Source organism: Bradysia coprophila (genome assembly GCF_014529535.1).
Source record: "Bradysia coprophila strain Holo2 chromosome IV unlocalized genomic scaffold, BU_Bcop_v1 contig_144, whole genome shotgun sequence".
Classification (NCBI taxonomy): domain Eukaryota; kingdom Metazoa; phylum Arthropoda; class Insecta; order Diptera; family Sciaridae; genus Bradysia; species Bradysia coprophila.
In genome coordinates, this window is record NW_023503373.1 from 1,101,260 (window position 1) to 1,173,348 (window position 72,089).

Sequence of the window (72,089 nt, forward strand, 5' to 3'; positions counted from 1 at the left end):
ACAGTTACCGAAGCTTGTTGTTCAAAAACACGAATGTTCCGCGAATTTCGTATAAGGACTTGATCGAATTTTCTTTATTTATTTATTTCTGATTTCAATAGTTAAATTTTGCAGTGCTTATTCAATCACTCAATAACCATGTAACTATGAATGTTTAGGGAAAAAAAATACGAAAAGTTCATCAGCTCAAAAAAAAAACACCACATCCACCACATCAAAAATATAGCAATGGCTCACACTTCGCTAAAGGGATATTTTATTTGAAATCAAACTGGAAAAATTCAATACTGTCAGTCAGTTGTTGTTAGTTTTTTTTACGTCGCGTCGTTGTAGAATTTAGTTTCAATTTTTAGTGTCGTTAAAAACGTAACAAAAGATAAAATTGTGCTTTCGAATATTGATTTTAATTTCAGTTTGGATATTTATCGTAGTGAAACTTAGTGAAATTATTGAATTGGTCAAATGATTTTACTTCCTTGAAACGCTAGAAACATCACGAATGGTTTTTGTTGGTGTGTGTGTTCTGTGAAATAATTTTTTTTGGTTTTAATGTTGATTTCAAAAATAGCCGACTTTCCAATATTGATTCTAAAAAAAAAAACAAATTCATAAATGATACGCGAAGACTACGTGTATTGTGAATAATTTGAAGAAATAAATTAAATTCATTCTAGTCGAAAAAAATCATAAATAAATAGTTTTGTGGTAAAATTTTTGTTTTTCAATTTCCACTAACGAAACCCAACAATGACAAATTTTAGTTTTTCAGTAACAGTTCCATATTCTGAGTAATGTGATATCACCGACCATTCTCATATTTCGGTTTACTAGGTGCAAAACGAAAACAAAGCGAAAATTTTCATTACCTGAAAGAACTGTCAAAGTCAAAAGAACCCAAAATGTGTCCTAGTGTAATGGATCATTTTCGCAGGGGGTATACTGCCGTGTAATAGACAATTTTCGCAATAGTATTTTATCACATACGCGAGATGTTCGGATGTCAAAATTACTTAAATAGAAGAATACTTCCAAAATTACACTTGAGTTCTATGTTGTTGTCTCGTTTTCTATGTGAAAAATAGAGTACACACTTGTACTCGGCAAGCCTCGACTTTTTCGTGACATAGGTATAATATATGAAAATACGAATGAGAACGGTCAGCGTATGATTTTCTTCGCTGCCGAAAGGAACCTGGTTGTGAAAAGTACTTTCCATAAACATAAAAGCAGACACCTGGCTACCTGGAAGCATCCCAATGACAATTTGCCAGCAAATCAGATTGACCATCTACTGATTAGCGGGCGGCACCTCACCGACGTCATTGACGTCAAATCATGTTGGAAAGCAAATGTCGACTCTGATCATTATCTGGTTGTGTCAACGTTGAGAGCACATCTAGCCCGGTTTCATAATGGACGTAGTGAAACTGTGAGGCGTTTTGCGGTGGAGAAATTAAAGGATACACGGATAGCGGAGACGTTTGCTGATAACATTAGTACAAAGCTTCAACAATTACGACAAGCTCAGCCAGGCGACACTCCTCCCGAATGGCTATCGGTGAGTGATGTGATTAAGCAGGAAGCAATCGACACCTTAGGATATCAGAGGCCTAATGATTTTAAGACCTGGTTTGACGCAGAATGTGCTGATGTTACAGATCGTAAAAATGCTGCACGAATTGAGAAGGAATCGGCGAGAACTAGAGAACGGAAAACGGAAGCGGATCAGCGCTACAAAGATCTGAGGAGGGAGGAAAAGCGCTTGCACCGGCGCAAGAAAAAGGAACTTGAAGAAAGGACGCTTCTTCAGTTGGAAAGATTATGTAGTGCAAACGAATCACGGAAGTTCTACAAACGAATAAACAACCAAAGAAGAGGCTTCAATTCTCGAATGACTATCTGCAGATCAGTCGACGGCACTTTGCTTACAGCAAAACATGATGTCCTGGAACGATTCAAGGAAGACGGCAATGCTACCGATGATTCTTTTCTCAACGACGACGGTCGTATAGTGTCAGCACCAACATTGGAGGAAGTCTCAGCAGCAATCTCCTCACTCAAAAACAACAAAGCTTCAGGTCCGGATAATATACCAGCGGAACTGCTGAAAATGGGTGGTGAGGAATTGGCTAAGGTGATTTATGAATTAGTCGAGCGAATATGGAACAACGAATCGTTACCGGATCAGTGGTTAGAGGGTGCCATTTTACCTCTGCACAAGAAAGGTGACAGGATGATTTGCGAAAACTACCGTGGTATTGCTTTGCTTAACACGGCGTACAAAGTTTTTGCTCGAGTGCTATTCGTTAGACTAAATCCACGGGCTGAGGCAGTCATTGGAGATTATCAAGGCGGATTCAGACGAGATCGCTCAACAACTGACCAAATATTCAACCTTCGTCTGATTCTGCAAAAAGGCAGGGAATTTCAAGTCCGGACTTACCATCTTTTCATCGACTTCAAGCAAGCCTACGATAGGACCAAGCGTAGGGAATTGTATGTTGTGATGAAGGAGCTGGGCTTCGAAACAAAACTGATTCGTCTTGTGAAAGCGACATTGGAGGGCACCAGATGTCGTGTCAAGGTGCAAAATGACTTGTCTGACGCTTTTGCTGTAAGGGAAGGGCTGAAACAGGGCGACGCACTGTCTTGCCTGCTCTTCAATTTGGCTTTGGAAATCGCGATGAGACGTGCTGGTATCCAAACCAACAAAACACTGGTGAATGGATCAGTTCAAGTTCTGGGCTTTGCAGATGACTTGGATCTTGCCAGTCGTACACATACAGCAGCGGTAGACACTTTCACAAATCTGAAAATCCAAGCGGAGAGAATGGGTTTGATGATCAACGAATCGAAAACCAAGTACATGAAGGCCGAGCCCAATACGGTTGCCAATCAACAAGGGGACGTGATAAGCATTGGAGAGTACAGCCTCGAGGTAGTCGAAGAATTCATCTACCTTGGAGCGCTGATTCGTTCGGATGGCGATAATACACCTGAAATCCAAAGACGAATCATGGCGGCAAGCAGATGCTATTACGGTCTAATCAAACATTTACGCTCAAAGTTGATATCGAAGAAAACGAAGTGCCAAGTTTACAAAACGCTCATTCGTCCAGTTCTGATCTATGGATGCGAATCTTGGACGGTGAAGAGAAGTGATGAACAGTTGCTCCTAACGTTCGAGCGTAAGGTCCTTCGTACTATTTTCGGAGCGATGCGTGAAGGCGAAAGGTGGCGGCGACGATACAACTTTGAATTGAAACGTGATTTTGGCGAGCCGGATATTGTGGCAGTGGTGAAAGTCCAACGGTTGAGGTGGGCAGGACATGTAGCACGCATGGACAGGAACAGAGCCCCCTCAATGTTATTCCGAAATGATCCAGAAGGGCGAAGAGGAGTAGGACGCCCTAAAATGCGATGGATAGATGGCGTCGAATCAGATCTTCGGGCGCTGAGAATAAGAGGTTGGCAAAGTGCAGCGAATGACCGGGTACGCTGGAACCGGATTCTCGACCAGGCCAAGGCCCACAAGTGGCTGTAGCGCCGATAAAGTAAGTAAGGTATAATATATATTACTTCATTTTGTTTTATCATTTATTTTACTACATATAATTAAGACGATTCAAGTCGATTATTTATTTTCAGTAACGTTGTAACTGCAATAACTTTTACAAATAATAATAATAATAATATCGCATTTTTCAGAGAGGATACTGTGATGTTACTGCTTATTCTTTTACTTCCGTTGTTTAATCAAATTATTTCTTCTGAAATTGAAGCTTGAAGTTCATAATCATTATAATAATACAATAAATGAACAATTGGAAATATTTGATAGTTTCAACTTTCGTTGTCAACTTTACTCGGTATTTGAAGGAGACTTAAAGATATTGGTATAAAATACGAAGTAAACTCGATACATATACAACCACAGCCGGAAAGAGCAATTAAGCGGAATGCTGGAAAGCTGGGACTATTTTATGTTATAGATATTGGTAAATTAGTGGGACTTTGTTGACAAAAACTTTTTCAAATTGCCACTATGTTGCATTTCAGTGAAGAAATTGCAAAATTTTTGGAGCAAATATTATCATTTTCAGTCAAGCGTTTCTTTGCATATATATTATAATGAAATTAGTTACATTTGTAAGTACAAAGTTTTATTGAAGTAGGTTACTTCTTGTATCTAGTTTTAATTTTCGAGCTCAACACAGAACAGATAATGTTCTGTTCAATTCATTTGAGAAAAAAGAAATGCTTAGTTTTCAGCCATTATAACAACGTTAATATTTGCGCAACATTGTATCGTAAACTAGGTCCCACCTTTTGGGCGGGTCAGGTCGCTTGACACTTTTATAAATGTATTTTTGACGTATTCATAAAAACTTGTCACATTTAATACATAATAAATAATTTACTATATTATTATAACTCCACGCGAATGACAGTAAAATTTGACAAGAAATTTTTTCTTGGAAACCATCGAGCGAAATGTGGAATGATTTTTGATCACTTTTGAACTCTCAATTTTCTTATAAATTTTCAATTTTCAATATTTTCAATCAACCTCAAATCATAAATATAATATGACTCGTGAAACTTCATACTCGTTTGAGCTGTCTATTATTCTGCTTAATTGACTTTTTGTTACATCAGAGTATATGCGAAGTTTGTTTTGTGAGTTATCGTGCCCTCAACGATTTTTTGTTACCCACATTTAACGTTTTTCATAGCATTTCATACATTTTCAATCACAGTGAACCTTTTTGTTACCCACATTTTTCGGTATTTTCTGGTGTAAGACCCTGACTTTCAGTCAAGGGAATAAAATAAAGTTGATGCAAATACGCCTGAAGGTACGCGCGTGTACCGCCAAACATAAAATGCGCAAGATATAAATTAATTTTCCATAAACCTGAAAATATCTGAATGCTCGACTTTTCTAACTCTGTTTGTACAAAAACTAAATTTTCTACATAACTTCCGGCATTGTATTATATATTTCCTTCCATGACATGTGACTGTTTAAAATTTCTATACATAAATATTACAGAATCGATATGCAACATCGTTACTTCATTTAAATGCAATTTCTATATATGTGCAAGATATCGTCTTTTACAATGTGTTTGTAGCTGATTTCCAATAAGTTTTGAAAATTTATTTTCAATGGAAAATTCAATTTTCGAATTTTCTCTATAACACAAAATATGATGGGAATAACACTTTATCAAAATGATACCCAATTTGCGAAAGAAAAGTTTGATTATTTCACCATTATTGATTTCACAGCTTGTATTACATTTTGGCTATTGCGAAGGGTATTACAAGTTTCAGTGTTGAATGGATGTCGATCCAATTTATTGTTTAAAAAGTTTTCAAGTGTTTTATACAAAATCGTTTACTTCATTTGTTGACAATAAAGTTTTTACAGATTCATTTCATAAAATTGAGTCCCAGCCAGAAATCAACTCTATTATTTTTTTCATTGTTAAAAAAATTGATTTTTGTTCCTATGAACTCATTATTCTTCTTCTATACGTCGGTTCTTGTTTCTAAGAAGAAAATTATTAGCAACGAGTTCAATTTTCAATTTCTTTGAAATGTACTTTCACGATCTAGTAACATAATATCTACCTCAGTACCATTATGTACTATGTCTGTCGCTTCAATTTTATGTCTGTTACGTAGTTGTTTAAATTTAAAATCAAAATTTCTGAATAAAGCTTATTGATAGTGTACCATGTCCAGGTCCTATGTTCTACGGTTTCGCTATTTTTTCGTATTAAAGTTTACCAAGAATTATTTATATGTTTTCATTTATGAGCGGAAAAGTTTTCTTTCAATAAAGTTGATAAAAAATCGATAAAATTGATTAAACTATCACATCCAACCAACCAACCAAACTTTATAAAACATTGTGAAAAACTTTCAATTTAGCTTGTTTTATGAACGTATAGATAAAAGCATAAATTCGTAACTAAATAAATAAATCAATTTTTAGCAGTAACTTTATTACTTAACTCTTGTACGTTCGTATGCAATCCGGAATAAGACGAAACTTTCGTCCACATATCCGGACATAAATATTAAGCCGAAATTTAGCAAGTACGAAACTATTGTTTCATTTATAGACGTAAACCTGTTAATTGCATGACAATGTTCATTACCCTGTTGAAGTTCTGTCCTCATAGATTTAAAGACATTAACAAACCCAGAGTTTGATTTTATCAGTTTATATTAAACTGTAGTCATTCTGTCGGTCTGGAGAGGGATTACGGCGTCTGTTCTCTCTTTTTTTTAAAACGATTCCTTTATTATCATCCCTTGACTGACGTGTGTGGGATACGAACGTTCGCTATTCAATCAAAACTCTTTGATAGAGAACGATTCACTCTTTCACTGAAAGATGTCGCTGCAATACGTATGTTTTAAATTTTGTAAATTTTTCTCGCGACTACTTATACCACATAACAAAGTAAGTGAAAAGTGAGGACGGAGCTTTGAATATTTTCAATTTTACTTTATCTTAAATTTCGAAAAAGATCTAGCTCGAAAGCTATGTAAATCAAGTAAATAAAGCAAATTTTTTCGATTTTCTGATTGAATTCAGTTCAGAATACACCTAAGCAATGGTAATTTAAACGAGCCGTCAGAACAGTCGGAGCGTTTGCTGCGACTGAGCCCCATACGAACCCGTACATCTATTGCGTACGTGACCCTAGTTCGTCCGTCGCCCTACTCTTACCGCAAGCCTACTGCGCCCGTAAACGTCGGTAAAGTAAAATTTTTATGAAATGTGTACGTCTCAAAAATTGCGCATAGCGCAATTACGAAGCCCCGTACGACGTTCCTTTCAAATGTAACACAAATTTTTTCAACAATTAACCTATATTACCTATAAATAAACAGCTCAAAATAACTATTCATATCGTTATATAGCTCAATATAGCTGTATATATTTGTATATAGATATCCATATTTGGGATGATTGAAACACCCCACACACGTAACCAATCACTTCCCACAGATCAGCGACTTTGTAATTATCATTTTCACCGATTTATATCGTTTTTACAAAACTCCGACCGACTGCCAGTTTGTTAGGAGATGGAAAGTAGAACGGCTGTTTTACATTCGGCCCAAACACTTTGCCCTTACCGTCTGCTTCGAATTCCATCAATTACACACAGCATCGTAATCCTATAAGCCCCTTTGTACTTCGTACGAGGCTAAAAAGCCAATCTCAACAATTACACACAAAAAAAAACATAAAACCCACGGACTTGGGGTATATCGCTAACTCTTAAATTATTTGCAAAACCTTTTACAAGCTTTCATTTTGAATGTGTTTTAAACTATTAAATTATTACTTGCAATATACATCGCTTCTGCAACAAAGGTAAAGATAAATTCTTGATATTTCATCATTGGAAGTTTTACTGAAACTGAAACCTTTTTCTTTATTTACAACTGTGAGATGTACGATGGATGAAAACTGAAAATTGTAAGTATACAAATTGTTTATTGATGATTCCTTTTCCAATGCGAGTACTAGACAACCGTTGTGTTTTTGTTTGAATAAAATAGAAAATAAACTTGCGCTCAATGAACTGAACTTACGGATGTTTTTTGCCGATAGGAATGATAATGATTCTGCGGAAAGCGACACAAGAAGTACGAGCAGAAAAAGACATAATTAAGATGGGTCAGTAAAAGCTTATCGCTGCAGTACATATTTAGTATGAGGAGAGGACGTCTCATTGTATAAGTATATTGAATGTTTGTATACACTCCGTCACACCTAGATATGGCGACTGTGAAATGGACAATGTTTCAGGTAAAATAAAGCCCAAATAAATAATTCAACATGTCCCACATAATCACTGGAGCCGGAGCCGTTGGAACTTTTCGAAGTCCCATGTCGCATAAAATTTAATCAAATTATAAACGAAAACAACTCGAAATATGTGTTGGACACAGGAAATATAATGAAATATTGCTGTATGTTAATATACTAAAAAAGTGCACCAGGTGCTTTGCTCCTCCTAATGCATAAACAGCAAAAATAAATCTGGGACAAAGTTTAACTATAATTTGATTTCTCCAAGAGAAAAACAAAACTGTGAAAGTGAATAGGTGTATGGGAGAACTGTGTTGGAAAAGTTATAAGTAGGTCAATCTTTTACATGAACGACAAAAACAAAATACAACTCCATCCGATTAAGTTTTCTGAACTTCGATTATTGTTATTAATCTGACTAATCCCATACAGCTACTGAGCTACTGAAGAAAATCGGCTAGCTCGATGGAAATTATAGAGCTAATATTTTCTCTGAGTTAGCAATTTAGTTTGTCATAAATGTTTTATTATACTTTGCCTTCATGCTTTTTACGAAAATCATTTGATTCATAAGAATTGAAGGGAAACAAATGGAATTCACCTGCTATCGACAGCGACGACAAAAATAAGCAATGAGGTCTGGTTAGCATTATCTTATATAAGAATGTGTATGTTAAACCCAATAAAGTACTAGATGTACTAGATAGTACTAGACGGCTACACTCATACATCGTTTGAGCTTCAAAACGTTTGGAAAATTGTGATTTTAAAAATAGAAGTTTGTATCCCGAGCTGAACGATAGGGTTATAATCATCCGAGTGGATAAACAAATTTTCTTTCAGAAGCCTGAGCACCTGAGGTATTTTATTTAACAAAGAAAGAGCAAAAATTGACGGAATGAACTAATGTCATAATTATTTCAATGCGCTGGCATTGATTAAAAAAAACGTTAGGACCTCTAGGACTACAAAAAACAATGGCCCATCACAGGGTCGGGTATGAAACATTTTTGAGCTAAAATCAAAATGCATCAAAATGCAAAAGGTCCTTCGGGAATCACCCTAATTGGCAGTATGGGCTTGGCCAGTTCGGCACTGATTTGATGAGTAGATTAAAACTCGACTTAATTTTTGTCGTGAAAACTAGAAACCAGGGCAGAAATAATGTATTGTTTTCACTCGGGATTATTGCTGTTTTTCTAAGAAATGAAAACAAATTATTAAAGTTTTATCGACATAAATGGATCATGGAAACTGTTTTTTTTTATTATAAATTAGTAATTTATACACAACAACCCATAAAGTGTATTTACATAGTATATCGACACCACCGCAAGCAAGAGTCTGCCTCAGCCATTGAAAATATTTTGCAACTTTTATAACTTTCAATAATAAGGTTTTGTGTCTAGCAGTTAGAAAGTTGAACATTAAATATAACACTTGTATGATGTATAGTAGCAGTTACCGACATTTATATCGTTACATTCAAAATATAGAAAAATTGGTTGTCAACCCAAAAGAAAATGAGAAAACTGGAATAAATTGCTTATTTCCACAAAATAATACCAGAAAAGAAGCAGTAAAAAAAATACGAAGAAATAAATGAAAAATGGAGTATATCTCGTCTCCCGTCCCCGTTAAGATTAAATGTCAACCAAAAATATATTTTAATGTGTTTTGACAGAATGATAATAACGGGAATATTATTCATTTTTTTCGATCATAACTTATGCAAGTAATTTCTAGCTTTTATTTTATGTTTTTCCCATTTCTTTTTTTTTTGGAATTTGTATTAAAATATTGATAAATTGCCTTGTTTTTCCGTTCGGAATTATAATATCAATGCAAATAATTCAATAACTTTTCGTCGACGTATGATGGGTATGATAAAACGTAATCCAATCGCAAAAAGAAAAGGAAGAAAAAAATCGCTCAAAGAGTAGTAACGTTACCACATTTTTATGTTAAATTGTCTTTTTCTGAATCCTAAATCAATTCATGCGAATGAAATATTGAAATAAATGAGTCCCGTGTGGGTATGGAATCAAAGCTGAAGTGTACCTCATAAGAAATTTGTGTAAAATTATTACGAACGTATTTCATTCTTACGATTGGAACATAATTTTACGGAAGAATACACTAGAAAATATGTTTCAAGAACGCCGTCGTTGGTTAGAATGCGACTGCCGTGCGCATTGTTTCATTGAAGCGACAGTTTTAATGGGAATAATAATCCGGGGTAATCCTGTTTGAAAAAACTTTGTAGCAGATGTTGGTTCTATAAAGTTTATTGGTTACATAAAGCTTTCAAGTTTGAGCTGTGCCAGCAGTAATTACATCCTTCTGCTTCTTTTTTCAGGTTCATTATCCATTGCAGTCATAAATTCAGAATAAATTTGTCAATTTCCCAATTATAACCACCTCTCGTCAAAAAACTAGTCATTCATTTATGCGTTTCATGTAGATATTGTTCATATTCCGGAATATCATGCTGATAGTCAAGTAATTCAGTGTGAACAAATATAACGTCTACCATATATCGTACGAATGATAAAAGAGCAAACATATTAAATTACCGAATTCAATCACAGAAAATTAACCAATGATGATGAAAACCGATATGCCTCCAAGTCTTCCATTAGAAAAAAATCTGAGGAAAATGCGGGAAAATGTTTTACGTTTTTTTTCCTTCGCTTTCAGAGCGGAAAACCTTATTTGCCCGTGCCCATGTAAATCAATTTTTTTTTGCTCGTAATAGGAGTATTCCCTTAAACCCAAATAATTTATAACCAAACAAAGTTACAGAACTTCCTATTCCATCCACTTCCATCTACTTAAGTGATATTATGTTGTGTATTTTGACGACACACACGCTATACATACGTACTCGTTCGAACCGCATATTTTTCTGCGAACAAAAATCGAAAAGACGGTGAGACACTGGTAACAGGAACAGTCATCCAGATATGTAAAATATCGAACGGTGAAACGGAATGTGAGCAAAATTTGGAGCGGCTCTGTGGCGGTGTATGAGTGCTTGCAGATATTTCGATACATTTCCTACATGGCAAATTTATCGAAATCACATTCGTTGTAAGTGTTCACCATCCCTTTGTAGAACGAGTTCTGAATAGTGAGCCTTTCAACTCTTAAATATCTAATAGATTGCTGAGAGCGGTTCGAATGAACTTAACGTACTTACCGACAATTGACAATTGTGTCAGTTCTTTGTCTCACGGAGTACTTTTTGTTGAGTGGAAACCATACTTAATTAGGTGCTTACCCATACATACAAATATTTAACATTTATAGTCATAAAAAGGATGACATTGAACGATCACTGGAAACGGTCAAGAATTGATGTTAATCGCTTTTTTTGAAATTTACCCCGCCTTCCTCACAAAGCTTTTTAAAAATCGATTGTCAAGTTACGTCAGTCCCGTCAGTCAAAATAAACAGGCGCCATCGATTGACTTCATTGACTTACAAAAAATTCGAGTGTCATCAAGCCGATCAAACTACATAACTTCAACAAAAAAAATTCGGTTCCGAGTAGTAGAAGAAAAAAACATTGAAAAATGACGACGCAAAGAAAAAACCGAACAAAGCAAATTAAAACCGAAATTGCCGATCCAGATGTGGAAATATGTGATTTAACCGATAACAACAATCAAAAATGGACAGTGTTAGAGGAGCAACAATTGGTCGATTCAGTCAGTAGTCAGTTCATAGGTGCCAAGTACAAATTATACAGAGATAGCATCCATGACATCAACTGGAATTCGGTCAACATTGAGCACCGATCGGAAAATGCGTCCAAAGCCCATTTAACGGAAATGATCAAAAAAGTGAAGAAATATCGAACATTGAACGAAATTCTGATGGACTACGCAAACACACATTTACATCCGGGCGAAATAATTCCACAACCTGTGAAAGCAGAGACAACTGAAAATGTTAGAAAAAAAACCAAACCTGAAAATCAAATCCATCAGCCACACCGACCAGTTTCAGTGGAGACAACTACAAATGCCGTCAACAAAAAACGCAAACAGGAACTTACTCAAAACAACCGGACACCACGAGCTACTGAAGTAGAGTCAACCGAAAAAATTGTGAAGAAAATGAAAGGTGAAAATCAAATACATCAACGAACAGCCTCGAGCTCGACAACCGAAATTGTTAGCAAAAAAGTCAAACCTAAAAATCATGAAAAATCAACTAAGAAAAGCAGACCATTTTTTGGTGGCTTCGTTGTTACTGAAGACTAGATTGTGCTTTTTTTAATTTAATTTAATTTATTCGCTGAGAGTATGACAATGTTAAAACAGATTTTAACAGATTTTTCTATTTGTTGCAAATATACAGAGATATTGAAATGTAAAGAAAAACCGGAAAACTTTATTGCTTTATGTCATCCGACTATAATTTTAATCAATAGGCGACGATGTACACCCTTAAGGAGTCCTGGCTTTTCTTAGATTCATGCATCAGAAGCGAAGAGGACATCTGTAACGTTATTGTCGGTCGTAAAGGTCACACATTGGAGGATAGAATATCTTTAAAAATGTCATCGACCTCCAAATTTCGAATGGATACGCAGGATTTGTGTTTGATATATGATGAATTCCATAACCTCCTGTCCCGTGATGAAAGAAATTTCGTTAATTGAAGTGGATGGACATCTGTGGGACTTTTGTTAGAGCAGAGTCCATGGAACTTTATCGAAGATACACTGGGCTCAGAATAATTAGAAATTTATATGGGAATGGAAGCTCTTATTTTTTTAAGTCATACACATTCCACACGTTTCACATGTTAGTATAATTCGATCGAAAATTAGATTTACTGCTTACAAACACGCGCGTAGAGTGAGACAACTAGTGTAATGTCTCAGAGCTTTCATATATTTCGTTTAAATGATTTTCATCTCGCGTTTGCCTTCGATTCCTGGTCTGGAAAAACCACTTACCCAATATAAATGCCCATCTAATTATCGACGAGTTCCTCTTTCTCATGCAAAATCATCCTTCCAGTGCAGTCGATTCGGAAAACAATAAAGTCAACAAAATCAAGAACCAATTGACTGGTGAATGGGGTGGTGTACTCGATGTAGCTCGCAGCTATAAATCGAAGTGAGTGAAATGGGTTGCAGTCGGTGACGAGGACTACGGCGAAGAATCATCCCGCGAACATGCCGCTTTCGAACCACGTCATTTGGGTGGCCGTGCTATTATCGTAAAATCGTTTGCTCGCATCCACGAAACAAATTTGAAGAAACAATGAATGTTACAGTTGACGTTCGCCAATCCAGCTGACACACGCTATACATAAATCAGAAAATTTTTGCATTTCACCGTTCTTCACCGAGATGTTCACACATTCATGAACGACTCTGGGTTGTAGTATATATATTGGGAATGTTTTATATCTGAATCATCATAAAAGAGTGTTTTTATTGCTTCATTACTTTATAAAAGAAAAGTCGAATAATTTATGGATTCAACAGATCCTTTTCGTTTTCACTCATGACTGCCTCATCACGAATTTCTGAAACCGATTTGCATTTAATACGTTCAGTGCCGTACGTACTGGTACTTTTTCGTTAGATTAACCATTAAATGGAACGTGCTGCCTTAATCAATAGCAGTTCGTTCGATTGTTGCCCTATGCTCTCCGAATCGAAATCTTTGAGGCAAATATAATACCAACTGTTTCAGCAAATTATATAAAATTGTATCCAAATGTGGGTGGGTTGGGTTATTATACGCTCGGATAAAATATGTGATAAGCTTTGGATGTTGTTCAGCAATGAAATTCGTCCTATTTTCGATACAAAATTTAAATGAAAGTAAATCTATCAGTCTAGCTCCTATAAATATTTATTGCAGTCAGACACAGCTTTCGCCCTCACATTCATTTAGATTTTCTACTGGTCTCAATTGATTGGAAACTCACCATAATACCACTCACTATAATACAATAAGAACTAGAAATATTTCTGAAATAATCATCAAATCTTACAGAAGTATCCGGAACCATCAATATGATGTTAATTGAATGAGAAATCATTATTCCATCCACAGACTATACACCACCTACGTATCATGTAACAATGCGAAAAATATACATCCATTGCATGATACATCCAACACAATAGAGCATTGTGGCTGGATAATAATTAGGAAATATTAATCATGGTACCTTTATTTGCAATTCAAAGGATCTATAAATCGTACACTGGAAATCCTTTTAATTGGTTTTTGTTTGCGCTAATATTCCTCTACCATGGCCACATTATTTCAGCACAATGAAGAACAAAATAGGAAAAACATTGATAAACGAAAATCAGTTTACGTTATCTTGATGGAACCGCGCAAATAAAAGAACATTTTCGTATTTATCACTAAAGCCATTAAATTCAATTGAGGTCATTATAGAAAATGTGTAGCACGAAAAAGGATTTAACGTATAGGTTACTAAATAAAACGTGAATATAAATAGCGGACCCATGATGTTACGCACATTTACTTTAATATAAAAATGGGCAAATAAAATCCAAAATATTTTCTTTTTTTTATTGATAACTTTAGTGAAAATAGCAAAGGAATACAGACAATTTTATGGACCACACACTTTTACCGATTTTACGCATGGCTTTTGTTTTACGATCATGTCGTTCTCAATTCGAAGCCACATCATGTTTGGCTCCTAACCATAAGAATTTCGGGAACTTTTTTTATGGTTCATTTAGCGTTTTATTTTAAGCTCTTAAATGAATGAAAGTTGGTTCCGTTTAGTGTTTTGCTCGTTTTTAAAATCGAAAGCAATAAAATTTCGTCAGGAATTTCTTGTAGCATATGATTTGCTCGTATAATTCGTGAATCAAATGGGTTTGTGGAATTGGATGGAGGAAGTTAAGAGCAAAGATATGCTGGGCTTAGACACACAAAACGTGACAGTGATTTATGCAAAATTCGATAAGCAACAAATAGCATACAGTACAAGCGTATTACTCGGAATATTTGGTTATTTAATATTTCTTAAAAACTTTCTAAAAATTACAAAATTTTAAATTCTGGTGATTTTTTACAGGCTAGTGATGACTCATGACTGAATTCTATTAAGAAAAATGATTTTGTTTCGCGTAGGACGTCACTGCTCTTAAAGGTATTACACACCTAGAATAGGAAAAATAATTTGTAAAAGTGGTAGCGAATTACGCTTACTTTGACTCTCCGTTTTTCTTTATGAACGTTTATCGAACATGCTCGAAGGTTTCGATAAAATGAAGCATGCAAAACGCGCTTCCCGTCCCTCATTCAAAAAATTTACTTCAAACACAACATACCTGATGAGCGCCCCAAAATTGGCCCCAAATTACTTTCAGTGTGTTTGCGTCGATGCCCATGAGATAGTTTGCTTCGTGAAAATGTTTTAACGCCAAGTTCCACTGTTCAAAAAAGAACTTAATGAATGGCACTGCCGTTACACATGTTTAAGTTATACTTAAATACGAATGAAATCTTCAGTGAGTGGGATCCGCTCCACTTTTTTATTTCACGCTTGGCTTGCTCTTCGGCTAGCTTAGCATTTTTTTCCATCTGCTGTTGCCCGATAAAAGTAGTGCAAACCGATCGTACTAGTAAATAATAGTTATTTACGTATCGATTGAGTAGGCCGAAAGAGTTACGTATTAAGTTTTGTATGCTTGCTAAGAGGACCGAAAGTAAAGAAATGTCAATTCAAGGGGCGAAAGCGAAAGCTTTCGCCCCGCGAATTGACAGCTTTACTTTCGGTCCTCTTAGTAAGCATACAAAATAAACTTACACGTTTTGCTCAGTACGTTGACAGACAGAACTTTTGAAATGATTTTTTTTTACAGTTGGTAACAATGGTGTACACATACGTATACGTCTTTGAGTTTGAGTATAGAACAACAGTTCACGAATAACTAGATATAGATCATCTAGATCAATGACATAATAGTGTAAACATTTTGTTTAGTTCGTTCTGCCTAGGAGGCTGGAAGGCCACCTTTCAGGCTTTCACTTTTTCTTTTTCGGACGTAACGAACGGAGCTTGACGGAGTTTTTCAACGAGATTAAGTCTGAGTTTGTGCGGTGGTATGTGTTTTGTTTTTGTTGTTTGAGTGGTGTTATTGTGTGAATTTTTACTTTCGATTTTTACGTTTTTACTCTTATTTTGGTGCTACATTTTTTTGGGAATGTTTCAGAGTAGCTTTTTTTGACGCCCGATTTTCCATCAGCAGATGGCAATTACTTATGTAAACTTTCTAACGCTACAGTTCAATTGAAAGATTTACTGCTGTCTTGTGTAAGAGACTAGCGGAAACAACTGAAGATAGTCAGTCCACTCTGGCTTTTGGACCGCCGCTAGTTCTCGAGGTCGAAACAGCCTTCTTTTTCTCAATTCATTCACTTGACGTGAGTCCAGGGTAAGGGAAGAGTGTTTAAACTCTGTTTGTTTCTAATTTATTTTATTTTATTTTGTTTTTAGCTTCATTTAGATAGGCATTTCAGCTGTGTGATGAAGAAGGGGAACGCCAGCTCGCTGTGATTCACTTCAGGTTATACTCTCCATTGAGTATATAGACGTAAAGGACGGGTTAGGCTTAGTCCAACCTTTGAAAAATCACTAACGCAATGACATAATAGTGTAATAGACAGGAATTACGTAGACGAAATCGTGAAGCAAAAGTAAACTCAGTGTAATATACATTTGATACACATTCAAATTAATTTTGACAATTTCATTAAATTGTTGCTGACTTTTCGAAATGAACTTTTACCACTTTAAAGGAAAATTCTACTATCAATTACACATAAACTGTTCACTACCTAATTACACACATTTTCTAACCAATTTTCTTAAATATTTTTTAATTTTGACGATGCGATGTTAACACGTTTATTATAAACTATATATGCGTGACTACTGAACGTGAAAGTTTGTAAATTCAGCCAACTGATTGAATTCTCCGATCGTCGAAATTTCTAATAAAAAATTTTTCGATCGAAAAGGAAAAAATCACAAAATTAGTTCAATATTGGGGACAATGAGAGATTGTTTATATGAAATATAAATTTCAGTTCGATAAATATTTAATTGAACACAAAAGAAATCCTTTAAACCAATTTCGATGAAAAAGTGAAAATGCAAATTTTCTTCGCGCCTACATTTCAAAATAAGTACGAAAATACGTAAGTACCATAAATTTAAGGTACTCACACACACAATTGAATATTTCGTATTGGTTTTTGCTTCACCTCTTGAACAAAATATTTACATAGAAGGCCTATCTATCCCACTATTATATCATTGATCTAGATCGATCAAGTCCTTTATAGGAGAATGGAGTTTAGAAACTAAGGGTAAAATCTAATACAATTTAGTACTGTTCTTCATAAAAAAACTGCTGTCACTGAATTATTTTTTCATGAACAAACTTCACTGCTGTGACATTCCATGGGAATGAATCAATGTGAAGTTGTTACACAAAAAATAGTCCAGTGAGATTGAAGTACTATAAAAAAATGTGGCGCCAAACGACTAGGCGAATATTATAGATGTAAAATTGTACATATAAACAGAGGATAGTAACTTGAAACTTCCTATATTTCTATATTAAATCTGAGGTAAGAGTTGTGTCAGAGATGGGAAATTACCGGTAATTTATTTATTGTCGGTAATATTACGGTAATATTACGTAACATTGGGTAATAATACCGAAATCTTAAATTACCAATATTACCGATGTTTCGGTAATACTACGTAATTTACCAATACAAAATTGTAACAATTCGATATTTTACTATCAGACTCATGCGAAAGTTGAATATTATTCAGCAATATGTCCTTTGCGAAAATTATCCTTTATACGGTGGACAATTTTCTGTTCATTTTTCGTGAATTTTACGTGAAACTCAACTTTCGCATGTGTCACACGGTAAACCAGTACCTTCGATACTGCTACATAATTGATTGCTTATGAAACAACTTTGTGATACTCGGAAACTCACTCGTGTGTTTTTGAGCAACTTGTTTGATTGACTCTACATTTGTCAAAAAGACAGTAACCGGAGCTTGTTGCTGGAAAACACCTTTATCACATAAAAGAATTACTTTCTCAGCATGGAATGTAAACGACTATTACATGCGTCACTTTGAGCTTTCCTCAGTATAGTATAGTTTTACTGAACAAGACAATAGGTAAAAATGAATGAAATACATTAGCAGCATGGAGACTACTATTACATGCTTCACTTTGAACTTTGTTGAGTAAAGTATAGTTTGACTGAACAAGAATGTGGAATCTTACTTCTTGCGTAGATGTTTCCAAATGTTTGTTTCGACTATTCAGATAACCAAACTCGTATTCGGCTAGTTGAAGAAGGGGTACACTAGTCGAAAGACTTGGAAGCACTTGTGTTACGTTATCACGCTAGATTGTATGTCGCTACCACAATATTCAAAGATGGCAGTGCCGGAAACTCGGTCTTTTAGGATACGAAATTTGAAATGAAATTTCATTTGCTAACAAATTTCAGTTTTCGATCTAAGCCCGTGTTCTTATGAAGTGACAGAGGACCGAGTTGCCGACGGCGTCATTCAATGACAACTCTGAGAGAAATCGTAAAAATCCACGCTCAATTTTGGTTGAAGCTCATTCAAATATGTATACTACTCGACTGTTTTTGAACAAGTTGTTTAACTAGGCTGAACTAGGCCTAACTAAAACAAAATTATACGATAAAATACACTTGAATTTGCTAAAAACGAGTAATTTTTGTTAAAAATAATTAAAATTTACAATATTGTTAACTGATTTTTGGTAACATTACGTAACTTACGTAATATTACCGAGCTTCGGGTAATATTACGTAATTTTACGTAATATTACCGGGTAATATTACACGGTAATATTACGGGCCCATCTCTGGTTGTGGTATGTTTGTTTCTTTAAGGAATAAGCACCACAGTTTTTTTTTTCATTTTTTTTGGTGGAATGTTTGTTTGAATCCAGTGCCGGTCCTCCTAAAGTCTCCTAAAGTAATCCACATACATAATTGATAATTGACTTTTACTCACTTTCTCGTCGGTTCTTTTTTCAGACGATCAATCGCAATCCTCACCATGGCACAAACCACACAGTGCCACAACGCACGGAAGAAGGATAAGAAACGCCGTGAAAGGGCCGATAAAATTTTTAATTGGCTACAACATGCCAACGGTTGGCCAAGGCTGCAAACGGTAACGGTTGGCCAGATGTATGTGGCGCCACTACATCAAACCTTCTGAAGAGCCAAAATTTTGAAAGTGTTGAAGCAAGGTTAGTCTGTTATTTATTATATAACTTGTGGCATACAGGTATTCATCTGTTATCGATGAAATCGACAGATTAAAAATACTTTGATCGATGGAAGTAATAGACCCGATAATAATACCGGTCGTATGCTTGCCGTCTGTAACAGGTTAATGAAAACAGCTTAACATGTACTTCCTGTTTCAGGTGCAATTGTCGATTATATTGATTTTCAAATATTGAAAATTTGGCTGACGAATTAGCGAATTGACTCTTAAGTATCACAAAAACTAGTACGCCTCCAAAACAATTCATTTGTAAAGGTGTAGAAGTGGTAGTTTTATGGAGTTTCTTTGTATTGAAGTTTCCTTTCTCATAAACACAAAATTTTCAGAAATTCACAATTTTTAATAGAAAGTTGATTACAAAAGAATTTGTACAAAATTTTATATTAAATTCACTTCGTCATAACATTCCAACATAATTGAAAATCCATTTGTGAAACGCTTGAATGTACTGATCCACCTATAAATGAGTTCTCGTAAAATATTTATTACAATAAATAAAATCAAAGGAATTTGCTCAAAGGAACATGACATATTGTTTGTTTGTTGTGTACAACACTTTTCGATGGAAATATGGCTTATGGAATCTATATAGACAGCAATTTTCAGAATTTTACTCGCTGGATTCTTATTGCAATTAGTTGTAATCAACATAAGTATTTGTTTTTATAATTATAAATTCGAAACATGGAACAATCACTTAGAAACTTAGAAATAAAAAAGTAAACTTTTTTGCATTGATTCGGGACGAAAGTGAGGTCTATAAACATGACTCAATGGATTGTACATATGTCGGATTTTTTTTTGATCATCTACAAATTTCGTAACGCTTGTTCAGTTCTGTCATAACAATTACTCCAAAATACGAGCTCTACGAAGTTGAAATTATGTTCTACCCCCAATATACTAGGTCCTACATTTTGGGCGGGTCGGATCCCTTGACTGACAATTTTCTCAATATATTTTTGATCAATTTCATTTTATGGGTGAGAGTACCTAATGTAATCTCGATTTTTCTTGATCGTGAACAATTCAAATGAAGAAATTGGATTTTACTAGATTTATCGATCAATGAGGAGTAACAGGCAAACATAGCTTGAGAGAAATTTTAATGGAATTAATTTTGTCATTGAAATGTCGCTCAGTATGAACTCAACTAGAACAGTTGACCTCTTGAACATATTATTGAAGCATCAACATTTCGGCATATAGCGCCAATCGTCAGTCAAGTCATTCAACTTAATATGTTGATATGGGTACTGAACCGAAAGTTGTAAGTTCTATATGAACAATCTTCGGTAAAACTGGGGCTAGTGAATTCTAACTGAAATGGCGGTCACTGCCAACTAACGTCAAACTTCAAAGTTAATTCTATCTCAAGCTTTGAATGCCATGTGCCATAGCTAATTGATGGACGACCACCATTTTGTTTTGACGATAGAAGCCATTTTGTTAAAAATGTTAGCTATCATTCGGTTCAGTACCAACATATCAACAGTTTAAAATTCTGTTTTTCTGAGAAAACTGATCCTTAGTCCTACATCTTCAAACTTAGCCTTGGGATTTTAATTCCACGTATTTAAAAAAAAGATTCATCAAAATTGGTTGAGAATTAGTCAAGTTATCGTTCCCTCAACGAAGAATTGTTACCAACATCTAACGTTTTTCATACCATTTCATACATTTTCAATCACAGTAAACTTTTTGTTACCCACATATTTCGGTATATTTCAGGGTGTAAGGTCCTGAATTTCAGTCAAGGGAATAACACTCTCAACGGGCGTAGTTTGAAATTATAAAAACGGGTAGTCATCGCTAACGACAATGACGAGAAGAGCTATGAGCTCTGGCTGTTCCCTTATATATGTTGGAATGTTTGATACAAAATATTGAAGTAGTAGATTTTGTCTCAAGGCACCTTACACAACAAACTTAACAGATTTCAGGATTTTGTTACGATAATCTTTTCTCTTTCAACAAACACGATTTTTCTTTTCTTTTTCTATCAATCGTTACTCCCTTACTTAGACGACAAAAAATGTGAAAACAAAATATCAAAAATGTATGAAGCGACCACTTTTCGACAACTCCACCTTTAGGTGTGTGCATATTTGTGAATGGCTTCTTCCCCTGGACATTGACTCAGTTTTGTTGTTTCCTGTTTTAAAAAAGTGGGCACATACAACCGTAAAAACTACAAACCTGCTCAATATCCTGCGTTGGAGCAAGAAGTGGACATCGAGCCATCCCTGTTATACCAAAAAATGTTTTCTCAGCTATTGAAATAGCACCGACAACATCGCAGCTGAAAAGAAAAATTGATTTATCAACCTGAATCATAGAGACTACCTGAATATTGAATAGATTTTGAATCGTACACTTGGGATGAAATAATTAGATACATTCACTGACGATTTCTCAATAGACATATCTTTTAAAAGCAAGAACGCAGCTGACCACACACATTTGATGTTAAGTTGAATTTTTTTAAAAACAAAGTTGAGTTTTAATAAAAGTATAATAAACCGGAGCGGACAGGGAGACTGATTGGGCTTTAGTGAATAAGGTGACTCCGGAACAGACTAATTTCTAAAAACATAGAATTATTTTTTGGCACGTTAATTATAGAGATTTTTCAAAACTAGTGGCACGAAGCACTGGTCTGATTGAAGTGATTATAGAAGCAATTTCAAATGAGGCCGTTACAAAGGAAGCTGGAAATTATTATAATCACACCAATCACACCTACGGTTCGTAGGTCAGTAATCAGCCTCATATATAAACGATGGAACTCTAGACAATAGTTATTAGCATAACAAGGGATACAACACCAAAAAAAGTGACTCCAGATCGTATATAGGTATTTACATAACAAAGGTATAATATGAAAAATAGAGTTTTCACGTAAATTTTATTGATCCGAGGTGAAGCTGAGGTCAAGAAACACAGAAGCCGAGACTTTTTATCTTTATATCCCGCAACCGCTCGTTAGCGTACACGGCTTTTATCCGGCATCCTTCTGACAATAATGTCCTATTAGATGCTTTTGAGTCCTAAGTAAATTTTCTTGATTTCCTTATTGTTGTAATAAGCCACTTTCGACCTTGGGGAAAACAAAAGCCAGTTCCAATCTCTTTCCGGCCAATAACGGGCTCTCACAAATCTCGATGACCGTTAATCTTAAGCAATTAATTCCATGAATCGATACGTCGTCGTAGAGTAAGTGTCAATTTAAATGGCAGGGCTGAGAGCTGACAAGAAATATGGACAATACGTTGATAATCGACGCTTTTGTGGCTTTTCTGCATTGTAGTTTTTGAAATATTCGGATGCAAGAAGTCTTGCGTCACACATTTTATTTCTGGTTGTTTTTGTATTCAACATTGTTCAAAATCAGCCAAAGATTTTACTAGCAAATTTGCGTTTGGTGAAGCTGACCATAACGGAAATAAACCAACGAATTAAATTTGCTCCCAAAATGAACATTTTAGTTCGGGGCTCGTCATTGATATTACTCTTTGTGCTGACTTTTTCGTATTTTGGACCAACAACTGAGAGGACAGCGTTTCGGGAAGGGGTAATTGCAACAATATATTGTCCCAAAATTTCTCCATTGTTTTAATGATCGAAATTTTAATTTAGAAAAATGTTATCTATTTCGAGCGGATCGAATGTCGAATATATTCGCCCAATAAAGTTTCCAATATCACGTGCCGAGTTAAGTACATCGATCGAAATAATCTGCGAGTATATTTAGGAATTGTTGTTCGTAAACCAACTAGTGCAATTTGGATCCATGGAATCTTTTACTATAAATATTACACCTACCAAAAAATCGCTACGGAATACTGGGACGACCTGTGTACATGGGCAGCTGGCAAAAAAATGTCATTTTTTCTGGATTATCTGAAGCCGGTATTCAATAAATACACTGATTTCAACCATTCGTGTCCGTATACTGGACTGGTAATTGCAAAAATTGATAACATTTCTGCTCAAGTGTTCGCCCTTCCGCAAATTATGCCAGCGGGAAGATATAAAATTAACTTTAACATAACTGAAGACGACCGTAAAACTTCTTTGTTCGGTGCAACAGTTTATGGGAGTGTTTCGGATCATCGAATCGAGGTGGTTTAGGTCGCGTGTCTCTTTGTTAAAACTTTTATTGACTTTGGAAAAGAGCTACACTGAACATGAAATCTACCGAAAACTCTGTTGATTTGTAATGAACATTGCAAATTGGTCCGCTTCTATACCAATTACCATGTAGCTCATAACCAACAAATTTTTAATTTTAAGTCCAAATCAATCGAGAAATTGGTACTGGTAACCAAAAACATTTTGTGGCCGAATACTGGTGCTTTTATCCTACACAAGGTTTGATTTTGTCACAGTTTTCTTTGCGTTGCACAATTTCCGCACAGCCAAATCATTTGGCCCAAATGTAAACCTAATGTCTAAGTCGTAAATTAAATGTTGGGTTTATGAAGATGAAGACGTGAGTTTTGAGAAACTCAAAAGTATCGACATGAATTTCAACAGGTTATAATAGGTTTGGATTTACTTATAGATTCACCGTACTTTAAAAGTGTCTCTTATATCGCAAAATGGATGTTAGGAATATTGAAGTGATAGATTTTGTATGAAACACTAGAAGATAATCCGCACAAATAATTTGATTTCTGAATTGATATATGTTTTAAAAGCTACGACGCACCTGACCACATACATTCGTTGCTAAGTTACAATTTCGTATGTCTAATATGCCTGTACCGATATCATTGAAAGGGCCATTGATTGGGCTTTGGTGAATAAGGAATGACATTACAAGGTGACTCCGGAACATAGTTATTTCCGAAAACATAGAATTATCTTTTATCTCCTGTAATGTCATAATATTCACAAGTTGAGTGTCACTTTTAGAATCAAAATGGGCTAGATTTAAACACGTCATTCACAGAACGTACGTTTATTAACTAAAAATTTCAATACATGCGCACGGCTAACTTCGATAATTTCACATTTATTCACGGAAAACTTCGATAATTTCTCATTTATTCACTGAAAATGGACAAATTCTTGACAGTATACTAGATGTGTGTTTTATTTGTGGGGAATATGAATGAGTGACGGCGTCATGGCGTGTTTATGTTTCAGTTTGATTATTGAAATTTGTTTTTATGGTGATTATGACATTACAGGAGATAAAACCTTGTTCCTAACACGGTAGTAAATGGGGGTTTTGCGCACACGATGTGTTGCCGAACTCGCTTCGCTCGTATCAACTATCTCACATCTAGTGCGCAAAACAATCCCATTTACTACCTTATTATGAAAATAGCTATTGTGGCACGTGAATTCCAAAACTAGTGGCACGAATCACTGGTCTGAATCAAAATGATTTTATAAATTATTTTAATTGAGGCCGTGAAAAGGAAACTTCATATTATTATAATCACATCTGCGGTCCGCAGAACTTTTAAAACTATTGATATACACTCTCGACAATAGTTATTAACATAACAAGGGATCAGATTAGATAGGTCGAGTTTACGTGGGACGTGTGACACCACAAAAAACAAGGCATCAGAACAGTCGGAGCGTTTGCTGCGACTTAGCCCCGTACAACCCGTAATCCTATTTCGTCCGCAACCATAATACGTCCGTAGCCCTAATAAGCCCGGAACCCTAATACGTCTACAACCCTCTAATGATTCTGTTACCAAAATGCAAGTCAAGTTGGGCATTGTCGAATTTACTGAAACTGTTCATTTTTAAAATTGCGCATAGCGCAATTACGAAAGCCCGTACGAAGTACCTTCCAAATAAAACCAACAATTTACGACATTATTTTAGAAACTCAAAATTTTTTGCCAACTTTCCATTGGGTATTCAATTACCTCTCAAATGAAACCTAGCAAAATCGGTTGAGATTTATTCGATTTATGTGCAAAAAGCACTTAGGGCCGAGTAGCGGTCTTAGTGCAAGGGCCCAAATTTGAAACTTTTTTTGCCATCATTCTATTTGGCATTCAATTACCTTACATAAAAAACTAAAACTAGCAAAATCGGATGAGATTTACTCGATTTATGTGCAAAAAACACTTAGGGCCGAGTAACGACCTTTGAGCCCTCCCAACAAGCCCACGTTGCATCTTACCCAAAAACAATGTTCTACTCGTCAATACCTTTCATTTGATATATCACAAGCAGCTATTGCGTGCGTATTTCGGTAGATATCGTCGAAAGAGTGAAAAACACCTATAGGGCCCTAGCTCTGGAGGGGCCGACCCTACCATGCCTATTTTCGAACTTGACCTTACTTTTGTCGATACCAATCGGGGAAAAAAAGAATTTTGAAAAAAGGTTGTGATTTACTCAAGCTAGAGGGGTCACGGACGGATGGACGGATGGACGGACGGACATTTTTTTTATTGCGGATTCGTCATCTATGAACATAACCAAATGCTTTGCCCTTACTGTCTGCTTCCAATTCGACGTGTTACAAACGGCATATTAATCTTATAAGCCCCCAGTACTTCGTACGGGGCTAAAAAACGTTTACTTTGAGTTTTGAAGGAAGCGCTTGGTGAAGCTGACAAAATAAATCAACGAATAAAATTTGTAACCAAAATGAACATTTTAGTTCGTGGCTCGTCATTGATATTACTCTTTGTGTGGACTTTCTCGTATTTTGGACCAACAACTGAGAGGACAGCGTTCCGGGAAGGGGTAATTGCAACAAAATACTGTCCCAAGATTTCTCCATTGTTTTAACGATCGAAATTTTAATCTAGAGAAACGTTATCTATTTCGAACGGATCGACTGTCGAATATATTCGCCCAATAAAGTTTCCAATATCACGTGCCGAGTTAATTATATCGATCGAAATAATTTGTGAGCAAATTTAGGAGTTATTTTCCGCAAACCAACTAGTGCATTTTGGATCCATGGAATATTATACTATAAATACTTCACCTACCAAAAAATCGCTACGGAATACTGGGACGACCTATGTCCATGGACAGCTGGAGAAAAAAACTATTTTTTTCTGGATTTTCTGAAGCCGGTATTCAAAAAATACTCAAATTTTAACCATTCGTGTCCGTACACAGGACTGCTCCTCGCAAAAATGGACAACATTTCTGCTCAAGAGTTCGCCCTTCCGCAAATATTGCCAGCTGGAAGATATAAGATTAGCTTTAATATAACTGAAGACGACCGCAAAACTTCTTTGTTCGGTTTAACAGTTTATGGGAGTGTTTCGGACCATCGAATCGAGGTTGTTTAGGACACAGGTCTTTTTGTTAAAACTTTTATTGACTGAAAAGAGCTGCACTGAACATAAAATCTACCATATCTGTTAAAACTACCGTGAACTCTGTTAATTTAAAATGAAAATTGAAAATTGTTACTCTTCTATACCAATTGCCATGTAGATCAAACCATCGATTTTTGGATGCTGATTTCTGAGAAATTGCCACCGGTAACCAAAAACGTTTTTAGTGTAGATGCATGGGCGAATACTGGTGCTTTTACCCTACATAAGGTATGATCTTATCACAGTTTTTTTTTGCGTTGCACAATTTCCGCACAGCCAAATGTAAACCTGATATCTCAGTCGGAACTCTTAAAATTTACTTAACTAGGATGAAATGTTAGTCGAGTTTTTGTATGAAATTTGTGAGACGAAGCGGCGATATATGCATAGAAGTTTTATGAAAATGATTAAATGGGTAACTCCAGGGTTAGTTGCGTTACAAATTTCTTCATTTCCGAGGCATAAAGTGAGCTGTGTTGGCTATGTTTTGCGGCAACAAATCAGTCTAAAAATTTTCTAATACTCAGGAGACCTAGTGCTTTCATGGCAACAAGAATTGAAATTTTTAGCCTGCGAAGTGTGACTTGTGTGATCGCAAAAGTCGGCGGTTAGTTGCGTTACACGTTTGTGAATTTTCGAAATATTTTCACCAAATGTAAACTGATTTAGACGCGCCGTTTAAGCCCAAAATAATAGACGAAGTTGGGAACTTCTCTTATCTTGGCAAAGGATGGCGGAGCCGATTTGGAGGTCCGCATACAAAAAGCGCGTCAAGCTTTCATTTCTCTGAACAACATTTGAAACTCTACACAACTGACACGAAACTTAAAGCTGAAATTCTTTAAATCGAATTGCATCTCAATGCTGCTCTACGGTTGCGAAACTTGGAAAATGACATCGGAAATCGAGAATAAAATACAAGTATTCGTCAATCGATGTCTCAGACGCATACTGAGAATACGTTGGCCAGAAACTATTTCAAACACCGAGTTGTGGAAGCAGACTAAATGCGAGGAAATGAAGCCAATGATCAAACGAAGGAAGTGGAACTGGATCGGTTACACCATTCGGCGGCCTGCTGGAAGCATCGCGAAAACCGCATTGGACTGGAACCCGCAAGGGACGCGAAAGAGGGGTAGATCGGAAACCACATGGAAGTGAACAGTCGTCAACGAAGCGAGGGAAGCCAAGAAAGAATGGACAGAAGTCAAGGCACTCGCAATGAACCGAATACGATGGCGAAGTTTTGTGGACAACCTATGCTCCCTCGCGGAGTAAGGAAGCAGATGATGAATGTTCGGAGATTGGATCTATGTGTGCATAGGTAGGGAAAATGGGTTGAAATATGTTAGATTTACCGAATTTAGTGAACATCTGGATCGATTCAAAGATTATGCAACTGCAAACGGTTCGCACAAAGGTTTACAAAATTTTATTGGGAAGACGCGACTTTCTAAACTCGAAAATCTCGACATAAATATGTTTGGATTTACTTATAGATTCAGCACTTTCAAATGTCTCTGGCTAGTGTTCTCTTAAATCGCATGTTATGATGTTAGTAATAGTGAAGTGATAGATTTTGTATGAAACACTAGAGCATAATTCGCACAAAACTTAATAGATACGGTTGCCTAACATACGATTATAAATTGAATTGAACTAAATACTCACACTAAGACGTTGTCGCGTAAACTTAATTTTGCAAAGGATTCTGCCATTTGTTGAATTATTTGAAAACTTCGTGCTGAAAGAAGTCCTAAGAACGACATGCATAGCATATCATCGATATGCTCCGTAATTTCAATGTATATAGTGTACCTCCTCGGTCTCTTTGAATGGTGTCTGAATATGCTTTGAGAAGTTGCTGTGCTTTATGTTCCTTGCGCAGTTTTACTTTACGTACGACGTTCAGATAATTTTTCATATCTTCGGTGCTGATGTTGAGAACGTCATCAGGTATCTAAATCCAAAATCATTAAAAGTGGAAACTGAATTAAAAGTTGAAAAAGAAATGTTTTACATCTACTTTTCCGTCTCTAGCTTCGATCAAAAGGAACTCTAAGATGTCATCTGATTCATTCGATTCGGTCATGATTGGAATTCCGAAATATCTGCAAAATTGGATTAAATGTGTTACCTAAGAAAACTATTCGAATGCAAGCAAAAAGGCATTTACTTCATGAACACGGCAACTTGTGAAAAATCTTTTCTATTTTTCGTTAAACTCCAGTAGGTCCACAATGCAGAACCGAGTTGAAAACTCTCCGATGTTTCATTCAAAAAGTATCGACCAGAGTCAATCACTGAAATTTTCAGTTAGAATTCAGAAATTGCAAATTTAGTCGAATTAACACACTCACAAATTTTAATTTCATCGGAAAGCCTTTTTGATAGGCCAGACCAATCGCCCAAATAACACACACCATTCTTAGCCAGAAACACTGGGCCGACTTCAACGATTTTGTTTGGATTAACCATGACATTAAATGTATGATCTGTCGGGGCCAGGAAGCTACGAATATAAGTTTTTAGAGCTTCATTCTTCAATGATCAAAATGAAATGAGTTACCGTTGTGCAAAGTTTCCCATACAATTCATTATAGAGTTCGCTGATGTGGAATCACGTCCGAAAGCAATGATTGGAATTGGAGACACATCACTCGATGTATCAATCGATGCAATGCTGAGCAATAAGCTGGTTTTCAGTGTAACATTATAACTCATTGGCATAAATTCCTGGCACGTTTGAGCTGATAAAGCATAAACAAATGACCAATCCGATAAGCCCGAACTTTTGATCTGTTCATATAAGTCAAGAATCGATTTAGGCAAAAGAGAGGCGTTCAACGAATATTGCTGAGACTCTAAATCGACTTGTTGTTCATTAAGTTGTCGATGAGAACCCAATCTAATTGACTGCGAATCACGTAGATTTTCGTCAAATTGTCGGAACAAATCGCTATTTGTACCAGATAGCTGGGTTGATGCATCAGTAATGTCCTGAGCCAAATTACTACACCCTTGCGTTGGCTCATTTCCAGATATATTTCGGTTGGTGAAGAATTGAGAAAATGCTCCGTCTTGAGTAAAATCAGTTTGCGTTGCGGTCGGAGTCATCAATGCTAGTTGAATGGAACTGCAGGATGGTTGCAGAGTGTCCTTCATTAGGCTTCTCTGCATCAACGAATAAAAGGATAGGTTTCCCAACGATGTGTTGTTCGTAGATTGGTGCTGTGTAGAACGTTGTAAATCGGAATTGATGGTTTGAAAATTGTAGAAACTATGCTGTGACGCAAGGTTATTACTTGTAGTTGGAATCATACAACTATCTAAAGTTTCGTCCATTGAAGATGCAAAGTCTTGTGAAAACATTTCGCTTTGTGTTGGCAGAAAGACCTGGCTCGCAGTTTCCTGAGTCAGCGACGGCCATAGATTACTGGCTTGGCTTTCAAAATTTGCAGTGGACGTGCTATTCAGAAAATCCGACGACGACAACTGATTTGGCAATGTATCGGCTACTGTCGATTGCGATTCTGTTCCGACTGCACTGTCTGAGAATTCATGGGCTTCAAAAAATTGCTCGGAAAATGAACGATTAGACAAATGTACTGATAATTGGTCAGACGTTGACTCAACTATTCTCGGTGAATTTTCGGTTCCAATTGCACTGTCAGAATTTCTACCTTGAAGATATTCCAGGTTCATAGGTGTCTGCAGGGCACTTTCAAGTGTTTCAATTTGTTTTGTAGCCACTTTTCGGCTGTCACGAATATTTTTGGGCTGTGGATCCCAATCGTCTAAAGTGAATATATCGTCGAGATCTTCATTTTCTTTGAGACCAAAAATTCGAGAACACATTTTATTGACGTTATATTTTCCTAGGAATGCTGCTTTTGAAGTTAAGGAAGCGTCATCAGCACACAAGAACAATGTTTTTGTTGTTGAAATACGACATAAAATAATGTGAGTAATAGATTATGTTTCTACTCTAGTACGATAATCGTACAAAAATCTCTTACTAAAAAATCGAAATTGGTTCGATGAAAGCTTTGGTCATGATAGTTGCATATAATGCTCGGAACAGGTCTGGTTATTGACCTGAATCTGATCCGAGAAAACCAGAAAAGTTGAACCTGAACCCGAATATTTAAATTCAGGTCTGGTAATTCCAGGTCAGGTTCAGGGTAACCTGAAATTTTCGCTGCAAATTTTTAAGTTGATATCAATTCGAAAACATAATCAGGTTCAGGGGGTTCAGGTCAATCTGAATAATGAAATTAGCTGAGTCTTATTGTGGAGACATCTCATGGCTACTTTTTATGTAAGCCTAAGTGTTGGTAAAAAAAAAACAACAAAGAAAGTTTTCAAATGAAAAATCATCGAATTATTAGATTGTAAAGTGACTGTGAAACCAAATATTATCTTAGGAGTAAGTTTGAAACTTATAAAACTTGTAGAGCATCCCGAAGATGAAATTTATGTTAGACTTAAATAAATTTCCTGTGCAAAACCATCGAATGCAAGGTTGATTGGGATTTTTTTTTTAAATATAATTTGGTCGAGTGAAGTAAGCCACTGGTACACTGTTAACCACAACAACCTGGAACACTAATTTAAAATAAAATCTTTCACTTTCAAGATTAGGTAAAATTTCAGGTAAATCAGGTCAGATTTCAGGTATATCGGGGATTTTTAAGGTATCCCGAGTAAAAATAAATGTCTCCAAAGTTCGAAAAGAGACGTCTCACGGTTTCAAATCATTTGCATTTTGAGACGTCTCTTTTCGAACTTTTGAGACTTTTATTTTATATTTATATTTTATTTTAAGAGTGATTATACCTAGAGAGGAAATTTCGAACAAAATTACGTAAAATATGTGGTCCCAACATGAAATACGAAATGTTTATTGTCTTATATATGTCTCAATTAAGAGGACAAACTGAACTATCAAAAGCGTCAACGCATACATGTATTGGTGTAAAATTATACGAAATGTGTCTTATATAAACTGATAATTTTCGTCGTACAAATTTCCTCTCTAGTGATAATTCGAGGGATAATTACTCCTAGTAAATTCCGCTCAGAGTAGATCAGATTCAAAAGTTCTCCAGTCGACCCAATGAATTTATATACTGATAGAAAGTGGATATCGAACAAGAAATGCGAGAACACCTCGCGAGATTTTTGACATTAGGCGAGATAAATCGGTTCGGTTTGTTCTTTTTAAAATTTTAGCACACTCTGATTAAGAATGTATGAAGGTCGCGCTATAATTTTAAAAATATGGATAACCTAAACAGACCAGAGAAATGATAAGCGCGGCCACTAATGGCTGGGATAGAACACGCCTGACGATGACAGATTGATTACATGTAACCGATGGGAGAAAAACTCCATATAAAAATCCAACCAATACGTCAAAAATATATGTGAAATTGAGAGACGAAATGAGAGAGAAAATTGTTGAAAAAAATATGCCTCAGGCGTGTTCTATCCGCGCCATGAGATGAAACAGACAAACCGGTCTACCGTTGCCGATTTATCTCGCCTAGTGTCAAAAAACTCGCGAGGTGTTGATCTCGCATTTCACCTCCTATCAGTATATAATTTCCTTGGGTCGAAATGTAATTCAAGTTCAATTCAATGACTAACAGACTTGTTTTCTCGGCAAATTCCAATATTGCTAAAGTAACGTAGAATGACACTTTCGCTCCATAAGTTCAATCCAATTATTTTTCTTCGCTCGGTTTTAATAACAAGCACTCACCACTCACTACTTACAACTACAATTACTACCTTAACTATTCAGAATAACAAACGAGCATGTTGAAAATGGAACTTGAAGGGAAAACCAAGTAAAAGAATTTATTCATCTTCATAACGCCCAGTACCGGACTGGCTCTTAAAAGCCCAACGGGGGCTCCATGCAACTCAATTTAAAAAGGCCCACAAATTAAAAATTCTCATACACAAATCCAAAAGGCCCATCGTAAATCCCCCGAATTCACCGTATGGCCAGTCCGGGCCTGATAACGCCTGAAATGTAAGTGTACGAAAACTAATTGTAACCAATTTTATATTCAAACAGTATAGTCAATGCAACATTTTTCAATTGTAAAAATCCAATTCACAACGTTTCCTTCGAAAGAAAATATTTTTATATTCAGGAGAGTTTTTGCTCTTTGAAGTAAAATTCACAAGAAAAAAGAATTTAGAATACAAATCGACATCGTAGTAATTGATAAATATTCCAAAAAGACTTTTTTATCGGGGAATCTTAAAGGTGTTTTTGGCACAAAGAGAATCCATATTTTCTTTTCACACAAAAGATTTACGTATACGTACGTTCGTCGTACAAATAATGCAAATAAACAATTCAGAGAAATGAAAAAGAAAATGATTGATGGGAACCTCATGGTTGAACTAACTTTTCTATATTATTCAGTTCTCTCTTTTGTGTACAATTTGCATTTCCGTAGTGTTTGATTATGGTTAATGCTTGTTTGCTTCTTTCGTTCACGTTCAATTCAACCATTTATCACGATTATATTTATTCTTGAAAGACAATAAGATCCCCAGTCACAATGTACGTGTAAATCACAGCATCCGGCAGCAGCATTGTCTTTGATCGTTACAATCATTTATTTAAATTATGACCGAAAATTGTATTTCACATCGATTAGCATTGATTGATAGGGAAGAGTGTCTATTAGCAGACAAGGGTAAAAACTACCAATGAATGCCGTTTAAAATATACGAACTACCTCAGATATCAATGGTTTCGGTATATAAAGAAATATTACATTGTCTCATCATTTCACATTTAAAATATGAGGATGATCTCGCTCCCTAATTCCGTTTCCTTTTCCCAAACGAACAACAAATAAATAGAGCAGAACGTACCGTTTTTCATTGTGTTTGGTCCCTAATTGAGAGGTCTTTTAATAAATGCTGACATATGACCATAAATTTATTTGAAAAATACCGAATGCCGAATCCCCATGACACACAACATTTAGGCAAAGAAAAACAGCAAATTTATGACAATAAAGACAAAAACCATCTTAAATCTTCTTATTTTTTTCTTCTTCTTCTTTTATAGACATGGTCATTGATCTTTATCTGACAATCATTAGGTTTGTGCGTTCGGGATGATATTTATTCAATTTAAACGAAACACCATCGCCGAATATATTGGAGTACATAAAGTATCCATAAATAACAGCTGGCGGTCTTTTAAATAGATCAAAAGCTAATATAAAGGAAAATCTCTTTTTGAAACTTTTCATATCGTAGCGAGAAACACAACATATAGTTCAATAACTTACATCTGTTGGTTTTTTTTGCGCTTTACGTAAAGAAAATTGGTGTTTTATTGGATGGAACAAAACAGTGATATCACTAGCATGTTTTATGGGTAGTTGTAATAAGTTGAGAATTGGGGCATTTTGCTGAGATTGAAAGCATTGTATAGATTTTGATGCGATGATCGTTTGCCATGCCTTGAACGATTACACAATTTTATGGTATACAGTTTGGCGATGCGTAATAGTTCCATTCATTCATCAAACGAAACCCATTTATTGTTTCTTTGTTAAAAACAGAAGTTCTGATGAGGCTTCCTTTGATGTTGAAAGAGTCTTTTCGACCAGTGTTGAGTACTTTTATTTTTACATTTTCGAACCTTTTACAAACTGAAATAATCATGAGGGATTCTTTTGAAAAAGAGCCTACCGAAATCGGGCGTGTTTTCTAGTGGAACTTTTTATAGGTGTCTAGAAAGGACTTCGACCCTAGAAGCCAAAACCACTCTCAAAAAAATTCTTCGAAGCCCCCATAAGACCCTATTTGGCCCAAAAACACATAAAATTACCTTTCAAATGATACCCCACACCACCATGTACGGCTCGTGTAACTGGAGAAATATTGGTAAGAAAAGTGAAAGTGTTCGGTTGAAAACTTCAACTGCACATATTTCAGTGTGGATTAATTTTAAAACCAATGATTCTCTATTCGGTTCAATAGTACATGTGATTACCTTTCTAATGACAACCCACACGACCCTGTACGGCTCTTGTACCCGGAGAAATTTTGGTAAGAAAAGTGCAAGTTTCACCTTTCACCAGTCACAAAAGCTTCGAAGAATTTTTTTGAAAGTGGTTTTGGGTTCTAGGGTCGAAGTCCTTTCTAGGTACATATAAAAAAAGTCCACTGGAAAATACGTCCGATTTCGGTAGGCTGTTTTTCAAAAGAATCACTCCATATCATGACAGTAATGTGTAAGAATAACAGTGAAGGAATGTGTACAAAATCTTTTACTTCATTGGCTTTAACATACATTTTGTTACTACTGTACACTAATGACGATACGTTGTTTTATTGAATTTTTGATTCAAAATTCCCCTACGTCACGTCAATTTTGTTGAACACTACTCTCCCCTCCACATGGCGTGACGTCATAAAAAACTGATCGACTCATATCAAAGATATACGACTGTAAGGTTAAGGGTCCAATGAACGTCAACACAAGGTATGGTCGAATTTCAAACTTTGTATGGAGCGGAGGTGAGTTTGAGGAGTGAGTTTATATAAAATCGCCATGTCCTCCGGTTTGTATGAACAGACCATACCTGTATATCTTTTTCGAGTTTCTTCCACCGTTTCTTGAACTCACTTTTTGAGTGAAATGAAACAAAACAATTCACTAAAAAATTTTCTGTATATATATTTCGATTGCATAAATCATTACAATCATCCTCAGCAGAAAGATTCCTGAGACTAAATCAAAATCATCATACTAATCATAGAAAAACATTTTAAATTTCAAACAGAACAAAGCTTAAACAAAAATAAAAGAAACGAAAAGAGTGTCATGTGAGAGTAACATCATAAAACAACTGTACCATACCTGGTTTGTAGATTCATTGTAAGGGTCTTACTTCAGAAGACTTCAAGTTAACTATGGTAGGTTTTATGTGAAATATGTATGAAAAGCTTGATGGCACGTTGGCTTAAGTAATTTAAGACCGATTTACAAAAATTTAGCTTCAATCGATATGGAATAAAATTGCTGAGGTGAAGTTCGCAGATGGACAATATCGGAGTAATTATTTGCGAGTCATTCCTAAAAGAGTTTTTGAATGGTTTTTGATGGCTTGATTAATTTGAGTAAATCTGAATTTTGAGTAGCATTTTTTGGGGTCAATTTCGTACTAATGAACTCAGCGTTATTTTTCAGTCATCAAACTCACATCAGTACACTGTCTTAATTTTCTGTTTTACAAGAGAGTTAAAAATGCCAATTATTTATGGATTTTAAAACTCTTAAAAGAAATGTACATAATTATAAACAACACAAAAAATTCCAGATTTCTTTCGAAGTGTGTGTACTGTGTACTCTGTGTGAGCATAAAGCAGCCAATTAGTTACATATTCCACATTTTTTTCGAAAACACCACCAGTTTCCGTACAAACATTTTTGGATTTAACAGAATTTCCAACCAGAATTAATCTGAAAATGTTGCCATCCTCTTCCAAAGGTAAATAATGAATTTTATAATTCACCACTGTTATTGTGTGTAAACACTTGACCCACATATTTTATGCACATAAATGTAAACATTCAGCCGTTCGTTCCATATTTGAATTAAATTAGCTTTGTCCAAACGGTTCCATTTGCAAGGTTGAAAATATAGTGTTTCATAAAAACAGCGGTACAAATTGAGAGTGATGGAATCATAGCCTAATGAATACAACTATGGATAGCATTTCAATTGTGGATTTTCATTTGTAGTTTTTGAATATTAAACAGATCCATAAATTTTGCAGCCGATTCAAACGTATTCATATTGCGACAAACTACAGTAAATATTGTTCATTCTCCCAATTCAACCACAAAGAAGTTCGTTTGTAGTATTCCTGGAATGGACCTAAACCATATATATTCGGAAAATCTTTATTGTCAGATTTATTTATGAAGCCACTCGAACAATCTCAGGGTAACCGAATTTCATGCTTCTATCGTTCGCATACAACGTTATCCCATATCCAACCGAATTTAAGCAGTTATATAATACGAAGACCTGTAGCATTTGAAAATCTTTTGGCTTTTGGTACTTAAAACATGTATGCAGAAATATCTATCGCAGAGTCGGATGGCATCTTTCACTGAGTTTGACTATACTTATATGTTCAAAACTTGAGAATGATTCTCTCCACAATTTGTTGGGGATTTCTTTTATGTGTTTCTGTCATTGTGTTCATATGATATTTGTGTGCAGTACAGCAGGCAACCTTTCTCTTTTCATTGAGTAATTTTAATAAATTCATTTGTCTATGGAACTTACCCCAAAATAAAAGAGTAAAAAAAGTCCTCTGGCAATGTAACCCTACAAAAAGGAAATGTGTATGAACCACTCATAAGCCAAGTCATAAGCAAATATACACAACACAGAGATTACAAAAGGATGATGGAAAATACAATAAAAATTTCCATCATTAAATTTTTTTTGTGAATATGTAGTGTGGTGTAGGGTGAAGATCAATTTATTTTTGTAGTTGAGGCGAATAACTTTGTGATTTGAACAAATAATTTATCGAATTTGTGGTGCGGTATAACGAATCTGACCGATCGTCTAATCATATTAAAGAAGAAGAAAATAAGTGAAATCCTTAAAAGAATGGAAAATACGCAAAATATCATCAACCATATCGCATAGAATACCGCTCGATTTCCATTGGATCAAAAAAATCATTTCAGGTTCATATACTTACATATAGTGTGTATACTGTTCTGCTTTATACAAATTTTACCTCAAACGATATTACATCTCAGTCAAAAGTCACTCAGGCTTATCATAACGTTGGTTATTGTTCGTATATGCTTCAGTAAATTTTCTATGAATAAAATGTGGAGTTTTCTTTTTTTTTAAATTTTTTAAAGGTGATATCACTTATGGTTAACATAAATTTAAAGTAACTTTTTGTGTGTGCTTTTCATCGCGTTTGTTTAGAAGTATAATCGTTCGCCATATATGAAAAACGTGCGCGTATATACAAACTGGAAGTATATGTTCAAATATTTCACTTGTTCTTTTTTTCAACAAGACCTATTTTTCTATAACAAGGAACGGGAATAAAATGTTTCCAGATGAACCGAACATGATAGAGGCTGAACAATTCCGTTCTACTCGCTTATTTTCTTTATTGTTACAACAACTTTCGTTTTTTTTTTCATTTTAAGACTAACCAGCAGCAGTCGGTTGAAATAATTACAAATTTCTCTAATTCTGTCGACAAAATTAAATAAATTGCAGTGCAAATATCATTCCGTGTAACCCTGTAGTGTGTGTCTACATTCATAAATTACAGACAATATTTTAAGAATTTAATTTACTTCTCAATACACACCACTCAGAATTTAAATGTTTCATTTACGATACACCTAACTTTTAAGTTTATAAGGCAAACTCGCAGGCAATCTCTTTATGTTCCCCAAACTTTCAGTTCGTTCAACATTATGATGATTAACAAGGTAAATATTTATATGCAAAAAACTCATTCCCGAGTAACACACATTAAAACGGCTTTAAATTGTAATTTGCCGAAACTTTTCTAAAAGTATATTAATGGAAATACGAGAAAATATTTTAAATGGGTAGCGCCCTACAATGTTATGTTAACTGGCGTATACACCTCATTTAGAGTTTCAATACCATATAATATTTCGCCGGATATTTAAAATAATATTGTGGTTGAGAATATAAATTTATTTTTCATGATAATAAAATGCTGAGTATAAATACTTCGATAATATTAATGGGAATAAGTTTGTTGTTTAAAGAAACAAGTGTGTTGTGATTGCTTTAGATAAATGTCAGACGAATGATTTGTTTCTTTAAACGATATTTACTAAAATGGAATGATTAACTCTGTGTGAGGGGAAAGTTTCGTACAGAAAATAAACTCGGGAATGGAAAATAATTTAATAAGAAGATTGCTTTTAAGACGGGTTAGGTGACAAAGAACATTTGTTCAGATGGAATAAGACATTGTAATGGGATAATATAAAATGTGAAGGATTTGTTACTATTGAGAGATCATTACCCCACAGCATTTGATCCACAGGACACAAAGTCCTGGAGGAGTTAACTGTGGAAACTGTTGCTATGGAAGCTGTTGACATGGAAACTGTTGCCATGGAAACTGTTGCCATGGAAACTGTTGACAGGGAAACTGTTGCCATGGAAACTTTTGACAGGGAAACTTTTGACAGGGAAACTTTTGACAGGGAAACTTTTGACAGGGAAACTTTTGACAGGGAAACTGTTGACAGGGAAACTGTTGACAGGGAAACTGTTGACAGGGAAACTGTTGACAGGTAACCTGTTGCTAGGGAAACTGTTGATAGGGAAACTGTTGCTAGGGAAAGAAACTGCTGCTATGCCAAACGTGCACAAACATTCAGAAAAACGCCCACCAATTTCCATTGAGCAGCTATCATTACCTAATAAGTTGTAATAAAAAAGACGATATGCAACTAAATTGGTAGCCTGAACATCCATGAAAATAAAAGAGAATTCAATAGGAGCCTATTATGTGCGAACAACTTTAAAACGATTCTTGGATTGATCCTTAACTTTATTATTTTTATGAACAACGTCTAGGCAATCACATAATATTTGCAGAAGATTGTTTCACCTTATTTTCACATTCCGTCTACCTTATGATGTGAATAGAAGATGGCGTATTATATGTCGGAAAGTGAAAGTATTTCCATTTTTTCCATTTCGAGTTTTTAGCATAATTTTCAAATAAAAGAATGTGACACCTTCATATATCATTTAGATTTCGTAGAATAAAATGTGATAAAGCAAAAAAATTGTAATTTTAACTTTTGCACTTTTTTCACATTACACTTTCCATTTGTCATGCCAATTTACTTGAGAGGATTTGTCTTATACGCTCAACAGCAACGGTACGATTTCTGTCAGCAAAATTGGTTTAAATAATTTATTGCATTTAGTCGAAAGCAATCTCACATAAATCTCATTGATTTCCGGTTGATAATGCTTCAACTGTTGCCATGCAACTAAAACCAGTTCATTTAGATATTGTGTAATCAACAGTTCAATGTCCTTCTGTAAGGGCCGATTAAACAAAAGTTTTAAATTCGACTATTTTTGATACAGATTTGCATGGACAGTTAGTCCGAATTTCCAGTGAGATTCAATATTAGGGTTACACTTTTATGCTTATGCTTCACGGTGAGCTTTTCAAAAATTTTATTCGACCTCTCGTGGACATGAAAAGTTTCTAGTGGTTTTTGTAGAGGGCGGCACCACGAATAAGAATAACATAACAAGAAAATATTTCGATGGGAAAATTTTTAATTAGATCGATTTTTCATTTTTTTGAGACAAAATAGAAATCATCCACATGTGATAGGGCCTTTCAAATTCTCAGCGACCTAGTTTAATGACTTTGCTTCATAAAAGAAGTTTGTTGGTAGTCATTTATATCATGATTGGTAACGCTGTAAAGCTTAGATCTCAGGCTAAACACCAACTATATTTTTGTGATCAAACGAGTCACCAGAGGAGTCCGAACAGTCTTCGAAGCTTCCCGCAGGTCCCAAAAAAATGGAAAATCGATCTTATTAAAAATTTTCCCATCGAAATATTTTCTTGTTATGTTATTCTTACTCGTGGTGCAGCCCTCTACAAAAACCACTAAAAACATTTCATGTCCACGAGCGGTCGAATAAAAAAAAATTCAAGCTCACAGTGGCTTCAGCCGATCTTTTAATTGTTTTCTCTTTCTTTGAATGAAAGCACGTGCCTGTACACTGATGGATAAAAAAGAGCAAAAGACCGTCTGAAACAAAAAAGTATATCCTTAATGTTGAATCTCATTGTAAGCACTCCGGAAAATTTAGTGCTACCAGCTGACTAGCGGTCTATATAATTACACTGCCTCATTATTTACCTTTTATTGAATGATCTTATATTTGAAGCTTACAGAGAATACTTAGAAAATTTAAATTTAATTTATAGCGAACACTCGTAAGTCTCTACTTATTAATGTTCGCTTCAAACTTATCAGAAAGAATCTTGAACACTATTCATGATGAAGGTCCGGCATTCATATAATAACCACTCATGCAAATTGTACCAACAAATTAATTGGAATTAGCGGAATACATTATACAAAAACAAAACTTCTGTAACGAGGAGCTGTTCTGCAATATCGTTGTAATTCTCGTTTAAGTTCGTCGAAATAACATTAAATTGAGTGCATTTCCGGTGAATTCCAATAAGTTAGATGAAAATTCTTTGTCAACCACAAAGTTCCAAGAAAATTCTTTTGAATTACTTGAAGTACTGAAATATCGCGTATTGTATAACGTATAAGTTATGAGTACATTTTCATAATATTTTGGCCGATACTCTGGAACGAGATGAAAGAGTCCCACTTTTTGTTGAAAGTACAGCCAAAGCACAGCAAATAAATTACTTTTTGCCCTTTTTTTAACGCTCAGTTGTTGATTTAAAACGTATACCTCCTCGAGCACCTTATATGTCATGCAATAGAGTGCTGCATCGCAGCATTCTCCAGCGTGCACATCATAATTCTCAAAGCTCAATTGCAATTTTCGTGGAAAGTGTAATCGCACAGAATACAACTGAACTGTTTCCAAAATGCAATAATTCATTTATTCCCATAACTTGATACAATTCCAATTAAAACGTGGAACACAAAAATGAAAATAATGAAAAGTGGAAAATTCATTTATTAGTTTTTTCATTTTGAGTTTTATCTGTTTTGATTCGTTTGGGGAGTTTGCAATTTATTTTACAATTTTTGTTTTGTTCAAACCGTGGAAACTTTTAATTTTTGTTTGGTCGAACTATTAACACTAGAACTTTGACAACAGAAATCCATACACCGTTTATACTGTTGGAGTGTACATTTCTATATGCCTGATATCATTGTAAACCGATTTGATTACAACCTGCCCAAATTGCATAATTTTCCACCGAAAACACAAATCGAATTTCACTTGAAATTCAACCGAATCATGTACACACGAAAATAAGTGGAAATAGCCTAACATTACCAACTATGAAATGTGCTCAATTGGAATTCAATTTTACGGAGTAAAAATAAATTTGTGTACTTTATCCAATATATACGACGGGCGATGGAAATAGCCACAAAACCCGCAAAGTCAGCTATACGTTTCCAGGCTTCTTAAATAAAAAACGTCCAGTACTCATAAAAGAACATAAAAATTCCAATAAAATGTTTCAACGGAGCAGCTATGTTCTAACACTACTTGGCATAAAAGTTTGACCTATAATATATACAGTCAGTTTACTACCAGATGCGCTGCGCTTACTTCCTATGGTGAAGAAGTCGTTCTACGTTTTTGAACCTCGTACGTTTTTATCGTTGGAAACTTTTCATCGATTGGGGTCACTACTTCTTAAACTTAAGGCCAGTTTAAATGTGGTGCATATGTCGGCTTTAGTTTACATTCGTAGTTTAATTCTTTGATCCTATATATTGATTCCGTTTTTGAACAGAGAAAGAACAATTAAAAAAAATAACAAAGGATCTCCGCGGGGGTAGTGTCATGAAAATTAATTCACACATGTACTTCACAGGGCCTGTTTACGTGAAAGCCATTTGGCGAATTTCATTATGTTAACGCACGACTGACACTTGTGGTACTTAAACACAGAGAATTTTCGTCTAATCCATTTTTGAATAAAAAATCTATTATGTTGTCACCGTGGTATGTTGGGTGCTGTTACCATTCACTATACTAGGCATTAATCATCAACTGAAAAGTATTTAAAATAACCAATTCTTGTCATAAATTTCAAAAAGTAAAACTTTATCACTTCACGACATGTATTTATTCAATGAACTCATTTCAGTAAACCCATGATCAAATAAACCCCCATTAAAGGCACAGCTTCGCTATATTTCAAACAGCAAACATCTCTAAGCAAACACTTAACTGCATTGGTTTTCATTTCTTGATTGAGATTATGTTGAGCATGTAAAGTTTGTCAAAATATGTGTATTGCAGCTTAGGCTCTGTACCCAAACTACCCTCTGTAATTGTCTTCATTGACCGAAATACATGCTTCGATAACGGTCGAACCACTCAAATTTACATAGCATTTACTTAATGTTCTATTGAATTATCCCGAAATCAGTAAATAAACTAATTTCGTCGAAGCACTACAGTACACAAGACATCGGATTGATTTTATGCGAAAAGGTCTACCAGCAGACAAGTACAAATATATACGTAGCCAGGAATTCTCAGTATATATAATGAAATGGTTTTAATATATAAAGTAACTCATTTATTATTCGAATATACAATTTCCATTTCATTAAACTGAACACGACGTAAATTTTCCTTTGATTGTTTTCGAAATCAGGTCGATGTGCTCTTGTTTTCGAAATTGGTTTGCAGAATATTGTTTCATATACCGAAATGTGATGTATTATAATACACTACGTCATTGGAAATCTGCTATGTATCAAATTTTGGAGTGCTATCATTAAAACAGGTAGACAGGAATAATATCAACAAATGCATACCAAAATAAATACGATCAAAGTAAAAAGGATATGTATGAGGAGGAATTGCAGCCAATGCAAAACGTTGTGTACATATTGCCATATTCAAAATATTTAAAATTGATAAAAAAAATGGGACCAATCTGATGAATATAAAGCCAATTTTCGTTAATTGAAATGAAAGCGTTAATTTATAAATAATTAACAACAGAAATGCAACCGAAACAATATTGAATTTTGTACCGAAGTACTCTTACCAGTTTTTACCATGGTGCTAATCTGGCTTATTCCTAATGTAGTATTGTAAATGTAATGGGAAATCTTTTTTTGTCAGCAAAATTATTCTTTTTTTGCAGCAAAATAATTTTTTTTATCAGCAAATTTATTCTTTTAGTTCAGCAAATTTATTGCTATTGTGACCAAATTTAATTCTTCGTCTGCAAATTTATTTTTTTGAAGCAGCAAATTTAATCTTATTTTGTCAGCACATTTATTTTTTTGCAATCTGCAAAATTAAATATTTTTTTAGCTATTTTTTAGCAGCAAATTTATTTATTTCTATCAGCAAAGTTAATACTTTTGTCAACAAATTTATTTATTCGTCATCAGCAAAATTAATTGTTTATTTTAGCTATTTTTTAACAGCAATTCTATTGATTTGCAACAGCAAATTTATTCTACTTTTGTCAGCAGATTTATTTCTTGTCATAAGCAAAATTAATTGTTTATTTTAGCTATTTTTTATCAATTTTTGGTGAAATGGATTTTCACATATTCTTTTCGTCACTAGTGGTGAAATGGACACCAAAACCCAATGCTTATCGAGCAACACCTCTAACCATTCGGCTATTGAGATATATAATCGCAGTGTAACAATTTTCAAAAGTTCATTTTTCGCAGCTGGTTGCAGAAAACGTTGTATGCAACACGTTGTGAAAGTGGTAGTTTTTGTCACATGCTTCGCTCGCTTCGCACGTTTGATAACATTACATCTAGTGACACAAACTACCACTTTTCGCAACTAGCTGCAGAAATTACTATTTCACGTCTTACGTCAACGTAAATAGTTATTGACACTACACGGACAATTCATTTCTTTTTACGAAATGGATACCAATTTTCATTGCACTTAAAAAGCGTTTTAACACGCCGAGCGATCCGGCCCATTGCCCCGGAGCGAAGCGGAGGGCCGCAATGCGAGCCGGGCGCCGGAACGGTGTCGGTAACTTAGGAGTTAATTTTTTTTTCTCGCATCGTCTAATAATTAGTCTGTGTAATTCATTGCCCATAAAGAGCGTTTTAACACGCCGAGCGATCCGTAAACTTAGTTAAAGTGAAATTATTATGAAAGGTGTGCATCCTAGAAATTACGCATAGCGAAATTACGAAGCCCCATTCAAATCGAGGGATAAATGCTTTTTTAGGCACTAGGTGTGTAGATTGTCACTCGATACCGCAGGTCGAGCGTGACAATACACATCGTGTGCCTAAAAGATCTATCACCGAGTTGTGTACAACGTTTTTCGCAATAAAGGCAACGGAAAGTTCTACTTTTCGTCGCTTGTTGAGTTGACGTTTTCGTGTTAGTGGTGTTAGTGATATAATTTTATATGTCCTACTGCGGGACATATGCTGATTGAAGATAGTAATTTTCCTACTTATAAAAAAAATAAATTTGCAATTGTAACACTAATAAATTTGCTGACAAAAAGCAATAACTTCGAGGTATTAATTTTGCTGTTCGAAGGCATTAAAAGTGCATATTACAAAACAATAAATTTGCTGACTACAAAGTAATAAATTTGCTGCCAGGGATTTGATGCAAAAGAATTATTTTTGCTGCTTAAAGTCAGTAATATTGCTGCTCAGAAAGCAATAAAGATGCTGTTCGAGTACTAACAAGTTTGCTGAAAATAAGACTAATTTTGCTGATACAAAACAATAAATTTGCTGATAAAAAAGATTAAATTTGCTGCTAAAAAAAATAAATTTGCAGAAAAAAAGAATAAATTTGCTGATGAAATAAATAATTTTGCTACTAAAAGAATAAATTTGCTGACAAAAAAATAGATGCCTAAATGTAATAATTTCAGATGTAAAGTCGCCAAAAAACGATCAGGTGGTATCTTTGCGAATTGCTCGAGTTTGAAAATCCTATTTTCTTCCAGAGTTGAACAGACCTGAACGTTTTTCATAAAATGATCACAAATTTTCAAAACAAAAACAAAGTTCGGAGGAGAAAATTTCTATTTTCACGGCATCGTAAAATAAACCAGGCAGGGGCGGTTCATTTCCGAAACGTCAAATAAGGGACCTAATACACTGTATGAAAATGAACTCAAATGAACATTGACATAAATTTAAAAATTTTATTCGCAAAAAAAGGGCAACCAGATTATTCAGGTCCCTTGTCAAATCAGCTCCTGTCTGGTTAACTTTACTATGTCGTGCTATTTTCTTCCCTGTCATCAGACAAAGCGGCATTTTCTCTTGGCCTTTTACTGGGAAATAGTTATTCTATTATGGAGTGAGCAATATTTTCCTTTATACAACCGTCACTTTGTTTTGGTTCTGAAAAATGGTGAAGCAAATTGATGTTGTTTCGTGGACAAGTTACATTTGCAAAAAGAGAAAACTCTGGTTCACCAAATGGAAACATCAGAGAGAGCGTCAAAAAACGCCATCCTCTCAAATTTATTTTAGTCAAGTTTTATGTGTTTATAACATGAATCATATAGACAATCGAAGGCAAACGAACGTTTTAGAAATCACTGACCATACATATATCAACAAACCTGGTTTATTTGAAGACGCTGCAAAGTCAAAAAATCGTACCAAATCTTTTTAATCAGAAACAGATCAGTGTGTGGAAATTTTGTTTTCTTCCCGGTGTCCGAGTCAAATTTCCCGGTATCTAAAATCGTAAATTTGATTTTTCGCCTCATATTTTTCCCGATTTTTTCGATTTCCCGGTATCTAAAGAATTTTTCTGAAAACTTCCCGGTATCCAGGATACCGCGGATAGCCTGAATTTCCACACGTGGATCTGATAATCAGCTCACAACACAATGAAAATATAGATTTTTTCAGATATTAATACAACTTATATTAACAAAGGCTAATGAGCAAAGGTAACTACTTCGTTCTTCTTCATCATCATCAAAATGACGTTTTGCGGTGTCGGCTCTATCGCATGCCGTAGTGGTCAAAATTTATGGGACAATCTGGCGATTGAAGCCTCTTGCTGCTGCAGCCGAATTTTTTCGTAGTCACGTGGTGACGAAAATAGTCAGGGAACCATTGGCTACTGGTAAAATTGTTGCTATTTTTCTCAAATATTTTTCATGAATCACGTGAAGACGTGACTGCGATGGTATTGCTTCTTCGATCTTGCGGTGTTTTGGTTGCCCTGGCTCTTTTATGTTCTGTGAGGCCATTGACCGTCGATTCGATACCGGAAGATCACCGGCCATTTGCAGTCGATTCGATGTCACCCATTGTCATACCGGAAGATCGCCGGCCATTTGTAGAGATTTGATGTCAGCCATTGTCATACCGGAAGATCGCCGGCTATTTGCAGTCGATTCGATGTCACTCATTGTCATACCGGAAGATCGCCGGTCATTTGCAGTCGATTCGATGTCACCCATTGTCATACCGGAAGATCGCCGGTCATTTGCAGTCGATTCGATGTCACCCATTGTCATACAGGAAGATCGCCAGCTGGGTGACCGTTCAGTTATTTTGTCACCACAATATTCAGTTCATAGATTCTCGATAGAGTTCTGAAATTATTTTATGAAATGACCATAGGAATAATTACCATAGAATCGACCACAGAGGTCTTAAATCACAAAGGTGAATGAATAAATTATTAGAGGAAAAGTTGACACCTTTAACAATATACAAAAGCGGAATGCCACATACGTGTATTGCCACTTGCTTAGTGTACATTTCTGTGCAACCGAAACAAAACTCAAACATAAACTTTCTAAAAAAAATTTTTTGGGATCCAAATATTTAACACATTTTCACAAATGGCTGGACATATCCTTGGTTATGTAACATTTGTTTTCTTTTTCGAAGGGCATAAAGAGATAAGGCATTTAGATATAAAACACATTCTATAACAAATGTGTAGGTGTGGTATATATAGTAACAATAACAACACATCAGGTCGGTGGTTTGATGGTTGTTATTTTTCTTTGGCAATGTATATATTATGTTATGTATGGTGAAGGGTGAATAATTTTTCTTTCCTTTTTTTTGGGAATGGGGAAAGTAGTGGTATATATGATCGAATGTCTGTAGAATGGCATTATATTGTTGTAAGGTCTATAAGGGTAATGGGGTTAATTTATATATATACAACTGAATGGAATGATACTACGAAAACTTTTCTATTATTTTGCTTTTCTGGTCGAACTGGGCAAATGGACCAAATAAAACTTATCTTTTGTTTGGAAATATTTATGTCAATGCCATGTAGGTAGTATATCTGCAAATTAAATAAATGATTCGGTGAATTAAAATTTAATTTACATCTAAAAGGCTGACGATACTTGCGTTTAAGAAGTTTGTATTATGGCGGGTGTATTGTAGGATGTATACCTATCAAAGTGATCAGTGCCTAAAATAAGAATTTTTCGCCGGGGGAAACATCTCTGGGTGCCCTTTTTTTCTGTGAGATGGGGATTTTTCATTCTGATGAGAGAATACCAGAAACCTTAGGCCGAAGTGGTTTTGTTAGAAAGATATGATGTACCAGGTACTTTTTAGCTATATGAATGGGAAATCTCAGACAGTCGTAGTTTTTGAAAAGCCGAGCGAGCGTGTAGCGTGTAGTTTAAAGTTTTTTTGTCTTAATTCTTGAGTATGTTCTGTTTATCCATTATCATCGAATTATTGACAAGAAAAGACTAAGCTTTCACATAATCTGATTACTAGCTATCGAGCTAATCCAATCTTTGTCCTGACTGAGTGTTTGATTTAGAGAATATAACAATTGAATTGATATATTTTTAACAAAAATAGCTAAAAAATGTCTTTAATCTCAAAAACTAGAAGGGTCTTAGTCTATAGAAGTTTGAGGTAGAATATGAGACTCTAGAACGATGCTATAGACGAGTAATTGATGAAGGGATGAAGGGACATTTATTTTTTATATACTCATTAAATATTAGCTTGTGCAGAATCAGCAACAGCTGAACATCTCCAGCAGGTCTACAATGACACATCTTTGTAACGAAAACAATTCAAAGTAAAGCTACATTTGATTTGATTCGATTTGAAACATTTTATTTATCAAAAGATTACAGAATTTACAAAACCAAGTAATGAGACTGATAAAATCAATATCAACATCGATTAACTGTGATGTATAGTAGCACGAAGAAGCAAATCGGATGTGGAAGCAACCCAGTCGACCCGTCAAAATTGCAATCCACCTTATGCTTGTAGTACGAGGGGTAACCGACTCGGGTAATTGACTACACACCCTCAAAGGAATTGCCGGAGTATCCGGTAAATGATTGGAATTGATGGAATTGATCGGAATTGGCAGGAATTGATCGGAATTGGCAGGAATTGATCGGAATTGATAGGAATTGGCTGGAAATATGTGGAATTGTAAGGAATTGAAAGTAAATGAGAGTAAATGCTGATAAGTGTGATTATCGGAAAGAAGGACCAGCAAATGCAAAACCACATTATTTCCTTTTTGTTTTAATTTTAAAAGCTCCCGCACAATAAATAACAGTGTACAGTGTTGATCAGTCTCATTTTAGAACAGGTCCAACGTCCTTTTATGTTCAAAATATGCACTCTGAAAGATTCTTCTTCAGAGGATTCTTGTGAGTCAGATACGGAAGAGTTTGAGCCGCAACAAACAAGTGAATATTCGTCGGGGGAATGTTAGGCTGGGGTATTGCCGATGCGAAATGCTACAGTTTCAAACCAAATTTACAAAAAAAATGCATCACCGACAATATCATCTATTCCATCAACTTTTCAAAAGCCTAAAATCTTACGATGTCGATTACTTGAACGAAACAAAAAATTGAGTGCTTTGGCTTTTGCTGACGTGTGCTGAACAAATCCATTTCCTGTCGAGGTACGAACAACTTTTTGTGCATCGGACAACTGAAACAGACAAAACACATCAATTTACTTGAAAACATACACATTTCACATTCACCATATTAATCAGTCGTATAGTCATGAAGTTTTTTTCATGGCTTGGGCATAAATTACGGAATTTTTCTCGTAACTTAGGCCCTCAGCATGAAAAGTTGTATACGCATCTGTTGTGGATGATTTATTTTAGGCACTTTCGCTTGTCGCCCTCACTTCGTTCGCGCTACAATCCGCGAAATTGCCTAAAATATACCGTACACAACATATACGTAAATAACTATTCCTGCACGATATATAGTTCGGGAAAAACTGACGTTTCTTAATGAAGAATCATGGCAAAATATGTCATATTTCAGTTGTCGGATGCACGAAAGTTTTTCGTCATTTCCTGACTTGGTACGAAAAATACTATTTATCTAAAATAAACAATGATGTGCGATGTGAAATCATTTTAAACAAAACTGCAGTCAATTGGACGGTTTAATCTAAATTGAAATTGAAAAATCTCTTCTAAAAAGTATGAGTAAAAAGTAAAGATTCTAACAAAATGTATCTCAAATGTAGGACAACATAGTTGTTCCAAATTTTATCTTGATATAGTCTGACGATTCTTTTTCCGAAATGCTTAAGGGTTTAACTTTGACTTTAAATTTATACCTATTTGAAAATATCGAGCAATTATTTCGAAAATTCGTGGAATTAAAGGAATTGATTGGAATTATAGGAATTGAAGGGCGAATCCGGCAAGTAGTGGTGTTAATTCGTTAATTAAAGAAATAAAAGGAATTAAGAGCAATTAAAAGGAATTGACAGGAAGTAACCTTAGAAATTGAAAGGGAATTGAAAGGGAATTGAAAGGAATTGAACGGAATTGAACGGAATTGAAAGGAATTGAAAGGAAATAGAGCGAATCCGGCAATTAGACGAGTTGGTCCGGTAATTGAAGTAATTAAACGGAATTGAAAGAAATTAGAAATTGATTTGCCACCATTTTGGCCAGTCGGTTACCCCTCGTTGTAGTACGAATGAATTGTGTGTCATGAGTCGCTGCAACGACGAGAATAGCCACAGCCAGTAACGATACATACAGGCATACATACGTTAAGGTCATCTATGTGCACACATAACACGTATGATTGTAGTAATCTTTTTTTTTAGAATATGTTTTGATTGTATGGTGTGTTTGTTGATCAGCTGGTGAAGTTGAACTGTTGCTGATTCTGCACAAGTTTAAGGTTTATTGCGTGTAAAATCACAAGAACTGTTGTATGTAATAAGTGGAGCTGGAGCACCCGTGATTTTTTTTTTATTTTTTAGGCGAAAAAAAATGTAAAATTCTGAGAATCAGTAAAAGAATCTAAAGAAATTGTGATATGCATCTGTCAAAGACTAATTAATAAACAGAAAACGGTAGTAGCAGTTTTTCTTTAACGCACCACAAAAATCTTTTAATTTTCCACTAAATTTTTAACCCTTTTAAATCAAAAGATTCTGAAAAATCGTTTGCGAGAAAAAGAAAATAAAACGAAGATCACTCTTCCCAGAGAGTTCAGACTTTCGGAAAATCATCCCTATTCTAAGACCTACATAATGCACATTACAAATCTTTATTCGATTTAAGGGCACAACATTTCTGCCTTTATTTCTTGGCCAATAGGTTTTCGTGTAAAACTTTCTGAGAAACAATTTTCTGAAGTCATAAGCAGTACGATATAATTTTGCTTGTATGCGTTGAACCAGAAATTATCGAAAAACGAAACTAGCGTAAGTCAACCCTGAGTAGAAGTACGAGTTCTCTATAGTTTATTTGAGTTTCTAACGCTAATATATATCACAATATTTTCAATCGCTTTTCAAAGAAAATCTAGTTTTCGGTCTACTAAATATTGAGTTTAGGTTTTTCATTGTTTGAGTAAAGTTATAAGCTATTGTCATATATCTAATAAGATTTAAAGAAACTCGTAGTTCTTGATTACATTGTTAGGATTTTCTTTACTGGGGGGGGGATTTAGGGGATTTTTAAAAACTGGGGGATTGACAGGGAACTGCGGTGGACTTTTCCCACGAGCTTGTATGTTGTTTTAGGCCCTGAAAGTTATGGAATGTAAAATCATGTGTGTTTCGGCAGGCATTCCTTCAAGGAACTATATAACGTAAAATTTCTGAAAGATTTTTGATATAATCTAAAGTTGGATCAAAGAACATATCAGAATGCCTTAAAACTAACCCAAAAACAGGCAAAGTAATCTTACGAGAATTTGTTAAGATTTGTTTAAGAAATTAATTTCCTTAAAACATACCCTGACTTATGAGGTTTTGCTACTCCACCAATATTTCACGTTAAAATCTAATATAATCTGTTAAATGAATATGAAATAATAAATATTTGAAGGCTATAGTGGATGCGAAGCTAAACTCAATTTCTTGTTCGATTTCTCATCAGTGCAATTATGTCGAAATTAATTACTTCTTCCTTTAAGAAATATCTCACGATGTATTTTCATCTTCAGCTGAGTGTATACTTCATCGATTTTGTGGTTGTATATCTTAGATTCAATTATTAAGGAAAGTTCATTGACGGAATCGTTTGCACGAATACGTGTATACAACTATGCACACATACAATATAGTAGCTTGTTGCGGACAAGAACACTTCATAGTTTTAGACGAAGATTTTTCGGATATCCTTCAAAACCAGAAAAGATTGTTCTTTTTAACAAACAATTGATTCCGGCTATTGATTTCAGAGAACGTACTACAAAAATGATTTCCAATCATGTTGGACCCTAATGCTCAAATTTAAACTTCCAATAGGGTCGACAAATCTTTCATTGATGAAAAGCATATCAATCACAAAAAACCCTAGCTCAGTCTGCTACTACCTACGATTCAGTACCACTTTTACCTGTAATGTCTTTGATTTTCTGCTTCTGTTAACAGATATATTACTGCATGTGACATTGAAATGTTAATGTTGGGAACCACTCCCAGAAGTCATAACAAAAACGTAAAATGTTAATCGTGGTCACCCCTGGTAGTCAATTCCAACACTTATAGATCTCACCGAGGCATGCCTTGATCATACATGACAATATAGTACAATATTAGTCAGAACCACAGCACCACTCCCAACATGAACTTTGAATTGACAAGTGTCAAATTTGGAGGCTTTAGGTACTGCATAGGATTGGTTGTATTTAACTCATACATACAACGAAAACAAGTAATGTATAAAAGAATCTGTTTGGATCAGATACCAGATAGTCTTGAGATGGACCTAGTTACAACAAATAAAAAACAAAATGAAGAATTAACTGATGTGCTTTTTGTCCCACTAGATGCAAACTGCGTTGAATAAAATCTAGTACTTCAATTGTGATAACATGGCTATATACGACCACTGTTATACCTAGCTTATGGATTACTTTCGTTGTCACTGTCGAAAACAGATTTAAATAATTAACTTTGCCATTGTTTACACTTCAAGAGAATTGTATTCATTACCTTCTTAATTTAATTGATATTTTCCTTAATTGTTTTTGGACATTACATTCCAGAATAGTACACAAGTCTAAAAATAGTTGAGTAATAGAAAACAATTTTTGACATTGCAACCTCTCGTACTTACCATCCGTTTCCTACATTCATACAATGTTAACATCATCTCATCATCGATGTGTTATCTACGACTGTTTATTTGAAGACATATCATAGCGTAAAACAAACTGGTATATAATATTACATGTCGTCTTGTCTATGACGAAGCTAAATAATGTGAGATTATGCTGCAAGACGTTAAGTCGGATTTATGGAATTAACGTTTATTGCCGTTTAAAATTTTCCTCCTTTGACTCTATAACGTTTCAATTGACTAGATAGCCTTGGAAAAATTGAATTTTCCTACAGAATGCCTCTAGGATATAATAAATTACTGAATGGGATAATGTACAGTTAACGAGACCGACGAAAAAAAAATGCCATAAATCGATCGGATTCAATTTCCAACAGTCCATAAATTTTGAAACGAAAACGCCTTTATTTATTTTCCATTCGATAGCTCCGATATAGCATGATAACCATGTTTGGTTGTTGGAACATGTATTTTCATGAGAATATGTTGAATTCGCTTTGTGAATTTTTATTATGATTCCACATTATCAGCCGATGATGTACATACATGCTATTATAATGTATGAACATTGCATGTAAAAATTCTCTGTCATCTTAAAATTGCTGAGGAATTTCATTAAAATTTTCTGTGCCAAGATGATGCAGACTGGGTATATGATCGCATAGCGGAAATATGCGTTCAATTAGAACCTTATTTGAACAAATTGAGACAACTTTATTTGGGACACTACTATGTGGTTGATTACGCTATATGTCTCCGTTAAACATTTACGAAGGAACTGAAAGTGGAAAATAGACTATCACATTTTTCAACTCAAATTGCTCTGAATTCTACAGAACGACAAACAATGCAATTCTTAAAAATAGTAGTTTATCGTCCGGAAACACGAGGTACTTATTCGGAATGTTTAATGTTTGTATTTTCTTTGAAAACGGAAGTATTTCCCATGCCTTACCCCTAACAGACATATAAGTATGCGATTCCTAATTCATCACAAAATTCTATGTTTTCAAGTTGCGACACAATATTCACAATCCTGATTTAGCCGGATGAACGAAAAAGTCGTTCGAAACACACACAAAAAAGTGTACGCAACAAAAACAAAAAACACATTTCGAATACTTCTGAATAGAACAACAACAACAACAAAAAAAAAGACGATGATGATTCCGAAGAGAGAGCGGGTTGGTATATGTGAAAAGTTTCCTCCATAGTTTTTTGCAACAATGATGTCATCTGAAGAAAAAAAAGCAATTTTGTAAAGTAGCATGATTCAGGCTATTGCTTTGAATTGGCTAAAACTTTTATATCGAGTAATAATAGCTTCATAACGACTCAGTTGTTATAAACGGAAGAGCCAAGTTCGTTTTTATTAGTTTTTACTTTTTGTTATTTTAAGCTCATTAGACTCTTCTACGTGATAATTTGGTACTTGGCATTTAAAAACAAAAAAAGTGGAATCGTTGGGAATGACCAGAAGAGTCAAGTAGATAATAAAAGAAAATTACCATAAAGTTTGAGCGACACAGATTAACTGGCAGGATCGTAATATTTTTACTAGCTACAGCAAACAAGTAATTATTGATTTCATTTATTATCGCGCAGCTACGAATAATATTAAACCAAATCAATAATTTTGTTTGCTTTCCAATATTAAGACATTAAGACATTTTATCTCAACGACATAAAAGCATGTTCCTATTCGAATACATTATTCCATTCCATTTTATTCGCTCACGAAGTTTGTCATGTTGAAGCGTGAGTTTTACATAAATGGCAATTTGTCACATAGCGTGCTTCAAACTAAGTTATTTAGCAAAAGTTATAGTATTACAAGATGGGAGAAGCATAACATAAAAAAAATGTTTTTATGATAAGCTCAACTCGTCGTTCAGTGTGATGTAGAATCAAAGACAATATCATTTTATGTGAACCTTAACCGCAAATATGTGCCGTATGCATTTAATGACATAAATCGGACAAATCTCAGAATTTTATACGAACGATAAGTGTTAAGACCAATAACCAATACCGTGATTGTGTTAGGGTTATTAAAGTTGATTCACAAAATTAGATTTTACCCAAACATTACAAATTTTTTAATCAATATGCCTCTCGTATCATACTAGATCATAAACAATACCCACAATGGACTTTTATTTTCGCCTAACTTAAACAGCCTCGATGAAGCGGGTACCCGCTTCATCGAGGCTGTTTAGCCTAACTGACTGAATGAGACACACAAAGTTACGAGACACACAAAGTTACATTAGATATTTGGTGTTAATTATATCTCCGCCTTAAGTTAGACTCAAGTATTACATTCACAGAAATCATCGTATGTAAGTGACGTCATAATACCAAACCAAAAATTCTCATTAACCAAATTATGAAGCTTGAGTGTGCTCATGCTTACGGACGTCTCTTTTATGCTAAGCGGAAAAAATTTCATTCAAAATTGTCCCCACCGGGAATTGAACACCGATATTCTTGGTAGAAGGCTAGTAGTACATACGCTACCCTGGGCCAACACTTCCGCATTATGTCATAGGACAGGACTGCTCTTAGCATTGGAAAGCAAGTAATTGAGACAACGTTGTTAGATTTTTGAGCAATGATATTGGTCAAGAAAGAGAAATAACAACGCACTTCAAGCATGAGTGGTACTAAAAATAGGATACTGAAACTGGACAGTGTATCAAACAAATTTTTACACTGTAAAAAAATCGGACACTTTTTTCATACAAAGTAGTACTATATTTGTCAGCCGTCATTAATAGCACTTTTGCTTGAAGTGCGTTGGACATGGTCAACAGCTTTCAATCTGCAAGGTGTAGCAAACAGTTGCTCAACATATAGACTTAACTCACCGGGTTTTTTACATTCTCAAAATTCATTCCACACCGTTTTGTAGGTATTTCAACAGAAGAAACGAATCATTGCACTCATTCGTACGTGTGGAATGGAAGCTATAAAAAAATAGTCGCCATTCTTAGTTGATAGAAACAAAACCCACAAAAAGTAAAAACTTATTTTGAGTTGAGTTATCTAATAAACATAATTTTTACAGTTGAGAGGCTATACGCAAATTACGAACGGCGTTTGGTGGAAAGGGTGTCAAGGATTTCGTAAGATACTACAATATTTCACTGATTTTTATGGAAAAAGTTGTACGTGGGAAAGGGTGGTCTTAAATAACTCAAGAAAATTAGAAATTCGTTCAGGTCGAGGTTCAGGTCTTAACCACAACCCACAAATCCATCCAATGCTAGATTGACCAATATACTATACAGTAACGGCTCCGTCTGCTACATCTCGCCTGTTACACGAGTCAATGTATGCGTGTCATGTACAAAAAGTGTACATGGCTAGTGCATGGGGCAGTGGATTTTGTGGCTTGGAAATATGTGGTACCTACGTAAAAGATAAGCAGAGTTTCCATGCCAAATTCGGATACTGTACAGTCCCTAAGTATTGTTTAAAACGAAAACAGACTCTTAGCCTTCGACAGACTTCAAGCATTCAAGTATATACATTAGGACAGTTATTATCGAATCAATTACTTCATCTACGTATTTCCGATAGACTAAAATCTTTCACTTCATTTGTTTTATCATCTATACTTTGTTATCCTTGTCCACAACAGATGCAGTTGCTGTCCGTTCGGCTAGGATTGAGTGTGAAAATTATCCATTAAGATTAAACCGAAACAAAACTGCATTGCTTTTAATGGTTTTTTCTGGCTGGACGACATAGTATCAAGTAGGTATAATATTATTGGAGTTCGTTAAAACCGTGCTTGTAATAAGTGCAATTTTAAATGGAAATAGTTGCAAACACGCTCGTAAACACGTAAACCCGCACACTTAAAACTGTAATGCCATTTTTTTTCTCCCCGGTTTTATTATAGGACCCACCTGTGATCCTCATAATAGTGGTTTTTTTGTGTGCTTTGCTGTGCAGAAGCAGTTAAGCTCGCACGGTAATGAGTGCAGTTTTTGTTGTGATTTTTTCTTTCGCAAAAAATAAAACTTCCTGCTTACAACGAGCGGCATTACTTGAATTTATTGCGGCAAAAAATATTAAACGATTTTAAAATAAAAAGGCCATTTAATTTAAGGCGATATCATTAAATACATGTAATCTTAGCCGAGTGAAAAATGTGGTAACTCATTTGAAGACAGAATAAAGAACAAAAAACTTGCGAAAATTGTTATTTTTTGCACGACAAGCATTTGTTTTAAAATGGTTGCTTGTTACTTCTTTTTAGTGCTGGTCGGTTAGCATAAAAACTCGATGTTAAAAACTTGAGAAAACGAACGTGAATATTAGGAGTACGTAGGTTGAGTATAGAATGTACATTATTCCGCTTAAATACGATTTAGAGATTCTTAAAACGTAATTTTTTTTCCCAATAACATGTGATTGTCTTAGAATCACCAATTCTATCCATTTCCCACAGCGAACATACTTAAATTTTAAATTCAGCACAAAACGTTGTTGGAGCAAAATACATCTGCTTATACAATCACAATAACAATGTTATTGTAGTATCATCATATTATTGAATTACCGAAAGACGTGAGAAATAATCTTTCGGGTGAATCTAAATAAACTGCCAATACATATTTGTTAGACTGCTATAAAATTCAATTTAAAAATGATTGTACGAAAATCCACTCTACCAAAGGAACATATAACTGAAACAAAACTAGAGCTCGGAACGTTCCAATTCGTTACATGTTTTTTGATTATTGTACCAAAAACAATGATTCGAAACGATTCGGAAGAGAACTGTTTTACCTAACCATATGATCGAGCCGTTTCGATCCAAAACGACAATTATTTGATCCATCAAAATGGAGTAATCTGTCAAGTCCGCAAACACAGAAAAAACAATTTGTTGTCTGCTGGCTTCAAATTTTTTTATTTCGACATGCGAGTGCATGCCTTCTTTCTTTGGATCTTCAATTTTTACAAGAATGCAAGGTGGGTTTTAAAACATTATTTTACCGACTCGTTACCGAGACCGAGCTTGTAAGCAATTGCTTTCGTAATGGCTGCATTGACCGAACCTTTTGTTCTCAACCATGCTTTCAGACAAATTCGCATTCGTATAGTATCCGCTGTCATTGCTTGTTGTTTGTTTGAGATAACGTCGGGGCCAGATGAAAAGAGTCGTTCGACGGGAACTCCTGTACCAGATGCGGCCAAAAAATCTCGTGCCATTTTCGCAAGGTTTGGAAATTCATTCTGGTGTATCTGTAAACAGAAAAAGAGTTGGGGAAATTAAATCAAATTTTTCGATGTAAAATCGCTGCGTCAACTTTCCTTCCACCATCCCAAGACTCCATTGATTCCCGTTTTTTCTTCGATCAAAAGTTCAGGGTCCACTACCGCCTCAGTTGAATATACTTTCACTTCATCGTCTATCGATGCTTTCTGATAATTTTTCATTTGACTGGAGAACAAATCGGCAAAATAATGTTTCTTCGGCTGTGTGTTCGATGACGTGCATTGGACGTTCTCATCTTGTGTGGAGTTCTTTGGTTTGTAATGGGATTTGTAAAAGTCGGTAAAACATTTTCTGCTATGGTCAACCCACTCCTTCGGCCATCCAGTCGCCTTGAACCAAACCAGTTTACAGCGAGGATCTAAAACTAACCAGAATTTAAGGTGACAGTTGCCAGTGAAATCTAATTACCTCGGAGTTACTTGTATTGACGATGTGTACTAGTCCATCGGTTGACGGGTAGTACTTTTCCAGCTTTTCTAATCCTTTCTGAGCAGCTTGTGACAGCCAAGGCGACGGCACGGTTGTATACGAACAGTTACGTTTTGCTCTCTTTGACGATGGTTCGGACAGGTCTTGGTGGTTCGATTTGAATTTTTCCAGGTGATCGAAAAGCGCTTGGTACACAATTGCAACTCTAGACAATGTCGGAGAATGTTCGTTCGATAGCATTTCAGTTGCCTCTCGAAACGGTTGAAGCAGTTCGAGCAGATCGTCGACTTTCTCCCACTCCAACTCATCCAAGACGTATTTGCGCTTTTTCGGAATCGAACGTAGTGTCAGGTCAAATGGTTCTTTCAAATCCTTTGCACGTTCCAACATTTGATGAGTGGAATTCCACCGTGTTCGAACATCGCGCAAGACCACTTTCGGTGCAATATTGGCGGCAACGCATTGTCTGGCGAGAAGTTCACGTCGCTGCGGCGATGATCGAATCGCCACGACTCCTTTTCGCATTTTCGCAACGACTGGTAGGACTTTATTCCGTTGCGACGAACTTTCGTGCCCTTCGTCCTCACTATCGCTGTCACTGGGATATTCAGTTGCAGGACCATCGCCAACGGAATTTATCATGTCACGACACGACAGGTTCATGATATGAGCAAAGCATCGAATTCGGAAATTCTTGGAGTCGAATGGTATGCCGAGTTCACGGAAAAGCTTCTCCAGTTCTTCGAATAACGTATCCATATTCGAAGCATTGTCGGTTGTGATACTCAAAAGCTTGTCAATGAGACCGAAATCCTTCAAAACAGCCCAAAACGCATCAGCCAGGTTTTTTCCTTCATGACTGCCTTGCAATATAGTCAAATCTATAACGGTCGCACACAATTCCCATTCATTGTTGATCCATCTAGCTATAACTCCTTGAAATGGATGCATGTTGGATGACGTCCAACCATCTATGACGAAGCTGATTTTGGATTCATTATTTTGAAGAGCTGTCTTCAGGTCGGATTTATATTCTTCGTACAGATCGGTGATAAGCTTTTTAGTGGTCTTAGCGCAAAAAAGACTGCATTCATTGTTCTTTCCGGACACATAGTTAATCAGATCTCTGAAGTACTGATTTTCCGTCAAAGTGAATGGTTCGTCGCAACAAACTATAAAAACGATGAGCTTATGACGGAAAACTTCACTCGATATTTTGTCATCAGCCGATCCGACTTGAAGGTCTTCAGTTCCTCGTTGAGAAGACGACGCATCGTTTTCAGATTTGGTTCGTTTCGCATTGTCGAATTCACCTTGATGTTTACGAATCATGTGATTATTGAGGGAACCAGTACCGCCGGATTTGGGAATGGCGTATGTCTTTCTGTAATTTAATTAATTTTTGGGTGAAATTTACAGCCAACTAATATTCGAGAAATTGTGCTTTCATACCCGCACAGAATGCATTTATAACGTGCCAATTCTTGTTCCCACTCGAAAAATTGATAGACCAATGCGCGAGGTTTTTTGGGTGTCGAACTGATAATTTGTTCCTTTCCGGGAACGTAAATGACAATCGGTGCGCTTTCTATTTCATTCTGAGACCGTATATTCAAGATACTTTCCATTACTCAATCGAAATCAATAACAAAATACTGTATGAAACAAGGGCAAGCTACAAAATTTCTGAACCAATTTTGAATTTATACTTCATCGACTACTAGATTGAGTTTTGAATATGAATTGTTTTAAAACGAACTTCGTGAACGATTCATATTCCGTTTATTACGTTCCATTCCATTAAGAACGTTTAATTCCGTTTTGCACTTTGAAACAGATTGAACCAAAACGGAAATTTTTGATTTTGGAACGAAACTGTCCGAGCTCTAAACAAAACGACCATAACGTACCTTAACAGATGGATGGAGGGTACCGAAATAATTCACGGCAATCTATCGTTATTATAATAACATGGCCCATATAAATTTACCATCGAATTGCTGAAATCGTTTTAGTAAATTGGTAAATGGCCTCACAGCCAGCAAACGAAACCAGGTAACCCATCAACATAAAAAACATTTTCGGTTATTCGTTCGCTAAACTTCAGCAATTTTACAAGGTGTAAAGCATTGAGTGTAGCTGGCGTACCATACACAAGCAGAAAATCTAAATTGTAAAAAAGAACGTTGCTGCGATTATAAGGGTGAGACCACTTTACAGAAAATTTCACGAGATAGCACAAACATTTCTGGCTCTTGCTGTATTACAATTGGTATAAGGGCTGGATTTTATTGAATTCCATGAATAGAATGTTGCAAGTGGTTTCTATTTTTACATATTTGAAATTATGAAAATTTCAATTTATAATACAATTTGGTGAAAAGTCAATTTTAGTTTGAATAATTTAGAAAAACTTTTCCAGCTAATGTTTGCAGGTGAATTATTTCAAAAAGTACGTTTGGCACACGTATTTAAGAGAATGTTTTAAATTAGTCATTGAATTTGGTTTTACGAACTCTCAGCTTTACAACTACAGAAACGACGAGTAATATTACCAGTACCGAACTCTCAAGATACAACCGAGGATATAACAGACATTTCAATTAAGAAATTCTTAGCATCTAAAGTTAGAATGCCTTTCAAAATACCAGGTAGACAGACATACAGCCCGCAAGGTATCACAACTTTCTTTTTGAATAACTTTTGTTAACTTTATTCTTGTTGATAAAAGTTATCAGTTGCATTTAAGTTTTCTTTAAAAGATTTTGTTTATTGATCATTCGTACATACACCCACAGCGAGCCAAACAACGTGAGACGTTATAGACGTTATAAAATCGATTTACGTCCCCTTGGGAATTTTCCATTCAATATCCTCTTTACACAGCTTATAGTAAACAGCGGAAAAAAAAGTATACACAGGATGCATGATAAATCACATATATGAATGAAGGTATTTGAAATGTATTCTAACATCAATAAAAATTTCGCAGCAAAGCAAAAGTAAAACGTGGAAACTTTTCCTGAGTCTGGATAAAACATTCAACGGATGATATTTGTAATAGCTAGGGAATAAATCGAACGGTTCCCTCTTTTTTCCCTGTACGTTCTCTATAAACGATCAATTGGATTAAAAATAAATTGAGAAGCAAAGTTTTACGTCCATGAAAGGATTCATCATCACTTTTGTTTAACTTTTCAAAAAACCGTTCGTTCAATTGAAAAATATCTCTAAAACAAAATTATTTCAAAATCTTTGACCATAAGGAAGTCATTTATTATTTGTAGTTGAAATGAAACGCTGCGCTGGTTATTCGAACTTTATTTTTCATTTTCATAAACCATTTCAAAGAATCAACTCTCTCAGCAGAATTTCATAGAAAATAGTTTTTCTTAACATACAACTTTACGATGCAACAAATCGCTTAAATTACAGTTATAACTTTTGGATATATATGCAGAAAATATTTTCCTATGTGCAAAGTTTATCGCTTGGTTTACAATTTTAAATAAATCGAAAACAAATTATTCGGCACGATTGTCGATGTATGTTACGAAAAACCGATCGAAGATTTATTACGATTTTTATAACTTGCTCTGTTCGTGTAGCCTTTGCGCAGCCGAGTTATATCGAAATTTTAAACAAATGAAATGATATGAAAATGAAATTTACGAGCGGGCGGTGGATGCATAGGTAGTGGCATTCCCTACAGTTTTACATTGAGAGGTAGTGAAATTTCAGCATACATTTGCTTCAGCTGTTTTTCAGGATCACCTGTCGAAACTGTTTATACGTCTTTATACTGTTTTACCACTACCACGCACGTGCGTATAAACAGTTTTGATTGTATGTGTGAATCAGCTGAAAAACAGCTGAAGCAAATGCATGCTGAAATTTCACTGCCCCGGACTGTATGTGTATTCAGCAAATGAAATTTAATTACATCAGGGAATTATAAGATCCGAAAATGTCAACGATTCTTATCATTTGTTCTACATGAGTTACATCATAAGTTCGCTATTACGATATGTACGTATGAGTATAAGAAGTATGGTATGAATTGGAATGAAATTGTCAGATTCCACTAATGTAATTTCACAAACGTTTAAACAGTTACAACGAATCAGAGATGCAAAAATTAAGCAAATAAATCAACCTGTCATCTGCTGTCATCTGTTATGGACAACGACAGAATCATGTTCAAATGAAGTAATAGTTTGATTATTCAGTAAAACTGTTAATATGCTTGCCGTCTGTTACAAGTTAAGTGCAAGTAGAATGAACAATAAAAAGCATAGATTGGTAATTCTAATTGCACTTACAGTTCAAATGAAGTTACACGCCGTAAGTGTGCCTAAAATTTGAATTTTGAGTGAACGATTCGGTGAAAAAGTGAACCGAAAAATACATTTCAACGCTTCATTGTATGAAAATGACGCTACGTTAGAAAGACCTCCGCACTTTCCATTTTGAATTTCGACCGCACTTACGGCGTGAATTCTTGCTTTGTTTCTGAATAGTATTGATTAGTTTTGTAAAGTTTCATTAAGTGAATTGAGAAACAATCTCTTACTTTCTTGTACATAACATTTCCGAAAACAGCATATAGAGCAATGTCATTTAGTCAGAGCCGGATTAACACGATGGGCTTTAGGGGCTTAGCCCCTTGGCGCTGGATAAAAGTGGCGCTGGAAAATTAATAATGAATCGTGTTAAGTTTACTGGTTTCATTAAAATAAACTACTTTTACCGATATTTGAAAAAAAAAATTCCTGCGGCGCAATTAAAAAGATATGGCATCACAGTTTTTACATTTTCTTGTTTGGAAATTCCTGATCCAGAATACTGGGAAATCAGGAAAATTAAACTTCAAATTCTTGATTGGCATTTTATTTCCGATAAGAAAATCAGTTTTATCATCGGGAAATTTCAACTCTCAGCATACTCGTTTAGTAGTAGCATATGTCCTACAAAAGTCATTTAGAGGTAATAACATGGCAGATGTAAAATTGTTATTCAAAATCAATCCAGGGTATCGACGAATTTTGTCTAAGAATGCATTCACGAAACCATGAAAGAAAAATAAAGTTGCACACGCAATGTATAGTCTTGAAAGTTTCTTGATGGAAAGAATCTACAAATTCTTTGCTCGCTTCGCTCGCGGTTACTTTATCCTTCCTTTCAGTTTTAAACGAATATCAGCAAAATGAAAAAAACTAGGCCCACTTTACGGGTAGGTCAGGTCCTTTCACTGACTGAATTTTTCAATCAATTTTTGCGATTGTTATATCGTTATATCGATTGTTGTATCATAAAACTGTCCCTCTATTCTCATGTTATCGTAACCAAAAATATTCGTAACTTGAGAGCTGCGTGTATAAAATCCCGTAAGATGATAAGTTCAAGTCACGAATTCTTAAAGTAAAGAAAATACGAAGAAGATTTCTTGCTTATGTTTTGAATAAAAATAAAACTCGTTCATTTTTTTTTTACAAACAGCTTACCACGAAATCACTCAAAAAAAATCTTTTCGAAATGAATTCTGGATTATTACTCCAATACTTTCCATTAACGAACCTAGCCTCAGAAATTTCAGTACTCTCGATTCAAAAACTTTTTTGGAAATACATTCAGAATTACTCGAGACGAAAATTCTTTTGAGAATATCATAGAGATCACCCATTCCTTTTTAGCTCATCTTCAAACTTAACCTCAGGAATTTCATTTCTTGACGATAAAAAAATGGAAATTCTCAAGTTATCTTGTTATCAATAGACGAGACAAAAATTCTTTTGGGAGTATCATAGAGATCGCATCGCCCATCCGTTTTAACCTATCTTCGAAAATTACCCTCAAAAATTTAATTAATTTTAATTTTAATTTTAAAAAAAATTTGAAATCCGTGGCAAATTACTTAAGTTATCGTTTTATAGGAATGAACAAAGTATGACAATCATTTTAGAATGTTTATTATCCGTCAGACCCATGACTTTCTTATTACCATTCCTCCGAACCGATCGTTAGGATATTGTCAGGATATCGACACTAATATTATTTTTAATACGTTTAATACGTTCACGAAAAATAAAAGCCATGTTTTTGTAATTGGCGCTCGAAAACTAATAGCCCCGTGGCGCTGAAAACCTTATTCCGGCTCTGCATTTAGTCCAATTACCGAAACCACTTTGACCAAGACTAATTCTATGTTCTATCACAATGGTCATCTGAATAATGTGGTATCGCTTGTTTAGAGACAAGCTCTCCATTTATCAGCACCAATCATTCGTTATGGTCTTGGGATAAAATTATTTAGATATTACGATATAATTGTATTGTATGTAGTATCGACGGCTTAATACCATCAAAGTTTTCTCAGTGGAAATGCTCTTTTCTTTTTTGTGGAAATGCTAAGACAGGTGCTATTTGCTCCTAGTGACAAGTAGTAGGAAATAGTACGCCGATAGAAGAAAATAGTGTATATAGTGTATAGATGATCGTTTTTGGAGAGATACTATGTCAGTTAGTATAGAAATCAGCAATCAGCATACCCTTCGTAGCAAGCATGTGAGTCTCACTATCTTTACAAACAGTTGGAACTAAGCTTTCGTATCCATAAAGTATAGGGGTTCTTACGGGGGAAACGTCGCAGCGTCCTACTACCATCTCAACAGGTTTATTATTTTTTGTGATAGTTTGCAGTACCTTTATTAATTGAAAACTCAACTGAGTTTAGTTTCAGCGAATTGTATTTAAGTTGTGAATTTTCATTCATAGATGCTTTCACAAACATGAATCGTTCACACAAGTATCTGAGATCAAGAGAATAACATATTTTAGAAAATTAAATACTAATTCAAAAGAAAAATTGAATCATCTCAACCAACTCAAAGTCGAAAGCTGAAATATACGACGGAGGACGGATGATTTTAGATTTTATGCATGTTATAGTGAAATAATTTACAGTAGTTTCGCTTCAAATGTTAAAAGCATATTTTGCATTTTTAATTAGAGATCTTTCTTTAATATTTTATCCGTTTCATACATGGCCCAATTCAAGTGTTTCGAAATTTCCCTATTTACACAATCTATTTATCATTATTTATTTAATCGTATTATCTAATTAAATTAGTCAGCTGGATAGAAGATGGCATTAAATGTTATTATATCCTCACTATGTATTATTTTTAAATTAAATGTTTGAAGCTTTCACGATTTCATTTTAATGATTAATTTACACAAAAATATAGTCAGAGGGTAATATATAATTACTTTCATTTAATTCGCTTTTCCGACTTCTTCGTACTGTCTTTCGGATTTAAATGGAAGAAAACTATGAAAAAAAAAAAATAACTCACTGGCATTCAAAACTTATGCAAAACTTTATATATTCGTTTGAATAAAATTTCATTGCATTAATTTGAATATTCGTAGTTATTAGGACGAACGAGCATATACCACACACCCATAATTATATTTACATTTTTGTTTTTGCAACATCGTTGGTTTGAATAAATGCATAGTTTATTCAAACGAAGGATTCAAAGTGATGTTGGATGTTTGATAATGCCTTTGCAGGTCAGTTTAAAGGATGATAACATTACTAAGTTTGCATCTGGATTTTCAGAATTGCTCTCCTCTACTAATTTAATTTACTTTGAACTGTTGGAGTCAAGTGTTCAGGTTAAATACGTTGAGTGATTGTACCGGTTGGCATTTGCAAATTAAAACATAAATCTTAATGTAGATGTTTTTTGCAGGAGCTTTAAAGCGGGATTTTAAGATTATTAGTTTTTTTTTATCCTTATAACATCTCGACAGATTAGTCAAAATTAATCAAGTTGACTATGAAGAAACAGTTGGTTCTTAACAAGTATCATCTCTTGACACTTATTTTTTGCCGAATTAATACTGCCACTTTCAAAATTCGGTAGTTTTGCTTAAAATAAGAGTTTTAGCGAATAGAGTCACGAAATTTCGACACACACATACACTCTCGATCTATCTCTTACAGTGAAAATAACAGTGAAAAGGAGAGTAATCAGAGAAGCGAAAATGCTTAACTTTATGTGTGCAGCTCAAACTCTCTACTGTAAGGCAAATGACGTTGCTTGATTGGATTGCTTATTCTCAGGGTCAGGCCCTTTATTTAAGCTCTGGTTCTGGTGCCTGGTTGTAGCGCGTTGATAGACTTCATTGTAAATTTCCGCTTACATAGTTAAAAATAGTTATTCAAATCACAAAACGTTGAAAAGTCGAGTTTCCGTGTGAATCTGGTTGATACTAGGAAAAGCCGAGGTCAATACACACGCGAATATTTGACTTTTCCTAACTTATGTTGAAATATCGCGACTTTGTCGCTTATTTCCAACGTCGTTTAGGAAAAACGTTGTTCCTAACTTCTGTTAAAATGCTTTTTTTAGCGAATTTGATTCCAGCACTCGCCTCCGGCTCAAGCTGGAAACCTCTTATTCCCTAAAAAAGCATTTAGCATAAGTTAGGAACAAAGCTTTTCCTAAACGACATTGGAAATAAGCGACAAAGTCGCGATTTTTCAACACTAGTTGGGAAAATACCTATTTCATTATTATTCCGAGTTGAATTGTTAACAGTACGGTGTTCGACGCATGTAGCATTTTTGTGCTTTATGGCCATAATAAACTTCGTTTGTAACTCGTTATGAAAACAGAATTTTTTAGAACACGTCGTAAACTTTCCTTAATGAGGTAAAGCCCAAACAATTCCACTTTTCATCACTCGTAACAAAAAATACTTTTATAATTCATCAATTTAAACAAAAACTTTGTGGATATGGTAGAATAGCAGCAGTGGTTAGTCGAATGACAATTTGATTTTTAGAATTAAATAAATACTCCACATATTATTTCCTATCACATGCCACATATAGATACAGGCCCGGACTGGCCATATGGTGAATTCGGGGAATTCCCGATGGGCCTTTTGGATTTTTGTATGACAATTTTTAATTTGTGGGCCTTTTTAAATTGTCGTTTTAAATTGAGTTGCATGGAGCCCCCGATGGGCTTTTTCGAGCCAGTCCGGTACTGTATAGATATGACGTTCGACCGAGTTAAATGATTAAAAATTAATGATGTTGCGGATGTCATTTGTATAGCATTGCATCAGCAATAAATAATGTACATAAAAATTATCGTTGAAAGGAAACAGAGCATTCCTGTACTAGGTAGTATATATACTTTGTTTACATTGCGAATTTTCAATGAATTCATTTTTCTCAACTTCATTATATTGCTTTTATTTTCAAGTTCAAGAATTTTCTTTTTATTCACTAAAAAGCGGAAATTGCGAAGAAAATTAAAAGAAAAATTAAAAACAAACTGAAGTAGAAAATGGGTACTACGGATACGGACTGGTAACTCAATCGGAAACCGGAAAAAAAAGTTGTTGCATCTTAAAAAAACATTTTCTGTTGTTTATGTGTTTGTGAAAATTGTGTATAATTCTGGAGTGCTGGAAATTAGAGACCCGCTCGCCCCCCTCATACTAAAAACAATTGTATTACGAGTTCTCCTTCAGATGAATTGGACAACAGAATTTTATGTATTTTTGACCTTACCTTCGATGAAGGTACTCTTCATATATAAGCTGGGTACATAATACAAAATAAAAATAAAACGCATTAAGGTTAACTGTGTAATGTAGAAGATAAATGGAATTCGTAAAAGAGAGAATTTCATATTTATCCTAATCACATTCAACACTGTCACGTTTTCACGATAAAGCAAAATTATGGCAGAAAACTTTATCACAACAGTAAACGTTTTTCGGCATTTTATTTTCTATTTCAGATTTAATCAAGTTCTGTGACAGGTATATCTGGGAAAAGTAATATTCGTAATGACTCGTCAACTTTCATAGACCCGAACAACTATATAGGGTTTCCGTAGCTTAGATTTGATCAGGTTTATATTCTCGGAACACTGAGGTAAAGTCACAATATTTTTGTCGTCAGAATCCATGTAAAAATATTAGGAAATATTCCGCTTCGATAAAAAAGTTCTCTCAAGCAAATCAATTGGCTTGTTCGATGTATCGATACATATAACACCAACACACTATTTATTCTGTCTGACCCACGTTTAATCAGAAAAGAAAATGAAACGAGCCCCACAACATGTCATTCTAAAAATAAGCAACTCTAATTAAAATCGGTTTGAGGTTTGAGTAAACATTACTGGTAATAAACCGCAAATAACCGAGACCGACCAATGTTTCGAAATTCAACTTGAACAAAAGTCCATTTGCTGTGCAAATTATTTGGTCTACCTTCTCGTAGTTATACCGTGCTATTTGAAATTTCAATTGAGCGTCTCTCTCATTCATTTTACCAATCAATTATCTATAAAGTATGGAATGCATGTGTATATCGCCATTACAACCACTTTGTATACACTATACTTTATTGCATAGACACTTAATCTGTCCTTTGTAAGTATGTTATGTTATATGTTGAGGTCACAATATCTTTAGCTTTAATCATAATTATTATGAAAATTTATTGAAGAGCACAGCATTCATAGAAATTGGAAGATATCTCTTAATGAGACCAATGAAGGCGAATGAAGGAAAATTATAATGAATTATCGAATATCCGATGAATTTCCTGCAAATGGAAATGGCTCATGGGAATAATTTATGAGAATATTGATTTCCAATGTTTTTTGTTGGTGGCATCAACTGAAAATGTACGGTAACTGGAATTCATTATGATGCCATGTACTTTACCGTAGCCATGCAAATAAATAGCTCAGAAATATCTATTTTTTTTTTTAGTTGGAATCTATGCAACTTTTCTTTTCGGAAAAAAAAATGGGAAAAGACGCAAATAACAACTGAAAGAAATAACAAACTGGAGTAAATATCCCAATACGATAAACAAGAGAAAACTCTTGATGTAGAGGCTAAACCGTATGGTACAATTTGGTGCTATTGCTTTAAATGCAAATTTAGTCGATTCGAGCAGAAACAATATTTCAAAAGTTACATGTTCCACGAGAGGCCTGACCTCAAAATGTGGGTAAAACTCGCCTTCTGATTACGTAAGCCATCGAATAAATTTAAATTGAATGCAATAAATGTAGTTTCTACTTGGTGTAGTTCTTTCACATCCAAAAACTTTTCATTTAAATTGTGCTGTTTTGAGGATGAGGTGTGAATTGCTAATACGAGACACAAACAGATATCGAGATTAATCAATTTATTTATATCACTTGAGCATTAGCAATTTAAGCAAAAAGAGCATTAGTAGAGATCACGAGTTGTCATCACATTTTTCCTTATACTTTTGACGTATCGTGATCCTTCCTAATGGTGTTGCCAGCTTGCACCTAAAGTACCAAAAGGAAACGTCGAATAGGTTCAAGATTCGCTCAATGCATGTACATATCAGGTACCACGTATGGCCGGTTTAACTTGAACGCATTCATTATTCACGTCAAAATAATATGAAAATGAGTGCGTTTGAATCCGTTTTTATAATCGTTATGTCCTCCGTGGTGACATTAGACCATACCTGGTAGTTCATATTAATTGCCTTAAAGCACAAATGTGTCGAATGTGTTAATGTTCAAATACAAGACATTCAATATTGTGCGAGTTCGAGCGTCGCATTTTGACAAAGCGGACATCTAATCTATCGAGTAATTTACTTTAATTGATGTTCGCGACTCTGCTCTGCCAAACACGCGTATGCAAATAAAATATGTTGCAAATATCAATTAAATTTCGAAAATTGTGAAGCACCACATGAAATAGACTTCATCACTGAGTTTTAATTCGATTTTGCGAATGTCGTTGCTATCGTTTCAGTAAATGATGTATATGATTGCGCGCGTGTGTGTGTGGGTCAATGAGTGGAATATAATTTACGTTGGCCAATGTACACCAAACAGTTGATTTGATGAAATATTTGAAATCCTTTCATTCAAATCATGTATTCGGTTTCCATTTTAAATCGGAATTTATCATTGCAAATTGTCTGTAAATAGGTTACTGAAAATGTGTGAAGCGAGCTAGATGCAAATTAAATTATCAGCCGGTGGTCAAAAGCCTCTTTTGTTACTTATTATCGTGTGATTTTTGATGGCGATTTGAAGCTGTAGCACGACCTAATTAATATTTTCCGTCTAATTATTATCAATGTGAAATGAAAACTGTTATACCGAAATAGAGCGCGTAAGTGCCTCGTGAAATAGTGTTATCAGATGGCATTGACTCTTTAGACATCACAGAAATATTTTTGTTAATTTTTTTTGTTCATACGGCAATAATTAAAACGTTTCGAAATACCAATGACAATCTAATATTTTAGAAACGGCAGACGTATCGACCAACAACTGTAACGAATAAATCTGTTGCTCCTTTCTTTAGAATTATCGCACATAGTTTGAAACATAATCCTTTACTTCCATTGTTGTAATCCATTATCGCTATATAATTATTGTTCATCGCTTATAAGTGCGGCAGCCATAGAACTGCCCGTGTCCATGAAAGGTGCACGGGATGTCTTGGGTGATTTGGATAGCTCCCTGAAAAAGAAAAGTTCGGGTGCCAAGCTGAAATCCTGTCAGTTTTCGGGCAAAGGAGGGGGGGAAGTCTGGAGTGCACTGTTTCAGTTTTCGACCATTTTCGAACACTCTGAACAAAATATTTCCTATTTTTATGGATGATATCGATAGAGAATTAAATTTCCTAAATCCTAGAAGTTTTTTCAAGTTTTTTGGGCAACATAGGTTGGTCCAAAAATGTGGTCAAAGTGAAGAAATATTTTGAAACGTCTACTTTTTCACTGTTTTTGTCATATTTCAGACGGAAACAATGATTTTATGCTTAGATAATGTTCTGCAATATTGTTGCCCGGAAAATTCTCTACACATATACTATTTTCGAATGTCTAAAGCCACCTGAAGGTTACAGGGTGGTCCAAAACAATATGTCTGTAGAGAAATATTGATAGCAATTTTTAGTCATATTTGTCGCAGAAATGTTGAAGATTAACGATGGAATTATATTTTTTATGATTTGTTAAGTTTAACAGGCTGAACACCCTTATTTAAGTAAGAAGATTTCACGAGGATAATATTAGAAACATGTCAATTTCGGCCACTATTTTGATACATATATTGACATTTAGAAGTAAGCAAAATTCCAAGTTAATATTCACTCATTCGATAAGTTATCGAACATCTATCAATTAGAAATATGGCTACAAGCATTTGGACAATACAGGGTGGATCACAATGTTTATGAAAGGCAGAAGAAGATGAAGTAATGTGAGCATGTTAACAGGAAAATTATTTTTGCACCTCCTGAGAACTTAGTCCGAGGCTTAGTCTATTACGAACTGATGTTAGTAGTTTCATTCTTGAATCTTTAAGCATCTAAGACTACTTACAGGGA

General features: G+C 35.0%; 2 protein-coding genes and 1 long non-coding RNA gene across 8 annotated transcripts in view; 1 reads left to right on the forward strand and 2 right to left on the reverse strand.

Moving 5' to 3' along the window:
• The first annotated feature begins 372 nt into the window (after positions 1-372).
• LOC119071303 lies at positions 373-12,235 on the forward strand. 2 transcript variants are annotated; one of them, XM_037176182.1, is made up of 2 exons: positions 373-384; positions 11,409-12,235. In XM_037176182.1, exon 2 carries the CDS (start codon positions 11,425-11,427, stop codon positions 12,115-12,117), a length of 693 nt encoding a protein of 230 aa, XP_037032077.1. In that variant the 5' UTR covers positions 373-384; positions 11,409-11,424; the 3' UTR covers positions 12,118-12,235. The 2 variants fall into 2 exon arrangements, with proteins under 2 accessions (XP_037032077.1, XP_037032076.1); XM_037176181.1 differs by lacking the exon at positions 373-384 and adding an exon at positions 11,295-11,354 and having other exon boundaries at positions 11,403-12,235.
• Positions 12,236-19,559: 7,324 nt separating this feature from the next.
• On the reverse strand, positions 19,560-30,499 carry LOC119071167 (minichromosome maintenance domain-containing protein 2). 5 transcript variants are annotated; one of them, XM_037175928.1, is made up of 9 exons: positions 29,865-29,949; positions 29,129-29,790; positions 28,920-29,071; positions 28,736-28,862; positions 28,580-28,670; positions 28,378-28,519; positions 28,231-28,315; positions 21,440-21,542; positions 19,564-19,697 (listed from the first exon to the last, which is right to left on the reverse strand). In XM_037175928.1, the coding sequence occupies exons 2-9, from the start codon at positions 29,737-29,739 to the stop codon at positions 19,638-19,640; spliced, it is 1,371 nt and encodes a 456-aa protein (XP_037031823.1). In that variant the 5' UTR covers positions 29,740-29,790; positions 29,865-29,949; the 3' UTR covers positions 19,564-19,637. The 5 variants fall into 5 exon arrangements, 4 of the variants coding, with proteins under 4 accessions (XP_037031819.1, XP_037031823.1, XP_037031821.1 ...); XM_037175924.1 differs by having other exon boundaries at positions 19,560-19,697; positions 29,129-30,499; XM_037175926.1 differs by having other exon boundaries at positions 28,586-28,670; positions 29,129-30,499.
• Positions 30,500-63,272: 32,773 nt separating this feature from the next.
• The window catches only part of LOC119071367, a 12,538-nt gene continuing 3,721 nt past the window's right edge, over positions 63,273-72,089 (reverse strand). The window contains exon 3 of the long non-coding RNA XR_005086634.1: positions 63,273-63,392. This is a non-coding gene — a long non-coding RNA (uncharacterized LOC119071367). The remainder of the gene's footprint in view (positions 63,393-72,089) is intronic.

Bases quoted from the DNA above. Each gene is read 5' to 3' on its own strand.
- LOC119071303 (XM_037176182.1), top strand. From the start codon at position 11,425: ATGACGACGCAAAGAAAAAACCGAACAAAGCAAATTAAAACCGAAATT.
- LOC119071167 (XM_037175924.1), bottom strand. From the start codon at position 30,417: ATGTGTTCTCGAATTTTTGGTCTCAAAGAAAATGAAGATCTCGACGAT. The intron at 28,520-28,579 runs GTAAAACATTTC...TTTTGGATTTAG, and splicing joins CTAGAGACGGAAAAGTAGAT to ATACCTGATGACGTTCTCAA. The intron at 19,698-21,439 runs GTTTGTAGTTTT...ACTCATTTATAG, and splicing joins CAACGCAGGATATTGAGCAG to GTGGATCAGTACATTCAAGC.